Raw genomic sequence first — 58,409 nt, forward strand, 5'->3', positions numbered from 1 at the left:
GCCGGCATCCCATATGGGAGCCGGTTCTGGCCCCAGCTGCTCCACTTCCGATCCAGCTCTCTGCTGTGGCCTGGGAAAGCAGTGGAGGATGGCCCAGGTCCTTGGGCCCTGCACCTGCGTGGCAGACCAGAAGCTCCTGGCTCCTGGCCTCAGATCGGCACAGCTCTGGCCATTGTGGCCATCTGGGGAGTGAGCCAGTGGAAGGAAGACCTCTGTGTCTCTCACTGTCTGTAACTCTACCTCTCAAATAAATAAAATCTTTAAAAAAAAAAAAAAAAAAAAAAAAAACACCTCAGTGTGTGGTGGCTTCAGCAAAATGGAACCTGTCTCCAGGCAGGCAGGCAGCGCGCGGAGCTGAGGCCCTGGGGAGGGGCTGGCCAAGCCAGAGGCCATGGGCCCCTGCGGTTATTTCCGACTCCCCAAGCGCAGGGAAATGGCAGGGGTCATCGTATTGGTGTCCCCTGCTCAGGGCCTGGCCAGCGGCCGGCTCGGAGCCCAGCACGCACGGAGGCTGTTGTGCGTGTGACAACGCGAACGCTCAGCCATGTGCTCAGTGCGGCCACTGGGCCCTTCCTAACCGGATGCTTCAAGCGCAGGCCCTCGAGCTGTGTGCGCAGAAGGGCGTGCCCTGGACCTGGGGCTGCTAGGCTGACGGCAGAGCCTCGGAGCCACTGCCCGGGGCTCCCCAGCGCCTCCCTGACAGGACAGCGCTGTGGGGAGAGGCCGGGCAGCAGGAAGGGTTAGGACCTGGAGAAGCGCGGGCCGCGCATGAGGTGGAGGAGGCCGACTCGCTGCTTGTTTTAAAAAAGCTCTATTTGTACAAACCTGACCCGCACCACAGCTCCAAGTGCTCCAGTCACTGCCCCGCCCCGCACAGCGCCCTCTGAGGTAGTGACTTGGCCATTTACAGATGAGGCCGCCGAGGCCTGAGGCTCGCCCCCAGGGTCACTCAGGGAGGAGCCGCCGCTACCTCGGGCGGTCGGCCTGGAGTCCCCAGGCACACGGCTTCTTGTCATGACCGGACGTGCACAGCGTTTCCTCGCTCCGTGACTAAAGGCGCTGCTGTATCTGAGGAGGAGGGGCGCGGCCCGGGACGGTGTCAGCACGGGTCCGGGGGGCCTGGGCTCTGCCGCCCCCGCGGCGGCTGCGGGCAGGGACGGTGTCAGCACGGGTCCGGGGGGCCTGGGCTCTGCTGCCCCCGCGGCGGCTGCGGGCAGGGACGGTGTCAGCGCGGGTCCGGGGGGCCTGGGCTCTGCTGCCCCTGCGCCGGCTGCGGGCAGGGCTGCTCCGGCTGGTGCACTCTCCGGTGCTGGCTGAGGTGGCTGCTGAAGGCGAAGGCTCGGCCGCACTCGCCGCACGCGAACGGCTTCTCCCCGCTGTGCGCCCGCTCGTGCTGCCCCAGGTGCGCCTTCTGGGCGAAGGCCTTGCCACACACGCCGCACACGAACGGCTTCTCCCCGCTGTGCACCCGCTGGTGGATGGCGAGGCACGAGCTCTGGCCGAAGGCCTTGCCGCACTCGCCGCACACGTACGGCTTCTCCCCGCTGTGCGCCCGCTGGTGGCGGAGCAGCTGCGTGCCCAGGGCGAAGGCTTTCTCGCACACGCCGCACGCGTGGGGCTTCTCCCGGCTGTGAACTCTCCTCCGGTGCTGGGTGAGGCTGGCGCTCCGGCTGAACACCTTCCCGCACTGGCCGCACTGCAGCGGCGGCTCCCCGGCGCGCTGGCTGGAGGTCTCGTCCGAGGGCGGGGGCTGCTGCTTGGGGAGGGAGGCCTCACCGGGTGCGGCTTTCTCGCTTCCGTGGGCTCTCTGATGGCGGGCGAGCTGCGCGGGGTGGCCGAAGGCCTTCCCGCACTGGGCGCAGGCGAAGGGCTTCACGCTGGCGTGGACCCTCTGGTGCTGAGCCAGGTACTTGCTGCAGCCGAAGGTTTTCCCGCACTCGTCGCACTTGAAGGGCTTCTCAGGAGGCCTCAGGGGTGCGGGCGGCTCCGCGGCCTCCGCGGCCTCCGCCAGCGGCCCCCCGCTGGTGTCTGGGCCTTGCTTCTCAGCGCCGTGGCCGTGGCCGCGCAGGTGGCAGCTCAGGGTGGCGCCGCAGAGGAAGCGCTCCCCACACTGCGGGCAGCAGTGCGGCGGCTCGACGCCGTGCGTCTGCTGGTGCCGCTCCAGCTGCTCCTTGTGGCTGAAGGCCGCCTGGCACTGCCCGCAGCGGTGCAGCTGCTCGGCGGCGTGGGCCAGCTGGTGGCGCAGCAGGTGGGAGGGCCGGTTGAAGCTGCGGACGCACTGGCCACACTGGTGGGGCCGGTAGCCCGTATGCACGCGCCGGTGCTCACTGAGGTGGCTGCTGCGGCCGAACGTCTTCCCGCACTCCCCGCACCGGAAGGGCTGCTGGCCGCTGTGGCCGCGCTGGTGGATCTTGAGGGTGGCTGCGTGGCTGAAGGCCTTCCCGCACTCGCTGCACTTGTACGGCTTCTCCCCGGTGTGCGTGGCCTGGTGCTCGATGAGCGAGGAGCTCTGCCGGAAGGTCTTCCCGCACTCCGGGCAGGCGGCCAGGGCCCTGGCGACGTGCGTCCTCTGGTGCCGCACCAAGAGCTTCCTGAGGCCGAACGCCTCCTGGCACTGGGGGCACTGGTAGCGTCTCTGGGCTGGCTGGTGCTGTGTGAGGACAGGGCCCCCGCACGGCAGCACCTCGGCCGCCTGTGGTGTCTGTGGCGTCTGCGGTGCCATGGGCCCGGCGGCCTCGGCGCTCTCATTCGGCCTTCCCCCCGCGTGGGTTTTCTGATGCCACAGGAGCTGCGCGCTCTGGGCGAAAGTCTGTCCGCACTGGTTACACGCGTGGGACTGCTGGCCGGTGGGCGGCGCCGGGCGGGCAGGAAGGCAGGGATTCTGGAAGAAAGCTCTCTCCAACGGGCACTCGTGCCGCGCAGCCGGCGTCTCCCTGGCGTGGCCCACCCAGTGCAGGATGAGGTGGTGGGTGCTGCTGAAACGCACCCCACACTCGTTGCACTTGTACGGCTGCTCGGTGCCCTGCCCGGCACCCTGCTCAGCGCCCTGCCTGGCGCCCTGCTGCCTCTGGGCTGAGCCAGGGCCCGGGTCAGCCTGGCACTCCTCGGACTTGGCTGGCGTGGGGCTCTCCGCCGGAGGATCCGGCACCACCGATTCCTCCTCGGTGGGAAGCTGGGAGCCAGGACTGGGGCTCTGCTCGAGTGCGCGACCCTCGCATTTGGCAGGACTGTCCGTGTTGGGGACATCAGCCCTCAGAGGACTCTTGGGATCGCCCAGCAAACTATCTAACCAGCTCTCGTCTATGCAGACGTCTTCGAAGCTGGAGCCGCACAAGTCGTCCTTGGAAAACGTCTCCAGGATCTCCAGGGAGAGGCCCTCCTCCAGGAACTCGCGCGTCAGCGTGGCGGGCTCGCTCTGCGCCGTGTCTGAAAGAGACGGTGCCCAAGTCGTGGCTCTCCAGCTGCAGGGTGACACACGGTGAGGGAGTAGGGGTGATGGGCCCGCAGTCCACTCTCAGTCAAGGGGAGCAAGGGGAGGGGCCCAAAGCAGGGACCTGTCTGGAGTGGCCTCACAGGAAATGCATGGGCTCAACAGGGGAGGAGGGCCCCATCACCTTCACCCCGGTGACTGACCACACTGCCTCAAATCTGCCCTGGAGGGGCCGGCCTGTGGCACAGTGGGCTGAGCTGCCACCTGTGATGCCGCACCCCATATGGGGGCTGGTTCGAGTCCCAGCTGCTCCACTTCCGATCCAGCTCCCTGCTAATGCGCCTGGGAAAGCAGCAGCAGATGGCCCAAGTGCTTGGGCCCCTGCACCCATGTGGGAGACCGGAAAGCAGCTCCTGGCTCCTGGCTTCAGCCTGGCCCAGTGCTGGCCATCGCGGCCATCTGGGGAGTGAACTAGCAGATGGGAGCTCTCGTGCTTGCTCTCTCTCCCCCTCTCTGTAACTCTTCCAAAATAATTTTTTTTAAAAAATTTATTTTTTTTTAAATTTTCTTTAAAAAAATTAAATAAAAAAATTTAAATAAATTAAAAAATATATTTATTTGAAAGGCAGATTAGAGAGAGGCAGAGGCAGAGAGAGATCCTCCATCCACTGGTTCACTCCCCAGATGGTCTCTATGGCTAGAGCTGGGCTGATCCAAAGCCAGGAGCCAGGAGCTTCTTTTGGGTCTCCCACGTAGGTGCAGGGGCCCAAGGACTTGGGCCATCTTCTACTGCTTTCCCAGGCCACAGCAGAGAGCTGGAACAGAAGTGGAGCAGCTGGGTCTCCAAGTGGAACCCATATGGGATGCCAGCACTGCAGGAGGCAGCTTTACCTGCTATACCACAGTGCAGGCCCCTAACATAAAACAACATTAAAGAAATAAAAACTGTCCTGTCCCCACCCCCTCACACACCACTCTCCCCTGCACTGTCGTCTTCCATCCTGGAGAACCCCACCCCCTCATCCAGTCCTGCCAGGACCCCAGGAGTCAGCGGCCACCCCCCCACCCCCGCGCGGGCCCTGCTGTATGTCTGCTTTCTGAGACGTCTCCGCTCCCTTCTCCCAGCAGCCCTCGCCGGCACAGGCCCCTTGCTGGCCACCTGCCTCTTCCTGGGCTTGCACTCCAGACCCAAGGGGCTCCTCACTAAGCCCCATCTGGGGAGCAGGCCAGCAAACGGAAGATCGATCGATCTCTCTGCACCTGTCTCTCCCTCTCTAATTCTGCCTTTCAAATGGATAAAAGGAATCTTAACAACAAAAGACTGTTTAAAATTATTTGTTTTGCTTATTTGAAAGGCAGAGAGAGAGAGAGAGCGAGATCTCCTATCCTATCGGTTGGTTCATTCCTCAGATGGCTGTGGCAGCAGCAGCCGTGGGGACAGGCCGCAGCCAGGTCTCCCTCCTGAGTGGTCGGGCCAAGCACGCGAGCCATCACCGCTGCCCCCAAGCTGGAATCATGCCTCCAAGCCAGTACCCCCGGGGTCCTCCCAGCTGTGCCCCCAGAGCTCAGCGCTCCCTCCTCGCCTCCACCCTGCACCATCACCACGCTTGTCCTGCTCTTCCCAACCTCCTGGCCCCTGAGACCGCCGTGTCACGGGCCCGGAACTGGAACTTGCAGAGGGAAGCCCCCCCCCACGCCTGTGTCCCGCCCTGTCACCTGTGCCACTTAGCTGGCTCCCAGCCCCTCGGCTCACGCTGCTCCCCCACCTCCAACCCGACAGGCATGCACAGGCGCCCTGTCTGTGCCAGCCACGGGCCCCTCCCCACCACAGGGGCTGCTGGGCCTCTGCAAGCCGCTCACCAGGGCCCACTGCTGCTGGGCTGCTTCTTGCCAGGGCCTCCAGCTCTTCCAAACCATCTGAACAGGCGGTCAGGGTGGGTCTCAGGGGGTCTACGGGGAGAGAACGACACTGCTGTGAGCCAGGTTGTGGGGGCCGAGCTGATGCCCAGCACACGGTGCCACACTGCGTGGCCCCCGGACTGCCTGCTTCATGGATTCCCAGTTCAGGGGAGGGGGGACCTGGTCCCCACATAAGGTCATCAGCCCCGTGGGCTCGGGACAACTCCTGAGGGTTCAGCAGAGCTTGCCAGGTTTTGAGGCACACGCGCTTCCTGCTTTAAGGCACACTCAGATGCACCGTGCACCGGCGAAGAAGCCACCAGCCAGGCCTCGTGGTGGACGATGGGCCAGGTCCCGCGGTGGAAGAGCAGACCTGGGCCCTGCCTGCGGCAAGCTTCCTTGTGGGAGGCAGCAGAGCAGCATCTCGGGGCACGAGGGTGACAGCAGAGAGAAGCCATCACTGGTTTTGGGGATGATGTAAGAGGCCCTGAGCCAGCTGCACAGGTGGCCTCTGGGAGCCGAGAAAGCCCGCAGAGCCCGGGGAGCCGGGCTGAACCTGACCACACGGTTGTAACCGCTGCATTTACGGGATCTGCAGCAGCCGCCAGGGGACCACACACACACAGACATGAGCAGGGGAGCTGGGGGACACACGTCTCCCCGTGGCTATTTAAGAAGACACGGAGGTGCGACCCTGCGAGCCGCTCCCGCAGCACTCCCCGCACGGTCCAGCGGAAGGCCCTCTGCCGAGTGACCACCGCGCCAGGTCAGTCGCCACAGCACGGACGCTCCGGGGTGAAAAAATCCCTGCTGCTCAGAAAGAACTCAGCACCCAGACGGGGAGCGAGTGACGGGCGCCGGGGTGCCGGCCTGCCGCCCTCCGGCTGTGACAGAGGAGCGAGTGACGGGCGCCGGGGTGCCGGCCTGCCGCCCTCCGGCTGTGACAGAGGAGCGAGTGACGGGCGCCGGGGTGCCGGCCTGCCGCCCTCCGGCTGTGACAGCGGAGCGAGTGACGGGCGCCGGGGTGCCGGCCTGCCGCCCTCCGGCTGTGACAGAGGAGCGAGTGACGGGCGCCGGGGTGCCGGCCTGCCGCCCTCCGGCTGTGACAGAGGAGTGAGTGACGGGCGCCGGGGTGCCGGCCTGCCGCCCTCCCGCTGTGACAGCGGAGCGAGTGACGGGCGCCCTCCGGCTGTGACAGAGGAGTAAGTGACGGGCGCCCTCCGGCTGTGACAGCGCTGCACGTGAGGGGCCGCAGGCCTGCTGCTCTCCTGGGTTTCAGGAGGGTCGCAGCATCCCTAGAACTGAGAGCAGGGCCCTGCCTGGCAAATATGGTTTATTCTGAACACTGCTTCCTCCTGGGAAGCTGGGATCGTGCCAGGCACCAGGTGAGGTGCCCAGACCAGCTCCCCTCACCAGCCTGGTCACAGGGCTCCAGCGAGCTTCCCTGGGGTGACGCCTCAGGGCTGGGGAACCTGGGCTCCACGTGACTGCTGAGAATCTGGGAGCCTGCTTCAACCCACGTGCCCTCTCCCTTTCCTGACGGCGCTCTGCATCTCTCCGCTGTAGTGCATCACGGCCGTGAGGCCGCTAAGAATCGCTGAGCTAGGGCTGCTCCTGGGGACCCCGACACAGCTGGGAAGGCGCCCGCCCCTCTTCACGCCTGTTCCAGGACACCTGACACAAGACAGCAGTCCACCCTCCTTGGGGAGTGACGGGGCACAGAACCGGGCTCAGCTCCCAGCATTCCAACTGCTCACTGAGCCCGAGTCGGGTACCAAACCTCGGCGGGGCGGGGTGTGGTATCCGTGAACGAAGCCCTGCCTGCGCCTCGCCCCGTTCCAGATGAGAGGAAGCAGCGAGAACGCGATGAGGGACAAACACGTGGACTGGACAGCAAGGCAGGGAACTGTGATGGGTCCCGGCTTAAAGTCCTCAAAGAGGGAAGCCCAAGAGCCGTCTGTGCAGAAGGCCAGCAACACAGGCCCCAGGCAGCCGCCCGGGGAGCGAGGAGTTCTGTGGCTGACAGCAGGAAAGGGTGGAGACGGGTGGGTGGGCAGGTGGGGGCCGGACCAGGGTTTCTCAGCCTCGGCTCCACGGACATTTGGGCTCAGAGAATCCTGGGAGGGGCACTGGTGCACTGCAGGGGTGTGGCGGCACCCTCCGCCCCAAGCACGGCCATCAAAAACATCTCCGGACAGACCCTGCCGGGGGCCTGGGGCCAGGGTCACACAGCTGAGAACCGCTGGGCCAACCTGCGCTGGCCCCGAGGGCTCCGGAACTGGGGCATCACCCTGCAGCGTCAGGGCACAGGTGACCAGGGATCAGGGAGTGCTGCCCCACCCCACCCCGGGACGGGCCACTCACTCAGCAGGAAGAGGTTCTGGTAGTTGTCCAGCGCCGTGTCCCAGAACAGGTCCCCCTGGTCCAGCCCCAGCTGCTCCCAGTCTTCCAAGGTGAAGTCCATGGCTATGCCGCTGAGCCTCACGAGGCCCTGCAACGTAAACACCATCGGTCACTCAGGCTGGGCGGGAGGACCCCGCAGGGTGCCCCCAGCCCTGGTGTGCCAGGCCTTCGGCAGAAGCGCCCTGTCCTCAGCCTCACAGGAACCTGTCGAGTACAGAGATCAGAAACCCCCACATTCCAGGGCCGGCGTGTGGCGCAGCAGGGAAAGCCACCTGCAGCGCCAGCATCCCACGTGGGCACCAGTTCGAGTCCCGGCTACTCCACTTCTGATCCAGCTCTCTGCTACGGCCTTGGAAAGCAGCAGAAGATGGCTCAAATGCTTGGGCCCTGCACCCATGTGGGAGACCCGGAAGAAGCTCCTGGCTCCTGGCTTTGGATGGGCCTGGCTCCGGCTGTTGCGGCCATCTGGGGAGTGAACCAGCAGATGGAAGACCTCTCTCTCTGCCTCTGCTTCTCTGTAATTCTGCCTTTCAAATAAAAAAATCTTAAAAAAAAAAAACATGTTCTGGGGCCGGAGCTGTAGTGCAGTGGGTTAAAGCCCTGGCCTGAAGCGTCAGCATCCCATATGGGCGCCGGTTCTAGTCCTGGCTGCTCCTCCTCTGACCCAGCTCTCTGCTATGTAATGGGAAAGCAGAAGATGGCCCAAGTGCTTGGGCCCAGCACCCATGTGGGAGACCCAGAAGCAGCTCCTGGCTCCTGCCTTTGGATCACCTCAGCTCTGGCCGTTGCAGCCATCTGGGGAGTGAACCAGCGGATGTCTCCACCTCTCTCTGTAACTCTGTCTTTCAAATAAAAATAAAATAAATCTTAAAAAAATAAAACATGTTCCACAGGCAAGGCCAAAGGGCATGATGTCAACTCACGGTCACACAGGCAGATCTCAAACTCAAGTCAATCATTTATTTCTGACTTTTGCTTTTTGAAAATTGCTTTTAGTGTTCATTCAAGATATTGCATTTATCATAATATTTTTAGTTTTTTCTTTTTCATTTTATTTGAAAGGCAGAGAACAAGAAGGGGAGAAAGATGTTCCATCTGTTGGTTCACTCCCCAAATGCCTACAACAGTGGGGGCTGTGCCAGGCCCAAGCCAGGAGCCTGGAACTCGACCTGGTCTCCCCCGTGGGTGGCAGGGACCCAGGTACCTGAGCTGCCACTGCTGCCTCCCAGGTGCATATGAGGAAGCTGGGTGGGAAGGGGAACTGGGCGCTCTAACGAGAGATGCCCAGCGACTACCCAAGCACGAGGGAATTTCACACACAGACACCAGGCGGAGAGGCGGGCCATCTGGCCCTGGGAGCCCAGCAGGGGGATAGCGCGTCAGGGTTCACAGGACACCTGAACCCAGGGAGCACAGCCAGAGGCTGTAGACGCCGGACGGCTCAAGGGCCACCTTTTCTGTCTGGCTTGTGTGGGTCCTGGCTGGCGTGGCACTGCTGCGCTCCATCTGTGGCTGCTCCCCTGCGCAGTGCGTTTGTCCCTGCTCCTGACACAGATGTGGTAAAACACTGCCTGCCCAGGGCACCTGGCTGCCCATCCTGTGAAGCGGTCAGGAGAGCAGGGGCCTGCGTAGGCATCTTGGCTTTCAGGAGGAGGCCTGGCAGCTGGCACAGGTCCACTTCCTGCTCACGACTCCCTGAGGCACACGTCCGCCTGTCCAGCCCTCAGGGATGTCACCTTCATTCTGCAGCTTCCTAGTTAACAGGCATTTAGAATAAAATCTAACACTCCAGTGGACACTGGGAAGTGGAGGCGGCGTGCACCTGCCCCAGCCCACGCTGCCGGCCTGGCCCACTGAAGGCCCCACGGGCGCCAGGAGTGGACTCAGCACCTGAGGCGCAGGGAGGCACTGCAGGGCCTGACTCGCAAGGCCACAGGACCAGCAGCTTCCCCAGTCACACAGCCGCCTGCCGTGTGACCCCCAAGAGGCCAACCGCGATGCAGGCTCCACTCAGGAGCCTGTCAGAGCCCATGCAGAGCCTGTGGCTGCTGGTACCAGCTGCAGGCCTTGCTGCTCCGCCAGCTAAGGCCCAGCTTCCTCACCTCTGCACTCAGGCTGCCAGGGCCCAGTGTTCTGGTTCAGCGGCTGAAGCTTCCACCTGTGACACCGGCATCTCCGGAGCGCTGGTTCGAGTCCCGACTGCTCCGCTTCTGATCCAGCTTGCTGCTAATGTACCTGGGAAGGCAGGTGATGGCCCAACTACTTAGGCCTCCCACGCGGGACACCTGGATGGAGGTCCAGGCTCCTGTCTCCAGCCTGGCTTAGCCCCGCCATTAGAGCCAATGGGGAGTGAACTAACTGGGAAGATCTCTCTCTGTAACTCTGCCTTTCAAAGAAATACACCTTTAAAATAACCAAAGAAGAATCTTAAATCCTGTCCTGGGGGGCTTTGGTCTGGGGGCGTCACCCTGACAAACGCAGCAACACCTTTTGCAATTCTTTTTTTTTTTTTTTTTGGACAGGCAGAGTGGACAGTAGAGGGAGACAGAGAGAAAGGTCTTCCTTTTTGCCGTTGGTTCACCCTCCAATGGCCGCCGCGGTAGGCGCGCTGCGGCCGGCACACCGCGCTGATCCGATGGCAGGAGCCAGGTGCTTCTCCTGGTCTCCCATGGGGTGCAGGGCCCAAGGACTTGGACCATCCTCCACTGCACACCCTGGCCACAGCAGAGAGCTGGCCTGGAAGAGGGGCAACCGGGACAGAATCGGTGCCCCGACCAGGACTAGAACCCGGTGTGCCGGCGCCGCAAGGCGGAGGATTAGCCTAGTGAGCCGCGGCGCCGGCCATCCTTTTGCAATTCTGAGCCCTGCGGCCGACTTACAACCACCCTCCACACACACAGACACAACACACGCCCGGACATGCCTACGTTGGAAGGTGGAGGATGGGTTATCTCTGAAGCAAACAAGGACTAACATGAGGACCAGAAGCGAGCACCGCCCCATCCTCCCGTAGGAGACAGCGCTAATGAGGGCCATGCCTCGTTAGCAAAGCACCGCCCAGCGGAGAAATGAGGGGCCACGAGTGCCAGGACCCCTGCCACCCACGTGGGAGACCTGGACGGAGCTCCCGACTCCTGGCTTCGGCCTGGCCCCGCCCCACCCCGCCCCGCCATGTGGGCATTTAGGGAACCAGCAACAGGAGGGCCACACATGCCTCTCTCTCTCCCTCTGTCTTTCAATAAATAAGTCTTGGAGAAGACAGTGAGCACCAGCTCCTGCCAGGCCCCTCAGTAGGGCGGCGGTCTGGGTGCCTCCAATCTTGCCAGCAGATCAAACCCAGTCCCACTGAGTCCTGGCCCCAGCTGCCAACTGGAAACAAAGGGAACCGTGCCCTGCATGCAGGTCCTTCAGATGAGAGACGGCTGGGCGCACAAAGGGACAGGTGAGCAATCAGACAGAAGACAGTTTCCCGTTGGGGGTGGGGGCGGGGTGCAACAGGGACATATACTTGGGCAACAAAACCATTACTTAAAACAACAAAAGCCAAGGCCTGATGGCTGCACAAGTCTTACGGGGGACAGCAGAGGGCTCTGACGGGGCCCGCTCGTGGCTTCTGGGTGGGTAACCGTGCTCATGCCTGGTCCGGGCGGCGCCTTCACGAAGCCAGGTGTTTGCCGCGAGCAGGTTCCGGCGTCTGAGCTTTCACAACAAGGAAAGATTCCTCAACAACCGAGCACGGACTGCACAGGCCCCTCCTCCGGCTGCTGCGGGGAGACAGAAGGTGGGAAGGGCAGGAGCGGAGGCTGAGGTCGGAGCTGCTCGGCTCGGGCGCTGAGAAGCGAGGCTGGGCAGAGCGGAAGAGGCCGGGCCCCTGCGGGTCCTGACGGGCAGGGGCCCAGGGCTGTCCCAGCACCTGGAAGGCAGGAGGCCACTTCCTGAGACGTGGAGGAGGAGCCTCCAGGGCAGCCAGAGCGCCGCCCACGGCACCGCGACACGCCCCCACCCCCACCGCCACGCCCTACTCTCCAGAGCCAGCCAGTGTTACCTCACCCGGGAAAGGGGCTTTGTGGGTGTGGCTACGGGACTTGAGACAGGGAGATGACCCTCCATGACCTCAGGGGCCCTCACAGGAGGGAGATGACAGGCACAGACAGAGCGGGCAGGATGGGGAAGGCGGGAACAGGCTCTCCCAGGAGTCCAGGAGCTGCCCTGCTGACGCTGCAGCTTCCGCCCAAGACACGGGCCTCGGCCTCCAGAGCTGCGAGACAGAGCGCGTGTCTTCAAGCCTCTGCGTTTGTGGTGCAACGCCAGGCAGGGCCGGGGCGGGGGGGGGGGAGCCGGGGATCGGGGAGAGGGTGCTGCCCCCCAGAGCAGACCTGCCCGCCTCTGCCGCAGTGGTCTGGCACGCACAGAGACGGCGCAGCACAGCGGCCGCCCGGCACCTGCCGCCCCCGGTCCCCACCTCCTGCTCTCCTGGAGCCACACCGGCTGCCTCGCTGTGCCCCGAACACGCCCACCTGCTCCCTGCTCAGAGCCCAGGGCCTCTGCTCCGGGAGATCTCTCCAGCCCGGCCTCCCTATCCCCTTCCCTGCTTTATCTTCTCCACAGTTCGTTCTTGTTTTTCTTTACGTGAGAGGAACAGAGACAGACAGTGGGGGAGAGAGCTCCCATCCTCTGGTCCATTCCTCAAACATGCACAAGGACCAGGGCTGGGCCTGGCTGAAGCCAGGAGCCAAGGACTCCATCCGGCTCTCCCACGTGGACGGCAGGGACCCAATCCCTGAGCCATCTCTGCCGCCTCCCAGGATCAGCACTAGCAGGAAGCTGCAGCCAGGAGCCAGGTGCTAAGATGTGGAACGCGCTGCTCTAACCACTGGGCTAAACACTTGCTCCCTCCAGCTTTTCTTTAAAAAAAGTCTGCTGTTTATTTAAAAGAGAGACCTTCCACCCGCTGGGTCACTCTCTTGATGGCTCCAACAACTGGGGCTGAGCCAGACTGGAGCCAGGAGCCTGGAGCTTGAGCCGGGTCTCCCACGTGGGTGCAGGGCCCGAGCACTGGGGCCACCCTCCACTGCTTTCCCAGGCGCATTAGCAGGGAGCAGGACCGGGGCGGAGCAGCTGGGTCTTGAACAAGCGCCCCGAGAGGACATGGGCTGCGACGTGAGATCCGACACGCTGCAGGAAGCGGCTTAACCGGCTGCACTGCACTGGCCTGCCTCCTCGGGTGTTAACACGGCTGCGTTCTACGGCGTTCACTTCTGGACTTTACTGTCTGTTCCAGGCGGACCCGTGACCCTCCAGGAAACGGTCTTTACGGAGGGGCCGAGCCAAGACGGGGTCACAAGGGCGCACCTTCACCCAGCATGACTGGTGTCCCACAAGGGGCCGCGTGGACACAGACACACGCTGAGGAAAGCCACAGGAAAGCCGTCCGGTGAGGGCAGGGATCAGGGTCACCCCTCCAGCGGCTGGTGGCGTCAGCAGGCACGGGCAGGGGCTCCCACAGCAGAGGTGTGATGGAGGCCGGGGCAGAGAACAGCGGCTCGCCCTCGGAGGGGAGGGGGCGCTGAGCTGAACATCTTAGCAGGACCACAGCGGGAGCCGAGGCCAAGGCCGGGCAACTGGCAGGTAGCAGTGTACCACTTAGCGAGTGCCGCCAGGGAGGCAGGCAGCGCCCACATCACACAGGGCTGGAGATGCCGGCTGACCCGGGAGGGGCGGGGCCGACCGCCACAGCGCGGGTGTGCTCCTGCCACGGCTGCTTGGCAGCCACCCGAAACAAAACCCGAATAAAGATCGTGGAGGATGGGGCCCAACTCACCTCAGTGACGGCCTCCTTAGGCTCCTCCTCCTTCCCCTCTGCGCTCGGGGCTGGCAGGGCTGTGGGGGCGGAGCTGCGAGGAGGCCTCCCTGCCTCCCGCGGCCGCCTCCCGGTCCATGCTGGATGGGTCCTCACAGCATCCACCGCAGGACGAGTCCCGGCGCGAGGCCCTGCAGGGATCACAGCACACGCAGTCACTCACGGCCCCGGCCCCGCAGGGCAACTCCGCAGCCACGCACAGCCTGGGCGCGGGAGGGGAGCGTGTCTGGGGCTCTGGTGACGGGGGTCGGGGGCCCCGTGGGAGCCTTCCCCTTGCTCACTGCTGCACTTCAGCACCAGCAGGCTCCCTGGCGCACAGTGGGTGCCGCAGAGTGTTTGCTGAGACAAACGTGCTCTCTCACGGAGGCGCCAGGACACCCGACCACCACCCTCAGGATCTGAGTCTGGGGGACTCGGCCCCCACGACTTCTGCTTCTTCCCCACGGCCCACGGACGCACAGTACCCAGTCAGGCCCCTGCGTCCCCGGCGCCACACCTGCGGGTCAGATATCCCCCCAGGTTCTCATCATTCTCCCTCGACAGTGCGGTACAACGACTCGGCACCTGCACTGAGCCAGGTGCCGGAAGCGATCTAGAGACGAAACAAGATACACAGCTGACATGAACACATCCCATCATCTCCCACCAGACACTGGGGAGTCTGCGGTGCCCACAGAGACGTGCTGAAAGAAAATCTTCAGTTGTCCCCCAGACCCGCCGTGCACGCTGGGAAGCTTCACCCCAAAATTCGATTTCCAGCTTCTGAAACAGCCTAGGACTTGGCCACCCCGGGCCCGTGCTCTGGGAGCCGGCGCGCCCTCCCCCCTCTCCTTTACCTCATCTGAGCCTTAGCCCTGGGGGGCACGGGCAGAGGGGGAGGTGCCAAGCGAGCCCAGGGCCACCCGGCCTGGCCCGGCGACTACAGCGACTACCCCAGGCATCAGACAAACCCTGGCATCGGACAGACCCCGGGCATCGGACAGACCCCTGGCCTCGGACAGACCCCAGACCCTGGCCTCGGATAGACCCCGGGCATCGGACAGACCCCAGCCTCAGACAGACCCCGGCCATCGGACAGACCCCCAGCCTCGGACAGACCCCGGGCATCGGACAGACCCCAGACCCCGGGCGTCGGACAGACCCCGGGCCTCGGACAGACCCCAGACCCCGGGCCTCGGACAGACCCCGGCCATCGGACAGACCCCCAGCCTCGGACAGACCCCGGGCATCGGACAGACCCCAGACCCTGGGCATCGGACAGACCCCGGGCCTCGGACAGACCCCGGCCATCGGACAGACCCCCAGCCTCGGACAGACCCCGGCCATCGGACAGACCCCAGACCCCGGGCATCGGACAGACCCCGGGCCTCGGACAGACCCCAGCCATCGGACAGACCCCCAGCCTCGGACAGACCCCGGGCATCGGACAGACCCCGGGCATCGGACAGACCCCAGACCCCGGGCATCGGACAGACCCCGGCCATAAGACCGACCCCGGGCCTTGGACAGACCCCGGCCTCGGACAGACCCCGGGCCTCGGACAGACCCAGGCATCGGACAGACCCAGGCATCGGATAGACCCCGGCCTCGGACAGACCCCAGACCCCGGCCTCGGACAGACCCAGACCTCGGACAGACCCAGGCATCGGATAGACCCCGGCGTCGGGCAGACCCCAGACCCCGGCCTCGGACAGACCCCGGCCATAAGACCGACCCCGGGCCTTGGACAGACCCCGGCCTCGGACAGACCCCGGGCCTCGGACAGACCCAGGCATCGGACAGACCCAGGCATCGGATAGACCCCGGCCTCGGACAGACCCCAGACCCCGGCCTCGGACAGACCCAGACCTCGGACAGACCCAGGCATCGGATAGACCCCGGCGTCGGGCAGACCCCAGACCCCAGCCTCGGACAGACCCCGGCCTCGGCCTCGGCCGCCTCGCACCTCCTCCACGTCCCCGGTGCCGCACCCAGCACCCGCAGGCCCCGCCAGCCTCCCCCTCTCACGCCGGCCCGCACGGGCTCTGAACCGTCTTTGTTCCCCCGGGAGCGACTCCCGTATCTACACCTCCCGCCTCCCCCAGGCTTCGCCCGGGCGTGAAACGCGCCTCGAGCAGCAACTTTGTTCCAACCTGCGGCGCCCCCACGCCGCGCGCTCCCGCCTCAGGGCCACCGCGCGGCGCCGGGGAGCCAGCGCTGCAGCACCGCGCCCGCGACCCACCCGGCCCTCAACCGAGAACGGGCGAGCCGGGCCGCCGCCGCGGTGGACACAGCCCCTCAGTGCGCGCCCGGCCCGGCCCGGGGTTCCCACGCTCCCCCGAGGCGCTCGACGCCCACCCCTCACCCCTCAGGAACGACCAAGCCCCCCGGCCTCCACGAGTCCTCGGCGGCGCAGCCCGACGCCTGCTTACCTCCCAAGTGTAGTCCCACGAGCTGACAGTCGCGAAACCCCCAGCTCCAAGGGAGCCGGACGCCTAACTCCACTCAGACCCTCCCGGTCACAGCCACTTCCGGTGTCGCGCGAAGCTCTCGGAACGCCCCGCCACGGGGCCTCTGCGCATGCGCCAGGGCGCTGCTTCCCAGAAGGCTATGCGGGCCCTTTCACCTACCTTCCATCTCCGCCCTTAGGGGCCCGAAGAGCAAGCCGGGAAGGAGATTACAAATCGAATCAGGCTCAGGTGGCATCAGGATTCGTGGCCTGACTTAAACTCGACCGAAGGGCGGCCTAAGCAACTTGTGACCTCCAAAAGATTACGAAGGTTTTCCGCTTCTGAAGACGGAAACAAGGGTTGCCATGGAAACGCGTTGAGGAAGTTGGGATTCCCAAGCAAATACGCGAAAGTAAGGGGCGAAGTTGAGGAGGGAATTTTATGTGGGCTCTGATTGGTGGAGAGGTGCCCCGTACTTCTTTTCGATTGGCTGCAACCCGGCACATGCGCAGTAGTACAGGAAGCGATCTGGATAGAATCCAATGGAAAGGGTAGGCAGTGAGCGAGCACTCCCGCCCCCGGCCTCTCGTCGGAGGGCTGGCCTGGCGCGAAGACGTCTGGGAAATGGAGTTCCCAGCCCGGTATAGCCCGCGGAGGGGGGAAGGGGACGTCGGGAGGTCAACAGAGTCTGCGCGGGCGTCGCCGTGCGCAGGATGCGCGCGCAGCGCTTGTCGCCTTGGCGGAAGTTTCCGCGGGGCGACTGAGGAGGTGACACCTAGTCCCCGCGGAGGACCCAAAGGTCTTCCCGCAGCACCCAGGACCCCGCCAGCCCTCTCCTCAAGTCCAGAGGTGAGGCTGGAGCGAGGCGAAGCAGTGGGCGCTCTCCGGTGGCCCTCGCCACAGCTCGGCCGTGGTGCCCGGGACGTCAGCCCGACCTTTGGTGGCCGGCGGAGCCCCCTCGGGCAGGGGTCGGCGAGAGGCTCCTGGCTGCGAGGTCGCCGGCGCACCCTGCCGGGCCCCGGGTCGCTGGCGGCGGCGGTGGGCGGGGCCGTGGTGGCGGCAGGCGGGGCTCTGGCGTTGGTGGCTGCGGCGGGCCGGGGCCGTGCCGGCGGCGGTGGGCGGAGCCGTGCCGGCGGGCGGGTTTTGTGGGCGTGGTCATGGCGAGGGGTGGTGGTGGGCGGGGCTGTGGGCGTGGTCATGGCGGCGGTGGGCGGGGCTTCTGGGTTTGACGGATGCCCCAGCTGGGAAGTCGTCCCTAGCGTTTCCATGGTAGCCTCCAGCCCTAGTGTCGTGTCGAATCTCAGAACCTTCTCGAAGGAGCACAGATGCCACCCAGCAGACGTTCAGGAAATGTTTGTTGAGTGAGCTGAGTGGATGGGTGAAGGACGTCTGAGATTGCCCTCCTGCCGCCCGGCTTTCCTGACCGGTTGCTGCATTGCTCCCTCACGCGTGCAGCGCCTGCCTGGTCGGCAGGGTCGTGAGCTCGCGTCCCGCAGCGTCTGAAACCACCCGACCGATGCGCTTCTATTGTAACGGATGCCAGACACCACCTGTATTCGCAGGCCCTCGACCCCTTACCACATCTCTACGATCCAAAAACTGGTGAAAATTAAAAAAAAAAAAATTATATGAAAGGCAGAGAGGGAGAGGTTTTTCTCACCTGGTTCACTCCCCAGATGGCCCCGGCAGTCAGGGCTGGGCCAAGCCAAAGGCAGGAGCCTGGGACCCCATTTGGGTCTCTCACATGGGTGCAGGGCCCCAAGGACTTGGACCATCCTCTGCGCCTTCTCTGACGTCAGCAGGGGCTGGGCCGGAAGTGGAGCAGCCTCAGCGGGAGCTGGCACTGTCTCTGGGTGCTGGTGCTGCAGGTCCAGCGTGGCCGTGGCCGTGGAGGCGGGGGGCGGGGCTGCGGGGGCGGGGCTGGCACTATCTCTGGGTGCTGCTGCTGCAGGCCCGGTGCTCCCCACGGTGGCCCCCAAAGGTTTTGTTTTCTCTGTTTTGCACCTTGGTGGCTTCACGGTGACGTAGGCTTTCGGGTAGAGGACTTGGGCCAACTGCAGGCCTGTGCTTGGTAGGCCGGTTGATCAGGTGAACGAGATACATTTTCATCTGTTCACCGTGGGTTTATTGGGACGTGACCCCATAAGCTGAGGAGTGTCTACACTTGATTACGGGGAGCTGCCCCGAGATCCTGCAAGTGGGTTAAAATGTAGCATGTCTGGGGGCCGGCGCTGTGGCTCACTTGGTTAATCTTCTGTTTCGCTGTGGCTCACTTGGTTAATCTTCTGTTTGTGGCGCCAGCATCCCATACAGGCGCCGGATTCTGTCCCAGTTGCTCCTCTTCCAGGCCAGCTCTCTGCTGTGGCCCGGGAAGGCAGTGGAGGATGGCCCAGGTGCTTAGGCCCTGTACCCCATGGGAGACCAGGAGGAGGCACCTGGCTCCTGACTTCGGATTGGTGAAGCTCCAGCCATGGCGGCCATTTGGGGGTGAACCAACAGAAGAAAGACCTTTTTCTCTCTCTCTCTCTCTCTCACTGTCTATAACTCTACCTATCAAATAAAAAAAAAAGTAGTATGTCTTAAAATCTAAAAAATATTCAAAATCTTTAAAATTCTGGACTTTGAAGCCCTCCTGGCACCCGGTGGGTAGGGGAAGGAATTGTGAACCTGTGGAAGACGGGGTTAGTGTTAGGAAGGAACTGTGAACCTGTGGAAGACGGGGTTAGTGTTAGGAAGGAATCGTGAACCTGTGGAAGACGGGGTTAGTGTTAGGGACAGGTGCTGTGTAACATGGGGTTAGTGTTAGGGACAGGCGCTGTGTAACACGGGGTTAGTGCTAGGACAGGCGCTGTGTAAGACGAGGTTAGTGCTAAGGACAGGCGCTGGTACTGTGGCACAGCGGGTTAGGTTGCCGTTTGCAGTGCCGGCATCCCATACAGGTGACAATTCTAGTCCCAGCTGCTCCTCTTCCGATCCAGCTCTCTGCTATGGCCTGGGAAAGCAGTAGAAGACGGCCCAAGTCTTTGGGCCCCTGTACCCACGTGGGAGACCCAGAAGAGGCTCCTGGCTTCAGATCGGCACAGCTCTGGCCATTGTGGCCAATTGGGGAGTGAACTAGCAGATGGAAGACCTGTCTGTCTCTCTCTGCCTCTCCTTCTCTCTGTGTAACTCTGACTTTCAAATAAATAAATCTTAAAAAGAAAAAACCAGATGGACAGAGAAAGTCCACTGGTTCCCACCCCAAATGCCCACAACAGACAGGGCTTGATCAGACCAAAGCAAGGAGCCAGGAGCCCAGTGGGGATCTCCCACCTTGGCGGCAGGAACCCGGTTACTCGAGTCAGTGGCACAGCCTCTCAGGGCCTGCACTGGCAGGAGGCAGCCCTGGGAGCGGCACCCGGCCAGCCTGCTGTGGGCTGTGGAGGTCTCAGCCACCAGGCTTCGCGCCCACTTCAGTGCAGCCGTGCAGCTGGGCTACCTGTTTGCTGCTTGGAAGATGTCCCTGTCCTGCCCGTAACCCCTGCCGACACTCTGCTCCCCGCTGGCGCTGCCCTCTCATCGGGCGCAGACTCTGGTTCTGGTCTTGACTGCGGGAAGTAGTAGGCAGTGCTTCCTGATGCAAAGCTGTGATGAACGCCCAGGGCCTCACTGAACGCGCAGGATAGGGTGGGCACGCAGCGGCAGGTCAACCGGGGAGTCTGGCGGCTTCCTGGGTGTCTGTCTGTGTGCACCAGCAGTCCTCTTCGCCTCGTTGTGTGTCCCTGGGATCCGTGGCCTCGGCAAGCATCCCTGCAGGGGAAGGGGTCACGCTGACTCTTGATCACTGAGCCTCATTGGCCAGAACGAGTCACGCCCCCGCCCCCAGCCACAGGGGAGGCTGGAGGCACAGTGTGTCGAGACTGTCGTGTAAGACGTGAGCATCACAGTTTGTGGAGATGCCTTTGAGTCTGCTCTGCTCCTGATGCCCGCCGGCGTGCACCCTGGGAGGTGGCAGCGGCTCAAGTGTTCGGGTTCCTGTTACCCACATGGGAGACCCAGATGCAGTTCTAGGCTCCTGCCAGGCCTGGGCCAGCCCTGGCTGTTGTCAGCTGGGGAGTGAACCAGCGGATGGGAGATCTCCGCCTGTCTGTCTCCCTCCGCCTTTCAGGTGAAATGCAGAGAAAGAAGTGGCCGCTGTGGCGAGCGTGTTTGGTCTGTGCTGCCTTCCCCGTCCACGGGTGCTCGGCTGACGCCTTGTCAGCAGGGCTGGCCTGGTCCTCTTAGCTTCCCGTCCCCTCCCCCACTCTGCCTTGCAGCATGATCTGCTTCTGTCCAGACTGTGGCAAGAGCATCGAGGCGTCGTTCAAATTCTGCCCCTACTGTGGGAAGGCCCTGCCCGCACAGGAGCGCGTGGGGTCCCGGGGCCGCGTCCGAGCTCGCGTGCCGGCCTCCCGAGGTAAGGGCCGGGCTTTGCCGGAGGGGTCAGGTGCGTGTGCGTGTTTGGGGAGGGGGATGGATGCCTTCGCAGCCTGTCTGACCCTGCCCTGATGCGGGAGCAGTCCGGGGCTCAGGCCTGGGCAGCGCTGGGCACCTTCTCAGCCTCGTGGCGTTGAACACGGTACGTTGACAGCTCACGCAGTTCCATCTCCAGCCCCGACTCATGCCCCGAACCCCAGATCCACAGAGCAAACTGCCTGTTTCCCAGGCGTTAGACGTCCTGTGCCCGTCTGGATCTGGGCGTGCCCAGAACCGAGCCCCCAGCATTCCTGCCCGCCCCGCCCCCCCCTCCCCCACTGCTCCCCACAGAGACGTCCACATCCAGCGAAGGGCAGCTCCACTTCGGTTTCTTGGGCCAGACTGTGGGGTTGGCCTTGAGTCCTCCTCCTCTCCCATCCCCACACCCCCACCTTCGGCACCATTGTCGGCCCTCCCCGCCTATCAGTGCAGAACTAAGCCACTTCCTGGCCCCCCATCCGCCTGCACCCCTCGCCTGTGCTGCTGCTTCTCTTACCCCTGCGGTCTTCGTGTTAAAGTCCAGAGCTCACTGCCCAGCTCGCCACCTTCCCGAGAGGCCTGTCGTGGTCAGGACCCCCTGAGACCTCACCTGCTGGCCCTGCAGCCGCGCTGCCCTCCTCCGCCCCTCCACACCTCCGTGCTCAGAGCCTTTGCACCTGCTGTCCCCCTGTCGAGTGGTGCTTCCCTCACCCACCTGCACGTCCCACTGGCGGGGGCCGGCGTTTAGTGCTGTGTGGGCTGGGGGTGGGGTGTGGCCTTCACTGTTGATGGCAGCGAGCTGTGGAGGCTTTCCTAGCAGGTGAGTGACACCGTGTGATTTGGTTTTGAGCTGGCTGGGAGACCGCCTGAGGGTCAACTCAAAGAGGACTCTTGGGTTCAGCAGCGTGGCAGTGCGGATGAAGGTCAGAACCCCTTGTGGTTCCGCCCGCACAAAGATGTCACTCAGAAAGTAAGGGACGCCTTCTTTAATTAGAGGGACCGGAGAGTGGAGGGAGTCCACGGAAGTGGGATGCAGTTAGAGAACGAGGTCACGGACTGAGCCAGTGCTGTGGGGGCAGTGCCGGTCCTGTCTTCCCTGGTCACTGCTGGCCTGGAGCCTGAACGGCACGGGAGGCGATCGTGGGTCTGGGACTCCCGGGTGGGCAGCTGGGGCAGACGCAGACCCCGTCGTCCTGAGCCCCGGCTGTGTGCGGAAGGCGCGGACGTCTGCCGCGAGAGTTCTAGCCGGGAGCTCGCGGTCCCGCCGCTTGGGGCCGGGATTCTAGCTGGCTGAACGCTTACTGTAGAGTGGTGAGGTGTGCGTGCCCTCCACGCAGCTCCGCCCTGTGCAAACAGTCCTCCCTTGGGAAACGCCCTCAAAGGCAGATCTCCAAGAGAGCTCCCCTGTGAACTCCGGCCAGCACGCACCCAGTCCACGTGGAGCTAGGACAGAGCCAGTGGGAACGACGGGCTGCAGATCCGACCTGCAGACACCCAGCGCTCAGAACTCACGGAGGAGCGTGTTCACAAAGCGTGTTTAACACGCTTAAATAAATAGAGTGTGGCAGACAAGTCAGCAAGAACCAAGCAGGCAGGTTGGAGGGGAAGCTCTAGTGATTATAGATGTAAACTTGGCCAATGTGCAGTCTAAGTGGCAGACTAGACATAGCTAAGGGGAGAGTTAGTGAGCTGGAAGACAGATAGGAAGAAGTTACCCACAAGAGAGCACAGAGCAGTGATGGGAGATGCGAGAGAGAGGCCAGACCGTGGGGGGACAGTCACCGGAGAGCGAGCAGGAGGGGCTCTGAGGGTGGAGGCGGGCAGGGCTGCTGTGGCGGTGCGGGGAAGGGTGCGGGGAAGGGCGCTCGGGACTCCAGCCCGCCTTCGGTCCGCCTCTTCTCTAGGCTCGAAGAGAGAGCCGGGCTCCAGTGCTGAAGTTTCTCCCAAGAAAGTGAAATGGTCCAGCACCGTCGCCTCCCCCCACGCCTCCCTCTTGCTAGGCGGCGGCACTTCTGTGTCCGAAGATACCGAGAGCCCCTCCGAGAAAGCCAAAGGTGAGAGGCAGGCCGCTGCGGGCACCGGCGGCGTGTGGGTCAGGGCTGCTCCGGGCCCTGCCTGTCGTCCCCCACCCCGCCTGGGCCCTCCTCCCAGCGGCGTCCTGCTGCCCCCCTCGCCCCCAGCCTGCTGTCCGGATGCTCTGGCCCCTGCGTTGGCTCTCTGCAATGCTGCATACAGAAAGGGCACTTTGGAGGGTTCTCAGTGGCTCACCTCGGCCCGGGGCACTCACTCCCTCCTCTGCCTGGCCCACTCCCCGTTTTCCAACTCTGCGAGGTGTTGGTCCCTAGGAAGCCTCCCCTGGCGCTGCCGGCTGGCCTGAGACGGCCTCGCTGCGCCCCCGGCCTGTGTCCATCTGGCACCTCCAGCGCCTGCCGCGATCGCTCTCTGCCTGAGTCGCTCTGGCCTCCACACACCTCCGGCCCCATTTTCTGGACTTGGCACCGTTGTGGGCAGGGACTGAGTGTGACTTGTCCAGGGCCCAGGACATGGGGCTTGAGGGTCCTGTTCCCGTGGAGCCTGGAGCCCTGCCCCCAGGGCCACCCTTCGGCTCCTGTTGTCCTGTAGTGTTCAGAGGCTTCTCGGTGTGTCTCGGGGGCCGGCTGGGGGATGCAGCCTGGCCCGTGGCAGAGACTCCCTGCCGTGCCCTGGCTGTCAGCCTGGAGGCCGTCCACGGGCAGGGCCTCCCCCACGTCTGGACCGTCTCAGTCCCACGCACTGGGCCAGACCCCACTGCAGGACTTTTGGGGTGAATGTCTGGAATATCTTTCCTCTGCCTGACAAACTCCTACCCATCCAACAGAACCCAGCCCCAGGAGCCCTCCCTGACATGTGCAGACACAGTCACTTTCTCTCTCAGCCTTAGTCCCCATGTCCTCTTTGGAGACCAGGCTGTGTCCGGGTCAGATGTCCCCCCCAGCACAGGCATTTGGACAGAAAGGCCTAGCTCTGCCCCACATCTGGCGACCCAGCGTTATCACACAAAGCACCTGACACAACCAAGGTCCCAGGAAGTGTTTGTTGAATGACTAAATGTGCAGCATCGTGAGTCTCTCCCTGATGTCACTTTTTCTTCATTGGGACCATCTGCATGCAGGGTCCCGGAGCAGACCCCCAACCCCCAAAAGCAGCCCGCAGACGACCAGGCAAAGCCCTCAGACTCTGAAGCGGAGCCGGGTGACCGCCTCGCTCGAGGCTTTACCCGCGGGGACGGTGCTGACGGACCAGAATGGGCAGAGCTGGAAGCTGGGAGCCCTGCAGACCAAGGACGCCCAGGGCATCCTCTATGAAGGTGCGCTGTCGGGAGGGGGCGGGGGGCGGATCCCCGGCTGCAGAACGCCTCCTGGGGGGCGGGGCGGGGGGCGGATCCCCAGATGCAGAACGCCTCCTGGGGGATGGGGGTGGGGGTGGGGGTGGGTTGTGGATCCCCACCCGCAAAACGCCCCCTGGGGCTGCGCCTTGCCTGAGACCGGGTGAGTGCAGCAGGCTGGGAGGAGGCAGCTGGGAGCGGTGGGGACTGCGGCCAGTTGGAAGCCGTGTGTCCTGGGTGAAGCCCCTGCTCCTCAGCGCCACCTGCTGCTGTCACGTGGCCTGCAGGCCCCGTGGCCGTGTGATGAGGACGGTTGCTGTGGCCATCTCAGAGTGGGTCAGCTGTGGAGATCACACACTGAGAGGTTGTGAAAAGTGTCTTACAGAACTGGGGTCTCTACAGCGAGCAGGGCGGGCCTCCCACCCGTGTCCAAAACGCAGCCTTGAGAGCGTGGGAGAGACTGGCTCGGGTCTCAGTGTGGTTGGGGCGGGCTGGGGTGCGGCTCCCACGTGTGAGCCCAGCCTCCCAGGGCTTGCGTCTTCCTCCAGCAACAGCGAGGAGGCCCAGGTGGAAGAGAAGGGAGGGGAGGCTCCCCTGGAGCCGTCAAGAGGCTAAACCTCAGAGAACGGAGACACTGTGTTTTTGAAGAATTGTTTATCTGAGGGAACAAGAGGAAGATCCACCTGCTGGTTCACTTCCCAGTTGCTTACAAAGCCAGGGCTGGGCCGAGCTGACCCAGGAGCCCAGAGCTCCGTCTAAGCCTCCCAGCGGGTGGTAGGGGCCCAGTGCGTAGGCCGTGCGTCCCTGCCCTCCCAGACACGCCAGCGGGAGCTGGACCCGAGGCAGAGCAGCCAGGACCTGCACTGTGGCGTCCCAGGTGGCCTAACGCGCCGCGCCGCGCCACCACACCCACGTGGCTTCACTCCGGCTCAGGCTGTCTCACAGAAGCAGCAAACCACGCCCGAGTCACTCATTCGGCCCACAAGCAGGTCTTCAGGCAGCGCCTGCTGCGTGCTAGGCCCTGGTGCCTGTGCAGACGTGCTGGGGCGGGGTGGGGGGTGGGGCTGGGGAGGCCCTGCTGGCTCAGAGCTCGCAGTGGGGGTGGGGTCACCCCAGGGCAGATCGCGCTGTCTTCTGCCAGTGTGCCCCGGTCAGGAGGAGCAGTGTTGTGTCCCTTCTGCCTGACACGTCCCCGATTCCAGACTCCCGGGGAACAGCAGGTGCTCAGTGCTAACCCCTCGTCCGTGAGGAGAGCGCTCCTGAAACCCGGGCCCTAGACCTCACAGGCAGAGCCGCCTCGGGCTGCTGCACCAGCCCGGTGCCGCCCTGCTGGCTTTGGCAAACATGGAGAAGAGCAGAGCCCATCGGGAATAGGAGGGGCCAGGTTGTGCGAACCGGGGAGTAGATGCTGCTCTGACCGTGACCCTGACCTTCCTGCAGGGTCATAACCGTGCTCTCCTCTCTTCCTCCATAGCTGAGCCTTCCCCGAGTACCCAGAAATACCGCTTCTCACTCAAATTGGTGAGTGCCCCGGGGAGGGGGCGTCTGAGCTCCTCTGAGGGCGGGGGAGCAGTGGGCGCTGGGCGGGGCGGGCTCCCAGTTCTTCCTGTGCCCTGCCTCTGTGCTGCTGCTTCCTGGTGGGCAGCCTGGGCAGGGGCCTCCCCTCAGCTCTGTCCGCCTCAGAGCGGTGCAGCCAGTAACACCACGGGCGTGCAGCCCCGCCCGCCGCTGCCTGCCCGAGTTAGCACGGACTTCACCAAGCACCCCCTGGGTGCCGGGGTCTCCGCACTGACGATTACTTGAGTCGCACGGCAGCTGGCCGTCAGTGCAAGGTCAGCAGGCGGGGAACGTGCTCAGGTGACCAGCAGGGAGGATCAGCAGAGGGAGCGGGAGGCAGGCCATTAGAGGACGCGCGTCGCAGGAGGGCGTCGCCCTGCTCTGTGGCCGCGTCCAGGGTGCTAGGATTACGGGTGTCTTATTTTTCTCTCTTCCTTTATCAGGACTGTCTCCCTAGATAACCAGGGACAGCCCAGAGAACCAGGGACAACCCAGCCCGTCTCAGCTCGGCCCTGGATGGGGCCCGGGAGTGGTTTGGAGCGTGGGCTCAGAGCCAGGCTCCCAGTGGCAGGTTGCACCTGCCGTCACGGGCCCGTTACGTGCCCAGCAGCAGGCCAGGAGTTTCACAAGCACCATTTTTTTGTTTTGTTTTGTTTTTAAGATTTATTTATTTGAAAGAGTTACAGAGAGAGGTAGCAACAGAGAGAGAGCTCTTCCATCCGCTGGTTCACTCCCCAGGTGGCCGCAATGGCCGGAGCTGCACCAATTCGAAGCCAGGAGCCAGGAGCGTCTTCTGGGTCTCCCACATGGGTGCAGGGGCCCAAGGACTTGGGCTGTCTTGTACTGCTTTCCCAGGCCACAGCAGAGAGCTGGATCAGAAGAGGAGCAGCCAGGACTAGAACCGGCACCCATATGGGATGCTGGTGCTTCAGGCCAGGGCTTTAACCCACTGTGCCACAGCGCCGGCCCCACCACTTTGGTTTTTAAAAATTTTCATTTTTATTTATTTGAGAGACAGAGAGAGAAAGGAAGAGAGGACTCTCCGTTTGCTGTTTACCCCCAGATAACTGCAGCTGCCAGGCCAGATCAGGAGCCAGGAGCTCGGTCCTGCTCCCCGCTGGCTGGCAGGGATCCGAGTACTGAGCCGTCTCTGCTGTCCCCCAAGGTCACGTTGGCAGGGAGACGGACTCGCTGGCAGAGCCAGGACTTGAACGCAGGCCCTGTGACGTGAGATGTGGCGTCAGTGGGCATCCCAGGGCCAGCAGCACACAAGGTGCTCTGTTGACCACCTTGTCCCTGGTGCCCAGGGCATAACAGGGCCGTGCAGAGTGAGGCAATGAGGAACGAGTGCAGGGCCGGGTGGAGTTTGCACCTGAGGAGAGCCTGTGCCAGCTGTATTCGAGATAACTGGTTTAACTGCCGCTTTTTAAAAAGACCTCGTGTTAGTGATGGCTCGAGGAGATAATATCTTGCTGCTTTCTCACTTGAACATCTGGGAAGTGGCCCAGGGCTGCTAAGGTAGTTACATAATCACGGAGCCCAGATTCCTTCTGTCTTGTTGCTCTGTCTGCCTCGACTCACAGCCTCCATCTCTTAGGCTGAGACAGCTGCTACAGCTCCCACCATCACATCTGCATTCCAGGCAAAAGGAACAGGAGAAGAGGAAAGGCCTGCCCCAGCCTTTTAAGGGTAGAAGCTGGAAGTTGACCCACATTTCTCCTGCTCACGTCCCATTGGCCAGAGTGTGGTCATGTGGTCATTCCTTACTGCAAAGGGGGCTGGGAAGTGTAGTTTTTAACTGAAGGCTGCACGTCCAGGGACAGTTCGCAGATCTTAACGTCCCAGAAAAGGACCTGGGTGCTGGGAGCTGTGCTCACTGGCAGTGCCCTCGGGAGTCTGGCTCAGGTGCCGAGGACTTGAGCAGCCTGTCAGGGCTGCCATTAGGTTGGGTCGTGACTGCCAGAGGTGACCTTGAGTCCCTCGTCTAAGACGGTCCCGTGTGATAGCCCTCTGCCCCCCCCCCCCCAGGACGCCAAGGATGGACGCTTGTTCAACGAGCAGCACTTCTTCCAGCGGGCCGCCAAGCCTGTGCAAGGTACTCCGCGGGGCACGGGCTCCAGCTCCTCCCAGGCAGCGTGGGGAGGCCCGCAGGGTCATCCTGCGTGCCATGGCCTCACTCCCGTCACCCCTCGGGCTCAGGCGCACAGCGCAGGCGGCAGTGCCAGGCCTGGCTCATGCCATCTCAGGGGCAAGCATTCGGTTTTTAGGCACACTGCAAGCTGGTTGACTTTTTCGTTTAAAAAAAGATTTATTTGTTTATTTATTTGAAAGTCAGAGTTGCAGAGAGAGAGAGATCTTCCATCTGATGGTTCATTCCCCAATTGGCCACAATGCCCAGAGCTGTGCTGATCCGAAGCCAGAAGCCAGGAGCTTCTGGGTCTCCCATGTGGCTGCAGGGGCCCAAGGACCTGGGCCATCTTCTACTGCTTTCCCAGGCCACAGCAGAGAGCTGGATCGGAAGTGGAGCAGCCGGACTCCAACTGGCGCCCATATGGGATGCGGGCACTGCAGGCGGCGGCGGCTTTACCCACTGCGCCACAGTGCCGGCCCTGATTGTTTTTTTTAAAGATTTTATCTATTTGAAAGGCAAAGTATCAGAGAGAGGGGGAAAGGGACAAGGAGATCTTCCCTCTGCTAGTTTACTCCCCAAAATGATCACAACAGCTGGGGCCGGGCCAGGCCAAAGCCAGGAGCCTGGAACTCTGTCTGGGCCTCCAACATGGGTGCAGGGGCCCAAGTCCTCAGACCCTGTTGTGCCACCTTCCCAGGTGCGTTAGCAGGGAGCTGATCAGAAGCGGCCCAGCCAGGACTCGAACTGGCGTGCGTGTGGGATGCTGGTGTCGCAGGCAGCGGCTTACCCTGCGCCACGGTGCCGGCCCCTGGGAGCTGGTAGTTACACAGAGCCATTAGTAAAGAGACATAAACCTGCAATCCGGTGTGTCATACTCAAAAGTACAGGCTCACGGGGTGTCCTTTCCTGATTCCCACGCCTTCTCTTCCCTGTCCTGGCTGCTGCCGCGCCTGCGGGGAGAGCCCTGGCTAGAGCGGGGCTGCCACTGCCTCTTCCCCGCCACCTCCAGGCAGTCGGGGGCGCATGTATAGCACAGACGCCTGGCCGGCCAGCCAGGCAGCTGTCCCGCCTCACCGCGGCCCTGGGAGATGGGGGCATGTCTGGTGGCACCGCGGCCCTGGGAGATGGGCCACGTCTGGTGGCACCGCGGCCCGCTGGGCCCTTGGTTGGCCTTTGTCAGCTCTGCTCCACCACTCCTGTTCCCTCCGCTCACCGCAGACTGCGTACACAGAAGCCGTCTTGTGTCACCCTCAGACGCATGTGGACCACCTTCACCCACACTGCCCCACCCCTCCTGCTGTCACCCACCCACCCACAGAGATGTCGTCTCTAGCCGGGAGACTCGGTCTGTGTGGGCTGGGCCATTGTTCCCGTGGGCCTGAAGCCAGGTGGTCTGTGACCTCGAGCCCCTGCCTCCCACAGTGAACAAGTGGAAGAAGCTGAGCTCAAACCCCCTCCTGGCTATCCCCACCTGTGTGGGTTTTGGCATTCACCAGGACAAGTACAGGTGAGCCACCTCCCCTGCCACTTCTGGCCCTCACCTTCTGTCCATGGGACCCAGGAGCCGAGGGCCACTCAGTCGCTTGCCTGCTCCCTGCAGAGTTGAGCCAGGCTTGTGCCCAGCTGGTCAGAACCCTGTTCTCCCTCGGGGCCGGGGCCTGCAGCCCCCAGCCAGAGTCCACCTGGGTGCCCACATCCGTCACCTTTGGGTCTGCCACCTCCGGGGCGCTGATGTCTTCCAGGTTCTTGGTGTTTCCCATCCTGGGGAGGAGCCTGCAGTGGGCCCTGGACGACACCCCGAAGCACGTGCTGTCCGAGAGATGTGTCCTGCAGGTGGCCTGCAGACTGGTATGTACCGAGAACTGATCCTGGGGTGGGGAGCTGTGGCTTCCGGGATGCCTCCGGCCCCCACCTCTCTGTGGGGCGTGGTCACCAGCGCCCTGATGCAGGCAGGTGGTGGGAGAGGCAGGTGTGCTGTCACGGGGGCTCTCGAAGGAAGGACCCCAGCCTCCAGTTGAGGGCTGGAGTGGGCTTCCTGGCAGAGGTGGCCTCTAAGCCGGTGCGCACGAGATGAGTGGGAAATAGCAGGGGTCTGAGGGCGTGGGGGCGGAGAGTGTTCCAGGCCAAGGAGGCTGCTGTGGGAGAAAGCGTAAGGCACCAGTTCATTAATATTCATCAGACTGCCCAGGCCCGGTTTTCACGTCTTGGAGCTCAGTCTGGTCGGGAGGAGCGCTCGGAAGCAGTGGTGCAGACTGGGACAGGTGCTCCACGTGGAGGCATGCCCGCACCGAGATGGGCAGCAGGGGCCCTGTTTAAACCGCCGGGGTAGTGAGGTGCTGCCTGGGCCGTGAGGGTCTTCCTGTCAGCGGCGTGACCAAGGGTGGAGTGGGGAGGGCAGCAACAGCCAGGTCACGTGGCCTTGACCACCAGTCTGCGGAGCTGGAGGTCTGTCCTGAGGGTGTGCCGGAGCCTTGGGCGGACAGGGAGCTGGAGGTCTGTCCTGAGGGTGCGCCGGAGCCCTGGGCGGACAGGGAGCTGGAGGTCTGTCCTGAGGGTGCGCCGGAGCCCTGGGCGGACAGGGAGCAGGGGAAGGGCAGGGTCGGCTGCTGGTGCAGGAGGCCTGGGGAGCTGTGGGGTGAACTGGGGCAGGTGAGGAGCCCTGGGGAGGTGTGGGGTGAACTGGGGCAGGTGCAGGAGGCCTGGGGTGGTGTGGGATGAACTGGGGCAGGTGCGGGAGGCCCTGGGGTGGTGTGGGGTGAACTGGGGCAGGTGCGGGAGGCCCTGGGGTGGTGTGGGGTGAACTGGGGCAGGTGAGGAGCCCTGGGGTGGTGTGGGGTGAACTGTGGCAGGTGAGGAGCCCTGGGGAGGTGTGGGGTGAACTGGGGCAGGTGCAGGAGGCGCTGGGGAGGTGTGGGGTGAACTGGGGCAGATGTAGGAGGCGCTGGGGAGGTGTGGGGTGAACTGGGGCAGGTGCAGGAGGCCCTGGGGTGGTGTGGGGTGAACTGGGGCAGGTAGACGAGGCCCTTGGGGAGGTGTGGGGTGAATTGGGGCAGGTGTGGGAGGCCCTGGGGAGGTGTGGGGTGAACTGGGGCAGGTGCGGGAGGCCCTGGGGAGGTGTGGGGTGAACTGGGGCAGGTGAGGAGCCCTGGGGTGGTGTGGGGTGAACTGGGACAGGTACAGGAGCCCTGGGGTGGTAAGGGGTGAACTGGAGCAGGTGTGGTTGGGCCTGGGGTGGTGTGGGGTGAACTGGGGCAGGTGCAGGAGCCCTTGGGGAGATGTGGGGTGAACTGGGGCAGATGAAGGAGCCCTTGTGGTGGGGTGGGGTGACCTGGGGCATGTGCAGGAACCCTTGGTGTGGGGTGGGGTGAACTGGGGAAAGTGAGGAGCCCTTGGGTTGGTGTGGGGTGACCTGGGGCTGGTGGATGAAGCCCTGGGGTGGTGAGGGCTGAACTGGGGCAGGTGGAGGCTGGGGCTGCACTTGGGAGGGGAGGCGGCCCCCAGGAGCTTCTCAGAGTAGAGCAGGCGGAACCTGGTGGCCAGTGGAGCCTGGGGTCTGGGACGGGGGTGGAGGGGTATAATCAGGATGTGACTACACCTGGACAGCGCAGCGATGACTGGGGCTGGAGATGGAAGCTGTCCGCCCGCGCTCTAGGGGAGTGAGGATTCCTCCCTGCTCCTGGGCCGTTAGCGCACAGGAGCACAGGCACTTCCACCGGCCCGGCCTAGCAGCGGGAGCCCTCCCGGCTGGCTGTGGTGTGGGCCCAGTGCTCAGCGTGCCCGCTGCCTTCCCCTCCCAGCTCGACGCCCTGGAGTTCCTCCACGAGAATGAGTATGTTCATGGCAATGTGACGGCTGCGAACGTCTTCGTGAACCCAGACGACCTGAGCCAGGTGAGAGCCGTCCTCCTCCGGCTGGCGGGGCTCTGGGCTCAGGGTCCCATCTGTCCAAACCGCCGTTTACAGTGCTTGTTGCAAAGGATCGGTGTGCGTCGTGGCTCAGGCACTCCTTTGAATAATTCAGGAGAGTTGGGCGACTTGCCGGCAAAACGGGTGAAGGATCGGCACAGCGGCTCCTTAAATACTTGAAAAGATGCCCGACCTCCCTACTTTAACCTGAAAACCAAATCAAAATGTTTTCTCCCTTTCAATGGGCAAATGAATTTATTCTCTGTGTAATTTCAGTTCAATCTTTTTTTTTTTTAATTTTTGACAGGCAGAGTGGTCAATGAGAGAGAGAGACAGAGAGAAAGGTCTTCCTTTTGCCGTTGGTTCACCCTCCAATGGCCGCTGCGGCTGGCGTGCTGCAGCCGGCGCACCACGCTGATCCAATGGCAGGAGCCAGGTGCTTCTCCTGGTCTCCCATGGGGTGCAGGGCCCAAGCACTTGGGCCATCCTCCACTGCACTCCCTGGCCACAGCAGAGAGCTGGCCTGGAAGAGGGGCAACCGGGACAGGATCGGTGCCCCGACCGGGACTAGAACCCGGTGTGCCGGCGCCACAAGGCGGAGGATTAGCCTAGTGAGCCGCGGCGCCGGCCTGTTTTGTTTTTTAATATTTATTTATTTATTTGAAAGAGTGGAAGAGAGCGAGCGAGAGAGAGGTCTTCCATCCACTGGTTCACTCCCCAAATGGCCACAATGTCCAGGGCTGCGCCAGGCTGAAGCCAGGAGCTCCATCTGGGTCTCCCACGTGGGTGGCAGGGCCCCCAGTCCTTGGCCCATCTGCTGCTTTCCCAGGCCATTAGCAGGGAGCTGGTTCAGAAGTGGAGCAGCCGGGACTCAAAGTGGTGCCCGTACGGGATGCCACCACTGCAGGCGGCGGCTTTACCCACTGCGCTACAGCACTGGCCCCTAGCTCTTGTAGGGAGCTGGCGCATCCCTGTAGCCCCAGGACTGTGTGAGATGCCTGTAGGAGCCCCGCCTCCCCGCTCCTCTAGTAGGGAGCTGTCACAACCCTGCAGTCCCAGGACTGTGTGAGATGCCTGTAGGAGCCCCGCCTCCCCGCTTCTCTAGTAGGGAGCTGTCACAACCTGCAGTCCCAGGACTGTGTGAGATGCCTGGAGATGTTCTGACCACACCCACGGCAGCAGTAAAACAGGAAATGCCTGAGGTGCCTGCTACCGCAGGGCGCTGCCTAGGTAGCATTTTTGAGTAATTTATAAGTACTCTTTGAGCTGCAAATGACAGAAACCCAGCTTAGCAAAAAGGGGGTGGGTGTGCCACTTACTGGTCCGTGGAGTGCAAAGCGCGGGACTCCACTGCCCTCCGGCACGGTTGGGCCCAGGCGCTCGGCCCTGTCACTGGGGCGGCTCTTCCACCTCTGGGCTCTTCCCGCTTCCGCACTGCTCGTCATCAGGCAGACTTTCCCCGGGGCGGTCACATGGCCACCGGAAGATCAGGCTTCCGTCCCCATAGCTGGGCCGTCCTAGTAGGGGCAGAGCGGGTGAGCCCCTGTGAACTGCTGGGGAGGGCAGTCCTGGGGAAGACCCTGGAGCTGTGTGTTAGTCAGGGTGCCCCAGAGAAACAGAGCCAACAGGGAGTGTGTGCATGTGTGTGTGTGTACATACATGCCACATGTATGTGCTTCTCTGCATGTGTGTCGTGTATGTGTGCATCTCTGTAGACGTTCAAGTGTTGTGTGTGTACATATGTGTGGTTTGTGCTTGTGTCATGTTTATACGTGTGCCTCTCTCGTGTGTTTGTGTGTTGCGTGGAAGTGTGTATGTGTTACGTGCACGTGTGCATCTGTGTGTTGTGTGTGAAGAGACTGTGGATGGAGGCTGATGCTCCGTCAGCTGGGGCCCCGGGAGAGCTGATGGTGTCAGTTCCAGTGCAAAGGCAGCGGGCGTGGGGCCCAGAAGGAGCAGCGTTTCCGTCTGCGTGTGGACCCTGGTGCGGTCAGGCAGGAGCCGCTCTGTCACAGCTTCCCCACAGTCCTCAGGGGAGGGGTGACGCCCACCCCAGCAGGGGCACAGTCTGCAGTTCAAACACTGCTCCCCGGGAACAGCCTCAGAGGCACACCCCAGTGTGTGAGCGCCCAGGCCCAGGCAGGCTGCCACCTAGGATCGCCAGCACAGAGAGAGTGACAAGAAGCAAGGGGAGTGGTGGCGGAGGCTGCTCTGTCTGGTAGTCGCCTGCTGTGCCGTGCACTGGGCAGGAGCTCCTTGCTGCTTGTTTACGTCAAACCTCCCCAAGCCTCATAGCAGCCGTTAGTGGACCAGGCCCACCCTTTGGTAACGGAGAAATCAAACCACAGAGACGTCCATAACTGCCCCGGGTTGCGCAGCTACCAGGGGGCTGAGCAGGTCTGAACCCCAGCTGCTGGGTTCCAGTTAGTGCCGGAGGGGAGCACGTCCGTCCTGCTGGTCAAGCTGCCCTTGGGAATCCCACCCCGCCCCACATCCGGCGAGGTTCAACCCCCAGCCACGCCGTCGAGCCTAGCTTCCTGCTGATGCAGATCCGGGAGGCAGCAGGTGAGGGCTCCAGTGGCTGGGGCCCTGCTGCCCACGCAGGAGACCTAGACTGGGCCTGCCGCCAGCGTGGGCGACCTCCACGGGGCCCTGCCGCCCGCGTGGGCGACCTCATGGCGACCTGGCTCCCAGCTTCAGCCTGACCCAGCCCCAGCTGTTGCAGGCATTTGGGGAGTGAGCCAGTGATGGGAACTCTCTGTCTCTCAAATAAATAAAAACTAATAAGAGCTGTTTAAACATGCAAAAAAGCTGAGTGCCAGATAGCCGGTACTGTGTGCTCCCTCTGTACAGAGCACGGGCCCCGCCCTCCGCAGTGCCTGATAGCCGGTACTGTGTGCTCCCTCTGTACAGAGCACGGGCCCCGCCCTCCGCAGTGCCTGATAGCAGGTACTGTGTGCTCCCTCTGTACAGAGCACGGGCCCCGCCCTCCGCAGTGCCTGGCCGTTTGAAGGGTAGGGGATTTGGGATGACATGTAACTTACTCACAGTTGCCTTGGGGCAGTGGGGCTGGGGGCTGGGGGCTGGGGGGATGTGGGTAGTTGGTTTGGGTTCCTTGCACTTCTCACCTTTCCATGCTGTTTGGCACTTCTGCTCTGAGCGCGACTTAGTTGTGAGTTAAACACGCCGTCGAAACTGACTGGTGGATTCATACCTGCAGTCTTACCCACTGGTCTGTGTGGCTCTTCCCGTGTGCACAGGTGACCCTGGGGGGCTACGGCTTCACCTACCGCTACCGCCCAGGTGGCAGACATGTGGCCTACGTGGAGGGCAGCAGGAGTCTGCATGAGGGGGACCTCGAGTTCATCAGCATGGACCTGCACAAGGGCTGTGGTAAGGGGGCCATGGAGACTGGCCTCGCACGGGGGCTCTGAGGGTCCCAGCCATGGTGGCAGAGCTCCAATGGAGAGGCTCCCCGAGGGCAGTGTGGGTGTGGGGTTCAGCACTACCACAGCAGGAAGCTGGCACAGGGATGGCCTTCACGGTGTGGCGTGGCCTTGGGAGAGCCCCCCAGAGGGGCGGCTGAGGACAGTTGGGAGCCACATGCGCAGCGTGGGAGTGGCCAGGCCCAGGCCAGGGCCGTGTCCCAGGCGTTAGCAGCCGGAGTCCTAGGGCAGCGTTGTGCGTAGAAGGGAAAGATGACCCAGGTGGGCTCCTTGAACCCTGCTTGGTTTACTAAGAGTTATTTATTTATTTGAAAGGCAGATTACATAGCTAGAGAAAAGATCTTCCATCTGCTGGTTCACTCTCCAAGTGGCCAACGTCAGTAGCCAGGAATTCATCTGGGTCTCCCATGTGGGTGGCGGGACCCCCACCCAGCACTTGGGCCACCTGCTGCTGCCTTCCCAGGTGCGTAGGCAGAGAGCTGGATGGGAAGTGCGGTGGCTGGGCCATGAACAAGCCTGATGGGCTGCCGGCATCGCAGGCTGCAGTTCAACCCACTCCGCTACAGTGCGGGCCCCAAGCCCTGCTTCTTCAGATCTCCTTATATTGTGGCCGTCTGTGTGCTGCCCATGTCCTCGACCATGCTGAGCGCCCTGGGGCAGGGAGAGGAGCTCTGCTCCCGTGTCTGGCAGCAGAGGTTGGCACAGTTGGCACTCAGTGTTCGCAGAGGGTTTGCACGTGTCTGAGCCACACGACAGGAGGTGCAAGGAAGAGAAAGCCACAGTCTCCCTTCTCCCCTGAGGCTGGGCTCCGTCCCCACCCTGGACTCCCTGTGCTCGTCCTGTCTGGCTTGTGGCTCAGACTCCTGTGCTATGGCTGTTCCCCTGCCAGACTGTCCAGGCACACCCGTGTCTGGGCTTTCAGGATGTGAAGTGGGGCCTGGCACAGGGATTCGCCGACTGTTTGCAAGAACGGAAGCTGAGTAGATGAGCGAGCGAGCGAGCAGGTGAAGGCCTGAATGGGTGAGGGTGGAGAGTGAGAAGGCGAGTGGAGAACGAACAGGGGCTGGTGGTGGTGATGCGTGCGTGCTTGGCTGAGTTGCTGAGACAGGGAAGGGTGTGCGTGCATCAGAGAGTGCCAGCACTGAGCCGCCTCCCCCTCCAGGGCCCTCCCGCCGGAGCGACCTGCAGGCACTGGGCTACTGTATGCTGAAGTGGCTCTGCGGGGTCCTGCCGTGGACACACTGCCTGCCTGACGCCGACGAGATCATGAAGCAGAAACAGAAGTGAGTCGGGGGCACCAGTGCAGCACCAGCTTGGCACCCCTGCAGGCGGGGCAGCAGGCTCAGAACCCTGCAGGACCAGGAATGGAGGGGAGGCAGAGTCCCGGGTACCACCCTCACGTGGCTCCGGGGCCGCCTCTGTGAGGCAGGATCCTGTCCACAGCCACCTCCCGGGGCCGTGGAGCGGCCTGGAGCCAGGCACACACAGCACTTACGTGGGCCTGCGGGACACCGTAAGTCACCATTCGTGCCTCGTGGTGAACCTGAGCAGCTCTGCCAGGCCCTGCCTCTGCCTCTGCCACACCAGGTCCTGCCAGGTCTAAGCGTCCAGCACCAGGGACAGCGAGTGGTCCTGGGCCTGGGTTTCAGCACTGCGGACAGCGAGTCGCAGGCCTATAGGGCTGTTCCCGTGCGGCTCAGCACCAAGGACAGAGCCAAGGACCAGCTTGGGGCAGCAGGCAGCTAGGTGCAGGAAGTGCTGGGGCACGTGTGTCGGCACCCCTGACCAGCCGCAGGGAGGCCCTGCAGGTGCAGAGGTCGGGGTCAGGATGCGGCGTGGACGTGGCAATGGGCGTTGCCTACGAGACGTTCACAGCAGCCGCTGCCCACGTCTGAAGTACAGGCGTGCCGTCAGACTCAGGCCTTGGCGATGTCCCGGGAGAGGGGCTTAGCTGGAGTGAGAAGAGGGAAGGGCTCCGCAGACGGCGTGACGGCCGTTGGGCTTCTGGTTCTGAGTGCGGTCGCTCCGACACACCGACTGAGACTTGACCCCCTCTCTGCTTCCCGTCTCCCCCCTGTCCACGCTTATGTTCACTTAGATTTGTGTCTTTGTGTGTGGTGGGGCTGTGGTTCGCATAGGTGGTGCCCTGCCCGGAAGCTCGTCTCCTCCCGGCCCTCTCTTCACTCCACACTGTCTTCCAGCTTCCGCCAGTCCTTGCGGCTGCCCCGCGTTCACTGTGTCAGCCGTGTGTAGGTGTGTCTGTCCATGAAGAGGCTTGTGCTGGTCCCGTGCGTTCACTTGCACACCTGGCCCCACAGCAGTGCCCCCGGCCCTCGGGGTCTGTCCCAAGGCTGTCGGTCCTACAGGGCCCCGTGTTTGCTGTGTGTTTTCTTATACCCGTCTATGGAAATGTGTAATCGATAAGTTAGGCCTACTAAGAGGCTAACAACAAGAGCTAATAATAAAATAGAAAAATTGTGATTACATTGGAATAAAAGCTCTGTGGCTGTTCTCTGTCTTTCTAACATACTGTGCTGTCCTCACCCTTCCTCTTGCTGAGCACAGGGGGCCACTGTGTGCCCAGATCTCACCGTTCCTTGCTGTCTGTCTGTGATTCTGTCAGTTGCACTGCCTGCTCTCCCCTGAGTGACGCTGCACCTGTCTGCTTGGGTCTTACCTGTGTCCCTGGGAAGCACGGGGGCGTTGAGTGTGGCTGAGTGGGGTACAGGGCACCATGTCCTGCATCTCATCCACGAGTTTCAGCCTCATGGTCCTCGGGGGGCCCTGCCCTCACCCCCACTGTCCTAGCCTCCTGTTTAAACGCACTCAGAGGAAGGGACATGTCTGCCCCACGTGGACCTGCTTTTAGTGACGTGTGCAGGGCTAGCTTGTCACACACCTGTGACAGGCACGACACTGGCGCCACCTCACGTCTGCTCAGGGAAGCCCAGGGTGAGCGCTCTGAGGATCTGACCACAGAGAGCTGAGGTCAGCTGCCCAGCTCCCACCGCAGCCAGGGAGGGGCTTGCTGCTGGGCCTGAGCCCCAAGCCGTTTGGTTGCAGAGGGGACCCTTCGCCTCGTCACTGTCGCTCTAGTGTGGGAGGCTTACTGGACGGATCAGTGAAGTCCCCTTCCCTCAGCAAATGCTCACCACGCACTGCCCTGGGCCAGCTCCGTCCTGGGCCCAGGTACAGGAGTGTGTGAGGTAAGAGCCCTGCCCTCGGGAAGCACCCACGCTGGTGGGCGAGGCAGACAGGAAAGGGCGTCAGAGATCTGACTGGTGGGAGCTGAGGGGCAGACCCTGGACTGTCGGGTGTGGTGTGGCGTCTGGGCAGGCCCACGCTGATAGCTGTCAGCATCGGGAGCACCTTGGTCTGGTGCTGAGAGCCCCAGGCATCCCTACATGGGGGGGGGCAGGGCGGGCATCCCTATGTGGGGGGAAGCAGTGCAGGCATCCCTACATGGGGGGGAGAGCAGTGCGGGCATCCCTACATGGGGGGGAGAGCAGTGCGGGCATCCCTACATGGGGGGGCCAGGGCAGGCATCCCTACATGGGGGGGAGAGCAGGGCGGGCATCCCTACATGGGGGGGGAGCAGGGCAGGCATCCCTACATGGGGGGGGAGAGCAGGGCGGGCATCCCTACATGGGGGAGAGCAGGGCGGGCATCCCTACATGGGGGGGCCAGGGTGGGCATCCCTACATGGGGGGGAGAGCAGGGCGGGCATCCCTACATGGGGGGGAGCAGGGCGGGCATCCCTACATGGGGGGGCCAGGGTGGGCATCCCTACATGGGGGGGAGAGCAGGGCGGGCATCCCTACATGGGGGGGAGCAGGGCGGGCATCCCTACATGGGGGGGGAGAGCAGGGCGGGCATCCCTACATGGGGGGGGAGAGCAGGGCGGGCATCCCTACATGGGGGGAGAGCAGGGTGGGCATCCCTACATGGGGGGGGGAGCAGGGCAGGCATCCCTACATGGTGGGGGAGCAGGACAGGCATCCCTACATGGTGGGGGAGCAGGACAGGCATCCCTACATGGGGGGGAGAGCAGGGCGGGCATCCCTACATGGGGGGGAGCAGGGCGGGCATCCCTACATGGGGGAGAGCAGGGCGGGCATCCCTACATGGGAGGGGCAGGACAGGCATCCCTACATGGGGGCGGAGAGCAGGATGGGCATCCCTACATGGGGGGGAGGGGGCCTTGAGCCCCCAGGCTTCGCAGAACCTGCTGGAACGTGAGCCGTGGCCCTGTTTTCTCGTAACTTCTTTACCTACAGATGGTGCTGCCTTCCCACTCTGAGCAGTAGGACCCAGGTTCCTTCTGCACTGAAGCCGGGTCAGGATAGGAGCACAGGTGGGGGCACGTGGTCAGGATAGGAGCACAGGTGGGGGCACGTGGTCAGGATAGGAGCAGAGGTGGGGGGCACGTGGTCAGGATAGGAGCACAGGTGGGGGGCACGTGGTCAGGATAGGAGCACAGGTGGGGGGCACGTGGTCAGGATAGGAGCACAGGTGGGGGCACGTGGTCAGGATAGGAGCACAGGTGGGGGGCACGTGGTCAGGATAGGAGCACAGGTGGGGGCACGTGGTCAGGATAGGAGCACAGGTGGGGGCACGTGGTCAGGATAACACAGGTGGGGGCACGTGGTCAGGATAGGAGCACAGGTGGGGGAGCACGTGGTCAGGATAGGAGCACAGGTGGGGGCACGTGGTCAGGATAGGAGCACAGGTGGGGGAGCACGTGGTCAGGATAGGAGCACAGGTGGGGGCACGTGGTCAGGATAGGAGCACAGGTGGGGGCACGTGGTCAGGATAGGAGCACAGGTGGGGGAGCACGTGGTCAGGATAGGAGCACAGGTGGGGGCATGTGGTCAGGATAGGAGTACAGGTGGGGGAGCACATGGTCAGGATAGGAGCACAGGTGGGGGCACGTGGTCAGGATAGGAGCACAGGTGGGGGCACGTGGTCAGGATAGGAGCACAGGTGGGGGAGCACGTGGTCAGGATAGGAGCACAGGTGGGGGCACGTGGTCAGGATAGGAGCACAGGTGGGGGGGCACGTGGTCAGGATAGGAGCACAGGTGGGGGCACGTGGTCAGGATAGGAACACAGGTGGGGGGCACGTGGTCAGGATAGGAGCACAGGTGGGGGCACGTGGTCAGGATAGGAGCACAGGTGGGGACACGTGGTCAGGATGGGAGCACGTGGTCAGGATAGGAGCACAGGTGGGGGGCACGTGGTCAGGATAGGAGTACAGGTGGGGGCACGTGGTCATGAAAGGAGCACAGGTGGGGGCACGTGGTCAGGATAGGAGCACAGGTGGGGGCACGTGGTCAGGATAGGAGTACAGGTGGGGGCACGTGGTCATGAAAGGAGCACAGGTGGGGGCACGTGGTCAGGATAGGAGCACAGGTGGGGGCACGTGGTCAGGATAGGAGCACAGGTGGGGAGCACGTGGTCATGAAAGGAGCACAGGTGGGGGCACGTGGTCAGGATAGGAGCACAGGTGGGGGACACGTGGTCAGGATGGGAGCACGTGGTCAGCATAGGAGCACAGGTGGGGGCACGTGGTCAGGATAGGAGCGCAGGTGGTGTCACGTGGTCAGGATAGGAGCACAGGTGGGGGCACGTGGTCAGGATAGGAGCACAGGTGGGGGGCACGTGGTCAGGATAGGAGCACAGGTGGGGGCACGTGGTCAGGATAGGAGCACAGGTGGGGGGCACGTGGTCAGGATAGGAGCACAGGTGGGGGGCACGTGGTCAGGATAGGAGCACAGGTGGGGGGGCACGTGGTCAGGATAGGAGCACAGGTGGGGACACGTGGTCAGGATAGGAGCACAGGTGGGGGCACGTGGTCAGGATAGGAACACAGGTGGGGGGCACGTGGTCAGGATAGGAGCACAGGTGGGGGCACGTGGTCAGGATAGGAGCACAGGTGGGGGGCACGTGGTCAGGATAGGAGCACAGGTGGGGGGCACGTGGTCAGGATAGGAGCACAGGTGGGGGGCACGTGGTCAGGATAGGAGCACAGGTGGGGGGGCACGTGGTCAGGATAGGAGCACAGGTGGGGACACGTGGTCAGGATAGGAGCACAGGTGGGGGCACGTGGTCAGGATAGGAACACAGGTGGGGGGCACGTGGTCAGGATAGGAGCACAGGTGGGGGGCACGTGGTCAGGATAGGAGTACAGGTGGGGGCACGTGGTCATGAAAGGAGCACAGGTGGGGGCACGTGGTCAGGATAGGAGCACAGGTGGGGGAGCACGTGGTCAGGATAGGAGCACAGGTGGGGGACACGTGGTCAGGATAGGAGCACAGGTGGGGGCACGTGGTCATGAAAGGAGCACAGGTGGGGGCACGTGGCCCGTGGCTGAAGTTCACGGCCGACTGCGGTTTCTGAGGTGCCTGTTGTGTTAGTCGAGGGCAAGGCTGAGCTGCTGTCGCTCTACAAAACTGCACCTCAGAAGAGGCCACGTGTGCTCTGCTCTCGGCCCCTTCAACACACACACATCCTTCCCCTCCCAGCAGCAGAGAGCACGGTGTGGGTGTGCAGTAAACGAAGACAGAAGTGAATGCCTGGGCTTGCTGTGAGGACAGAAATCAGCCAGCCTCGGCTGAGCCGGGGGCTTCCCGGGCTGGAGGGGGAGGCACAGACAGGAAGCGGGCCCCCCACGGTGAGGGGGGAAGTGGCCAGGGGGATTGGGCCCTGGGGATGGGGTAGGGTAGGGGCGGGCTAATGTCCCCATTGCTGACGGGCACTCCTACCCACGAGGTGCCGGATCCCAGAGCACGGCATGGGAGCGTTCCAGGCTGGGGGAGGGAGGCAGGATTTCTAGGCAGCACAGACTTGAGCTCTGTCGTTCATTGATTCAGTACCTGGTTGCTGGGGGCAAACAGTGCCAGTCTGTGAGCTGGAGGGACCCAGATACCAGGCAGCTCAGCGTCGCTCTGGCTCTCCACTGTGGGCGGTGGAACCACCCTGAGGCTCCCTTGGTTCGAGTCTCCCTCCCGCCATGTCCCTTAACTTTTTAAAGATTTTTTAAAAAGATTTATTTGAAACAGCTGGAGCTGAGCTGGTCTGAAGCCAGGAGGCTCACAGATAGCGGCCGTCAGTCCTTGGGCCATTCACTGCAGCTTTCTCAGGTGTGTTAGCAGGGAGCTGGGTCTGAAGTGGGGCTGCCGGAACTCAGACTCGCTCCCACGTGGGATGGCAGTGCCGCAGGTGGCAGCTTTACCCCTGTGCCACGATGCCGGCCCCTCCCCTAACTTTTTTTAAGATTTGTTTATTTGAGAGAGTTACAGAGAGATGTAGAACCAGAGAGAGAGAGAGAGAGAGAAAGGTCTTCCATCTGCTGGTTCACTCCCCAAATGGCTGCAACGGCCAGAGCTATGCTGATCCGAAGCCAGGAGCCAGGAGCTTCTTCTGGGTCTCCCATGCGGGTGCAGGGGCCCAAGGACTTGGGCCATCTTCTGCTTTCCCAGGCCAGAGCAGAGAGCTGGATTGGAAGAGGAGCAGCTGGACTCAAACTGGCACTCACATGGGATGCTGGCACTGCAGACCAGGGTTTTAACCCCTTGTGCCACAGTGCCACCCCCCCACTCTTAAGAACAGTTACTGCGCTTGTCACGTCTGGCACCTCCCCCAGCCCTCTGAGTGAATAAGGGCCTTCCCTTCCATGAGGGCCGAGTACTGAAGTGGTCGTAGCAGCCCTTTTAGCATCAGTGACAGCGTGGGAGACAGTCACTGCGGGGGCCCCAGCTCCTCCCATGGCCGCAGAGACCACACCGGCAGAGTTGGTGGCCTTGGCACTGCGCTCCCACCGTGATCCCCACCTCTCTGGATGTCTCAAGGGAGTAACCAGGATGCCCAGAAGGGGGCAGTGTTGCATCGTGCACGTTCTCAGGCGTTTTACTGATTCAGGAGAGGCTTTGCCCATCGGTCGCTGGGGGGCCACAGGAGAGCTGTAAGCACTGGGGTGCAGGGCCCTGTCTGGGGTGCAGAGGAGGCTGGAACGAAGCCTGTGCAGGGCCCAGAGCCATGGAAGACGTGGGGTGGGACAGAGCCGGGGAGCAGGAGGGAGGAGCGTCGGGACTTCCAGGCTGAGGGCTGGCCAAGGCAAGGATGGACAGCAGCCTGTGGCTGGGCCCGAGAAGAGGATGTGACTGGGCTCAGGACCGGAACGGGCAGGGCATGGACTTCAGCTTCCCGTGAGCGTGTGTGTGTGTCTTTGAACATGTATGTAAGCCGTGTGCCTGTGAATGTATAAGTTGTCGTTAATCACACACTGCATATTGTGAATTTGCCTAATTGCTGGAGGTATTTGTATCCCCAAATCAATGCTCACTCGCTCCCCATCAAGGCTGGAGCCGGGCTAGGCTCCACCTCCACGTTTCAGCCTTTCCGCCCGCCACTTCCTGCCTTCCGTCAGTGGTCTCAGTGCTGAGGTGCCCTGTGGGGTCGCCAGGCACAGGGAGGCCGGGACGACACGTGTGTCAGACGCCTGTGTTCAGGCGTGAGGCACAGCACGCTGGGCGAGTTCGATGCTAATGAGCATCGACGTTTTTGAGTGAGACGTCTTCCCACGGACGCACACGTCAAACAAGGTTGTGTGTCGATCGGATGATGGAAACGAGTTTCCATAGCAGCCCTGGCTCCAGACGGGGAGAAATCCCTGTCCACAGTGACTGTAGGGGCGGAACCACCAGGGACGGCCAGGCCCCCCTGTGCACGCAGCGTGGCGGGACTGCCGACCTTCCCTGGAAAACCTTTCACCTGAGCCCCTGTCCCTTCAGGTTCCTCGACAGCCCAGAGCCCCTGGCCGGACTGCGTGGTCCCCGGATCAGGCCCTCAGGTACGTCCAGAGGGTGCCGGGAACGGGCGGGGATGCGGACGGACCGGCGGCCTGGCTCGCCCTTGGGTTTGCCTCTGTGCTCTTCTGTCTTTCTTGGAGTGTCTGGATGCGTGTGTGGCACGTGCTCATTGTTGGAAAGCAGAAGTCTAGGCTCCTGGGTGTGTGTGAACAGCAGCCTGCACACCACCTTCTTTAATGGGACCCCGGGCTCCGTGTTCGCTTCCAACCTGCTGTTTTCATCTAAGAAGAGGATATTTTAGAGGTTTTCTTGGTCCATACTTGGAGAATCTTGTCAATATTTAATTGTGAGAAAATACACATAATACACAGGATTTTTAAAAATATATATATTTATTTATTTGAAAGAGTTACAGAGAGAGGGAGAGACAGAATTTCTATCCACTGGTTCCCTCCTCAGATGGCTGCAGTGACAGGGCTGGGCCAGTCCAAAGCCAGGAGCCAGGAGCCTCATCTGGGTCTCCCACGTAGGTGCAGGGGCCCAAAGCACTTGGGCCGTCTTCTACTGCTTTCCCAACTGCATTAGCAGGGAGCTGGATCGGAAGTGGAGCAGCCAGGACTCAAACCAGCACCTATGTGGGATGTCGACGCCACAGGCAGCAGCTTTACCCGCTGCACCACGGCGCCGGCCCCAGTGTCAGTGTTTTCAAAACTGATTGTTGCTCTTGAGTTTGTTGTGAAATCAGTTTAGTAAGTTAATAACAGGTTTTTTTCTTTCTTTCTTTTTTTTTTTTTTTAAGATATAGTTTATTGGGAAGGCAGAGTGACAGGGATAACAGAGCTTCCATCCACTGGGCCATCCTCTGCTGCTTTCGCAGGTGCGTTAGCAGGGAGCTGGATTGGAAGTGGAGCAGCCAGGACTTCAGCTGGTGCCCTGATGTGGACTGCAGCTGTTCCAGGCCGTGCCTTAACCTGCTGCACCACAGTGCCAGTCCCCCACCCCCGAATGGTATCATTAAACGTTTGAAAGGCACATTGAACATACGAGTGCAGGGACAGTGTTGTGGGGCAGTCGGTTAAACCACAGCCAGCAATGCAATATCCCAAATGAGCGCCAAACATACCTGATGCCTGCCACCCACCTGGGAGACGGGGTGGATCCCAGGCTGCGGCCTGGCCCAGCACGGGCATTGTAGCCATCTGGAGAGTGAGCCAGCGGTGAAATCTCCCTCCCCTCCCCCACATCTGCATGGTTTTCTCCCCATCCCTCTGCACTCTGCCTTCAAATAAAGAAAGAAATCTTAAAAAACAAAAACAAAAAGCCAGAGTGCTTCACAGGGCTGAGGAAATGCTGTGTGTGAGGAGGTCTCCGTGGGGGTCTCTGTGACTCCTGTGGGTACTGATGGAGGTGCATGAGGGGGTCTCCGTGACACCTGTGGTACTGCTGGAGGTGTGTGAGGGGGTCTCGGTGACACCTGTGGTACTGCTGGAGGTGTGTGAGGGGGTCTCGGTGACTCCTGTGGTACTGCCGGAGGTGTGTGAGGGGGTCTCGGTGACACATGTGGGTACTGATGGAGGTGTGTGAGGGGTCTCGGTGACACCTGTGGTACTGCTGGAGGTGTGTGAGGGGGTCTCGGTGACACCTGTGGTACTGATGGAGGTCTGTGAGGGGTCTCGGTGACACCTGTGGGTACTGCTGGAGGTGTGTGAGGGGTCTCGGTGACTTCTGTGGTACTGCTGGAGGTGTGTGAGTGGGTCTCTGTGACACCTGTGGTACTGCTGGAGGTGTGTGAGGGGTCTCGGTGACTCCTGTGGTACTGCTGGAGGTGTGTGAGGGGGTCTCCGTGACACCTGTGGTACTGCTGGAGGTGTGTGAGGGGGTCTCTGTGACACCTGTGGGTACTGCTGGAGGTGTGTGAGGGGTCTCGGTGACTTCTGCGGTACTGCTGGAGGTGTGTGAGTGGGTCTCTGTGACACCTGTGGGTACTGCTGGAGGTGTGTGAGGGGGTCTCGGTGACACCTGTGGGTATTGATGGAGGTGTGTGAGGGGGTCTCGGTGACACCTGTGGGTACTGCTGGAGGTGTGTGAGGGGGTCTCCGTGACACCTGTGGTACTGCTGGAGGTGTGTGAGGGGGTCTCGGTGACTCCTGTGGGTACTGCTGGAGGTGTGTGAGGGGGTCTCGGTGACACCTGTGGGTACTGCTGGAGGTGTGTGAGGGGGTCTCGGTGACTCCTGTGGTACTGCTGGAGGTGTGTGAGGGGGTCTCGGTGACACCTGTGGTACTGCTAGAGGTGTGTGAGGGGGTCTCGGTGACACCTGTGGTACTGCTGGAGGTGTGTGAGGGGGTCTCCGTGACACCTGTGGGTACTGCTGGAGGTGTGTGAGGGGTCTCGGTGACACCTGTGGTACTGCTGGAGGTGTGTGAGGGGGTCTCGGTGACACATGTGGGTACTACTGGAGGTGTGTGAGGGGGTCTCAGTGACTCCTGTGGTACTGCTGGAGGTGTGTGAGGGGGTCTCCGTGACACCTGTGGTACTGCTGGAGATGTGTGAGGGGGTCTCCGTGACTCCTGTGGGTACTGCTGGAAGTGTGTGAGGGGGTCTCGGTGACTCCTGTGGTACTGCTGGAGGTGTGTGAGGGGGTCTCTGTGACTCCTGTGGGTACTGCTGGAGGTGTGTGAGGGGGTCTCGGTGACTCCTGTGGGTACTGCTGGAGGTGTGTGAGGGGGTCTCCGTGACACCTGTGGTACTGCTGGAGGTGTGTGAGGAGGTCTCGGTGACTCCTGTGGGTATTGACAGAGGTGCCAGACGTCTGAGAAGCAGCGGTTGGCCTGTGGGTGCACAGAGCATGCTGGAACCACGCCAGTGTACTCAGGCCTGTGCCCTCACTGAACAGTACCAAGATTGTCTCCAGCTGTCTGCTGTTGGAAACGCTTCATTGCATGGTTTGTTTGGTGTTTGTTCGGTTGTTTTGGCCTCCCTGAGTTTTGGTTTAAATGCCGTCATAATTTTTTTTTTTTGATAGAGTGGATAGTGAGAGAGAGAGACAGAAAGGTCTTCCTTTTTGCCGTTGGTTCACCCTCCAATGGGTGCTGCGGCCGGCGCATCTCGCTGATCCGAAGCCAGGAGCCAGGTGCTTCTCCTGGTCTCCCATGCGGGTGCAGGGCCCAAAGACTTGGGCCATCCTCCACTGCCTTCCCAGGCCATAGCAGAGAGCTGGCCTGGAAGAGGGGCAACCGGGATAGAATCCGGCGCCCCAAGCGGGACTAGAACCCAGTGTGCCGGCGCCACAAGGTGGAGGATTAGCCTGTTAAGCCACGGCGCCGGCCGCCATCATAATATTTGCCTATAAAATAGGTTGAACTGAACTGCGGTGTCTGACATGAGAAGTGAAGGTTCCTGACCCTTCCCAGCCCCTCCCCAGTGCCCTTGGAAGTGACCCTGTGAGTGCTAGTGAGGTGGTGAAGGTTGCGGGACCGGCGCGTGCCGCCCATAGTGAGCAGGTGGCAGTGGCCGTCACCCCCTAAACACAGAGGCCGGAAACAACCTCTGGGTGCTGGGTCCAGCCGGTGGTTCTTCTGCCGGTCTTTAAGGGGGCGGGGCTGGCCGGTGTAGTATCTGGGGCTCTCCGGGGGCCGGACGGCCCAGGCGCTCCTCACTGTCCCATGTGGCAGAGGTGCTGCTCTAGGCGCCTCGGCTGGGCTGGCTCACCCCTGCCCCACAGGGTCACGTGTCCCCGGGGCAGCTCCCCCAGAGGAGCCCCAGAACCTCAACTCTGCCACTGCTCAGCTTCAGAACAACCAACAGGTGACCCGACCCAAGGGGCAGGGAAGCCCACTCCTCCTGCCACAGGGGAGGGAGGGGGCAGCAGCAGCGCCACACCCAGGACCCGGAGGCACAGGCTCCTCCTTCAGCTCTCAGCCCAGGCAGCCACCTGGGGCACAGGTCGTTTTGTTTTGTGTTACTCTACCTCCTTATTGTTAGGGCTGACTGGAACTGGGTAAAACTACTGTGTGTGTGTTTAAGATTTATTTTATTTATTTTGAAAGAGTTACAGAGAGAAAGGGAGAGACAGGCCTTCCACCCACTGGCTCACTCCTGAGATGGCTGCAGGGGCCAGGGCTGGGCCAGGCCAAAGCCAGGAGTCGGGAGCTTCATCCCGGTCCCTTGCAGGGGTGCAGGGCCGGACACTTGGGCATCCTCACTATTGGCAGGGAGCTGGATCAGAAATGGAGCAGCTGGGACAAGAACCGGTGCCCGTGTGGGATGTTTGGCTTTGCAAGCTGCGCTTTACCTGCTACGGCACAACACCAGCCCCAAACCATTGTGTTTTATAAAGCGGTTTTTGTCTTTTGTGTGTAAAAACGGGCTCCCTCTACGCACACCTGTTCGGCATCTTGTTTTTCTCGGCTCCCCAGCGGGGCTGTGTCCCCGCTCGGTGTCCCCGCTCGGCTTTCCCTCACAGCTGCGCGGCGCCCGGGTGTCAGACAGAGGCCGTTCTCGCTTTGTGCTGGGGGTGTTTGTTGCCATTCGCAGCGTCCCTGCTCAGGAGCCCCCGCCCTCAGGAGCCTCATCAGGCCACGTCTCTGAGTTTTCTGAACTCGCTGGGCTCTGGCCGCGGCCATGCCGCTCCCACTGCTCCCCCTCTCGTCCTCCCTCCACGCGGAGGACGAGCGCCGAAGCCGACAGCAGCAGCCAGGGGCGGGTGGGGGTGCGGGGAGGGAGTCACGGCCTCGGGTGTGGGTGCCTGTGCCCCCGAGCCTCAGCTTCCCCGCGTGTACGCTGCGGCCCGTGGCAGCCCCCAGCATTCAACACAGACCCCTGTGCACTCCGCTGGACGCAGCCGGCCGCTCGTGCACTGTGCCCAGTCCTCTCACAGCGGCTGTTACGACCGCTGAGGGCATCACACTCGGCACTTCTAAGAGATGTAACGGAGACCGGTGCCGTGGCGTAGCGGGTGAGGCCGCCCCTGCAGCACCGCATCCCATATGGGCGCCAGCTGGGGTCCCTGCTGCTCCCCTTCCCGTCCAGCCCCCTGCTCGTGCTCCTGGGAAGGCAGCTGAAGACGGCCCCAGTGCCTGGGCCCCTGCACCCGCGTGGGAGACCCGGAAGAAGCTCCTGGCTCCTGGCGTCAGCCTGGCCCAGCCCTGGCCGTTGTAGCCATTTGGGGAGTGAACCAGCAGATGGAAGACCTCTCTCTCTCTCTGTGTCTCTCTCTTCCTCTGTCTGTGTAACTCTGACTTTCAAATAAATTAGTAGATCTTTAAAAAAAAGTAAACGTGATGGTGTTGGACTTAGCTAGAGGGCAGGGGAGCAGGAGTCAGCCCGGACGGCCCCTGGGGTCCGCCCTGCCTTCCGCCAGGGAACTGTGAGGTGTAAATTTTCACAAATGTAGACATTGCAGAAGAGCCGCACTTTGTGAGACGTGCCTGGAACCCGAGCCCAGCGCCCGCCGGTGAGGTTGTGGTGCGGCCGCTCCCGCTCGCTGGCCATGGTCCGGTGCAGCTTTCCTGTGCGGACAGCAGCCCTGTTGTGCGAGTCCTCGTCACACGGCGTGGCCCGCCATGTGCCATGGAAGCTGGCCAGCCCATTTTACTTTGTTATGTATTTAAAGGTTTGTTAATTGACTTGAAAAGCAGATTTACATAGAGAGAGACAGAGAGTAGGAGATCTGACTACTGGTTCACTCCCCCAAAGGACTGCAATGGCCAGGGCTGGGCCAGGCAGAAGCAGGAGCCTGGAGCTCCATCCGGGTCTCCCACGCGGGTGCAGGGACCCAAGCACCTGGGCCATCCTCTGCTGCCTTCCCAGGTACGTTAGCAGGGAGCTGGATCGGCAGCCGAGCAGTCGGTACTTGAACCGGCACCCATATTGGATGGCAGGGTCACAGGCAGCAGCTTCACCCGCTGTGCCACGGCACCAGCCCCGCCGGCCCATTTTAGAGACACACACACTGAGTCTTCCACCTCGGTGATGTGATGGCACCGGCTTGTAACCAGCACAGGGCAGGGAGGCAGCTGGGGCCCCAAGCGGTGCCGGCTGGAGTGCCCAGTGCTCAGGTAGTCCCAGCTTGGTTCCGCTGGTGCCAGCGCTGGACGTCTTCCAGGAAATGGGGGAGACGTCTGTGCTCCTGGCAGTGCCAGTGGGCACCGTGCTGAGCCCTCAGGCGCCCTGTCTCCCCCAGGGGGTGTCTCGACCACGGAGGCCCTGCGGGAGTACCTGCAGGTGGTGACGGGCCTGCAGTACGAGGAGACGCCGCCCTACGCCGCGCTGAAGAAGCGTCTGGAAGCGCCGCTGCGGGGAATGTGTGTGTCGCCCTACGACCCCCTGGACCTCCCGATGGTGCCGTAGGGAGCCCAGGTGGGGAGGCTTCGGAGTCCCCGCCCCTCTCGCCCCGGCCCCGCCCAGGCTGCCAAGGGCCGGCTCCCAGTGCCAGTCATGTGGACACCAGGGCCGGCCCCCAGTTAAGCGCCTTTCTCCACAGGCTTCTGGGACTTGCCCGGGAGCAGAAACCCGACGCGTCCTAGCTGTCAGGGAAGGGGAACCTCTGGCCGTGGGCATGACTGGACTCGGCCCCGGGAGCCACACCGGGATGCTGTCTCTCATCTTCCCTTCCCCATCCGTCCCCTGCCCTCGGCCCCCCACCCATCCACCTGCGGGGTCTGCTTCCCTCGTCCACCCAGGCAAGAAAGCTTCAGGCGCTCCACACTGGCTCCCCTGGTCGGCACGGGGCACCTGCCCTGGGGGGAGGGGGGCTCCTTCAGCTGGTGGCCGGCGTGGGCGTTTCTCAGGGTCCTGTTCCGGCAGCGCTGCCTAACACGTGTGCATGGCCCTGCTGCTCCCTCAGCGCCCCGGAGCACCGCGTGCCGCGCAGGTGTTTGGGGAGGGTTGGAAGCTCCGGCAGTGTCCTCGTTAACGTTGGCAGGTGTGGGGCCATGGCCTGGAACCAGAGCTCAGGGTCTTGTCCACGGCCACTGCCAGGTCTGGAGACCTATGGCAGGGGCTGCTGCTCGACATCCTACCGTGCACTACAACCCCCAGGAAAGATCCGTGGGCCCTGATGTGCCCGGAGCCACGTCGCGAGCCCCTGGTCCCGGTGAACCTGGGTGGGGCGGCCCCGGGCAGGCAGCTGGCCACCTCCTTAATGCCGCCATCTTCTTGCCGTTGCTGCCTCGTTCCCGCAGCCCCCCACCCCACAGCCGAGGCTGAGGGTGAGCTAACGCACCTGGTGCAGCACATGCTGGAGCTGCCCCGACTGTGGGGGTTTCGGTGGTTGGCTCTGCCGTCCCAACAGACCCGCTCCAGGGGGCCGCTGTGTGGCTGAGCAGCCAGCCCCCAGGCAGCGAGTGACCGTCCACGCGGGCTGAAGGCCAGTGGCCAGCAGGGAGGCTGCACGGCGCTGTCCCCAGGAGGCAACTGTCCGGGGCAGGGGTCTTTTTTTTTTTTATTTATTTATTTTGACAGGCAGAGTGGATAGTGTGAGAGAGAGACAGAGAGAAAGGTCTTCCTTTACCGTTGGTTCACCCTCCAATTGCCGGCGCGGCCAGCGCATCTCGCTGATCCGAAGCCAGGAGCCAGGTGCTTCTCCTGGTCTCCCATGCGGGTGCAGGGCCCAAGGACTTGGGCCATCCTCCACTGCCTTCCCGGGCCATAGCAGAGAGCTGGCCTGGAAGAGGGGCAACCGGGATAGAATCCGGCGCCCCAACCGGGACTAGAACCCGGTGTGCCGGCGCCACAAGGTGGAGGATTAGCCTGTTAAGCCACGGCGCCGGCCCCGGGGCAGGGGTCTTGAGGCAGCGCGCCGAGGAAGTGGAGGTGGAGGACCAGAACCTGCCAGGTGACGGCGGCCCCGCGCCTGCTCAGGTATGAGGGGTCCAGCTCCCGTGCAGCCTGGACGCCATGGCGATGTGAGAGGACCAGGCCTTCGCACAAGTGGAACTTCTGCCTTTAATGATTCAGTTATCTGAAAGGTGCAGGGGGAGAGAGATCTTCCACTCGCTGGTTCACTCCCCAGATGGCTGCAACAGCCAGGGCTGGGCCAGGCGGAGCCAAGGGCTCCATCTGCATCTCCCATGCGGGTGCAGGGCCCCAAGCACTCAGGCCATCTCCTGCTGCTTTCCCAGATGCATTAGCAGGGAGCTGGATCAGAAGTGCAGCAGCTGGGACTTGAACCATTGCTCCCATATGGCTGCTTAACCCGCTGCACCACGCCCCCAGCCCTAAGCGGAAGTTTTAAAACTCAAAAGCTAACAATAGAGCCCCTTCAGGATCCCCGTTGTTCCAGATCTAGCTTCCTGCCAGCCACTCGCCCGTGACGTGCTCGTCCCATGGTCAGGAGCTCCCAAGCACCTGCTGTTACAAGAGCCCGGGACCTCGGAGCCACAGAAAGATCCTCTCCTGCTTTGTGCAGCGCCCACCTGGGCCAGCGTGGCTGTGGTCTCCCTTCCCACCCCCCTCAGCCCGCTGCGCAGGGGCACCTCTGAGTGTGGGCGACATGCGGTGCCCAGGGCTGAGAAGGAGGAAGCTCCAGGGCAGGCGTTTGGCCTAGCAGTCAGGACGCCTGCACCCCACTCAGAGTGCCTGGGTTCAACTCCCGGCTCTGCCTCTGACTCCAGCTCCCTGCACTCCACTGTGGGGTGAGGGGCAGCAGGTGACAGCCCCCCTGGCCGGGTTCTCATCAACCCCACGAGAGACCTGGTGAAGCTCCAGGCCCCTTGGATACTGCAGGAGCTTGGGAGCGAAGCAGCTCTCTTTCTCTGGCTCTCGGATGAGAAACCAAAGTGGAAAGGGAGGCTCCCGTGAGAGCAAGGACTCTGGTGGGCGAGGGGCCTGGGGGACTCCGGGCCAGGGCACCTCTGGAAAGCCCGGCGCCTCGCAGACCTGACGGGGAGCAGAGTAAGAGCCGGCTCTAGAGCCCTGTTGTGCTCTGCGTCGGGAGCCAGCCCTCGGCCCTGGGGTCAGTGGGACCAGCCGGGGGTCCGTGTCCTTCCCAGGTAGACCAGATGGGCAGACTCAAGATGGTGCTGCGAGAGCATGGAGTCGATTCTAGACCAGCAAGACCACCTGCCATTCTAGTCCCGACATCTCTCCCCCTCGTTACTACACAGCGCTCCTTCTCGGGAGTCTGGGGTCCTCCCCGGGGGTCCCCGTGAGGCTCCTCTCTAGCCACACAGCCCCGTGCACACCCAGAGAAGCACGTGTCTGATGGGCGTTGTCTCCACCCGTCCCCTCCACGTGCTCCCGGTGCCTGTGCTGATGGCGCCTGGCAGGTACCAGGGCCTTTGTGAGCGTCCCCCAGTGCATGAGACCTGAACGGCCACTTTGATTGTCTTCCAGGGTTTCAACGTGCAGTCGGAAACAAAGCCTTAAGAGAAAACGAAGAGAAAACGAAGAGATAATGTGATTCGAGGCCTGCTGTTTAATTACAGATAAACTTCTAGAAAAATCCCTGGAATGTGTGTTCCTGCCACTGCTCGCCCCCCCGTAGCGTCGGGGAGGCCGGCAGCTGCCCTCCGTATAATGTGAAGTCTTTCCCCTGTCCAGCCTCGCACGGCAGACTCCAGCTGGCGGCCGGGGTGTGGACGGAGCCCAGCAGGGACCCTCCTGCCGCCGGCACCGCTCTGCTTTGGAAATAAATCGTTCTATCGGAGCTGGGGAAGCCCGGTGTCCGCGGAAAGAACTTCTTGTCGGGAACGTTTGGCTCCTCGCAACGCCGCTGTCATCCACCCGTTCCAGCTCCCACTGCCCCTCCGCCCACCAAGCCACTTTTTTGTAAACACTTATTTATTTGAAAGCAGAGTTACAGAGAGTACCCATCCTCAGGCCCCCGTGCAGGCCCTCCCTGCGCCATGCGTTCCGGTCCCTCCAGCCCTGCCAGGCAGCAGGGGCCACGTGATGAGCTCGTGCTGCCTGGAGGACGCCGGGGACGGGCCTGCGGGCCCAGCTGACAGCCGATCGGAAGGAGTTGGTCTTTCAGCGCAGGTCGCCGGGGCTGGGAAGGGGGCTTTGCAGAAGCAGCACGGATGGAGATGGGGGGGTCCCTGTGGACAGAGCCTGGGCACAGGTCAGGGGGAGTCCTGCTCTCTGTCTGTGCCTTTCAAGTGAATTTTTATGTTTTTACATTTTATAAACATTTATTTTTGGGGGCCGGTGCTGTGGCACAGTGGGTTAACGCCCTGGCCTGCAGTGCTGGCATCCCAAATGGGCGCCAGTTCGGGACCCAACTGCTGCACTTCCTATCTGGCTCTCTGCTGTGGCCTGGGAAAGCAGTGGAAGATGGCCCAATTCCTTGAGCCCGTGCACCCACGTGGGAGACCCAGAAGAAGCTCCTGGCTCCTGGCTTTGGATTGGCGCAGTTCCGGGTGTTGCAGCCAATTGGGGAGTGAACCAGCAGATGGAAGACCTCTCTCTCTCTCTCCCTCTGCCTCTCCTCTCTCTCTGTAACTCTGACTTTCATAAATAGATCTGTAAACATTTATTTATTGGGGCTGGCGTTGTGCCTTAGCAGGCATCTCATGTGGGTACTGGTTCTTGTCCTGGCTGCTCCACTTCTGATCAGCTCCCCACCAACAGCCTGGGAAAGCAGTGGAAGATTCCCCAAGTGCTTGCACTCCTGCACCCACGTGGGAGACCCAGAGGAAGCTCCTGGCTCCTGGCTTGAACCTGGCCCAGCCCTGGCTGTTGTGAACCACTGGGGAATGAACCAGTGGGTGGAAGATCAGTCTCTTAGTCTAACTTTGACTTTCAAAATAAGTGAGTTTTAAAAAGATTTGTTTATTTATTTGAAAGTGAGCATTAGAGATACCTTGCCTCTGCTGGTTCACTCCCCAAATAGCTGCCGTGGCCGGGGCTGGGCCAGGCCAAAGCCAGGAGCTTCATCCGGGTCTCCCACATGCATGATGGGGGCCCAAACACACGAACCATCTTCCACTGATTTTCCCAGGCCATTAGCAGAAGAGGAGCAGTTGGAACACAGACCAGCACCCATGTGGGATGCCAGTGTCGCAGGTGGCGGCTTAACCCACTCTGCCACGATGCCAGTCCCTCAAGTAGATTTTTAAACATTTTGTCAAAGCTTGTGGGATCAGGGCCGGTGTTGTGGCACAGCATTGCCGCCTGCAATGCCAACATCCCTTATGGGAGCCAGATCGAGTTCTGGCTTCTCCACTTCTGTTCCAGCTCCCTAATACACGTGGGAAAGTCCTTGGGCCCCTGCACCCACGTGGGAGACCCAGGTGAAGCTGCTGGCTCCTGGCTTCTTCCTGGCCCAGCCCTGACCATTGTGACCATCTGGGGAGTGAACCAGAGGATGGAAGATTTTTTTCTCTTAAAGATTGCTTTCTTTATTTGAAAGGGAGAGAGATCTGCCATTCACTGGTTCACTCCCCAGGATGACTGCAACGGCCAGAGCTGTGCCGATCCGAAGCCAGGAGCTTCTTCTGGGTCTTGCATGCGGGTGCAGGTGCCCAAGGACTTGGGTCATCCTCCACTGCTTTTCCAGGCCATAGCAGAGAGCTGGATCGGAAGTGGAGCAGGGGCCAGTGCTGTGGTGTAGGGGGTAAAGTTGCCATCTGCAGTGCCGGCATCCCATATGGGCGCCAGTTCAAGTCCACTTCCAACCCAGCTCTCTGCTGTGGCCTGGGAAAGCAGCAGGAGATGGTCCAAGTCCTTGGGTCCCTGCACCCACATGGGAGACCCGGATGGAGCTCCTGATCTTTGGATCAGCCCAGCTCCAGCCGTTGCAGCCATGTGCGGAGTGAACCAGCGGATAGAAGATCTCTGTGTCTCTGCCTCTCTTCTGTAACTGACTTTCAAATAAGTAAATAAATCTTAAAATAAAAAAGCTCTCCTGAGCTCCGGTGTCCTGTCCTGGAATCAGGTGTCCCCAAAGCTCACCGAGGTGCCTCCTGGCTGCTGCTGGCCCAAGCCGCTGGGGGCTGGGTGTTACAGGGTGGGTCAGGTAGAAACCTGTGGATCAGAGCAGCTGGAAAGGCAAGTTTGGCGACTCACTCTGGTCCTCAGCTTTCTCCTGAGAAACGGGGATTCACACACACAGGCCAGGGGTTCCTCTCGCTCGACAGCGCCGAGCGCGGAGCGTGGCTACTCCCGTTGTCCAGCTGAGGCCACGCCGACTGCCCTGGCTACCACGCCCACACTGAGGCCACGTCCGGAGCTGCGGGCCGGCGCCTGCGTCGTGCGGACATGACCGCGACTTTGGGTTCTCTCTGCTCCTGCCAGGGTGTAGCTCGGGCGGTGGCCTCTGCGGGACACGGGGTGGACATTCAGTGACCGCTGTGGACGGAAGGAAGGATGCATGGGGGTCTTGGCGGAGCCACGGCCTTCTCGACCCCCGAGTCGCCTGCAGGGCTCGGCCCAGGGAACGCTGCTCGAGATCCGGGCGTCCCAAGGCGGGAGCAGGACATCGCGGGCTGGCCGCGTCCAGGCCGGCCAGGGCTGAGCCGTTCCCGGCGCGGCGCGGGCGCCCCCTGGCGGCGGAGCCGAGTAAGGCCGCGCGGACGCCCGCCCGGTTCGCAGTGAGGCGGAGTTAGCGCCCACGTGACTCCCAGGTGCTCAGAGACCAGGCAGCTCAGGTGCAACAGGGCCGGCTTCTGCCTCGCTCCTGAAGGAGGGAGAAAAGCCCGAATCGCTCCTAGTTTGTTAGTGGAGCGTAAGCTAGCTCGTTCTCCGTTTCTGCCGGTGAGCCTGAGCCGAGGGGCAGGTGTGGGTGCCTGCATCCCACACCCCGGCGAATCCAGGCTCCGCTTCTGATCCCGCTTCCCGCGGATGCGCCTGGGAGGCAGCGGCTGGCGGCTCCTGCTTGGGCCCCCGCACCCATGTGGGAGCCCTGGGTGGAGTTCCAGGCTCTTGGCTTTGGCGTGGGCATTCGGGGAGTGAGCCAGTGAATGGAAGATCTCGCGCGCTCGCTCGCTCTCTGTAACACTTTCAACTAAATTAAATCTTAAAAAAAAAAAAAAAAGACAAACAAGAATGGAAACCACCCAAGTGCCTGGCATTACAAAAGCTAAGTAAATGCACATTAAATAGAGTCAGGAAGGGGGATGGGAAGTGAGTGCTGATCGGAGGCAGGGTTCAGTTTGGAGTGACATTTGGAAGGAGCTAGGGTCGGGGTTGCTAAACGTTGTGTGTGCATCGAATGCCACCGTGTGAATTCCCCCTCAGATTTTCAAATCCCACTTTTTCCAGAGAGCATTGATTCAAAAGGTTTGTCGCCAGGTGGGGAGGGTCGGGTGCACCTGGGCTACTAAACACAGGGTTTCCAAGTGAGGCAAGGCTTGGGCTCATCCATCCGCTAAGCCACCGCCTCCAACGCCAGGAATACCGGTTCAAGTCCTGGCCGCTCTGCTTCCACCCAGCTCCCTAACGCACCTTGGTAGGCAAGTGCTTGGGCCCTTGCACCCATGGGGGAGACCTGGATGGAGTTCCAGGCTCCTGGCTTCAGCCTTGTTCAGCCCCAGCTGTCTGGGGAGTGAAACAGCAGGTGGAAGATCTGAGAGGAGAGGCAGAGAGAGAAAGAGGGAGAGGGAAGTCTTTTTCCATCCGCTGGTTCACTCCCCAATTGGCCACAACGGCCAGAGCTGCGCCGATCCGAAGCCAGGAGTCAGGAGCTTCTTCCGGGTCTCCCACGCGGGTGCAGGAGCCCAAGGACTTGGGCCATCTTCCACTGCTTTCCCAGGCCACAGCAGAGAGCTGGATTGGAAGTGGACTTGAACCAGCACCCATATGGGATGCCGGCCCTGCGGGCAGCCACTTTACCCACTACACCACAGCGCCGGCCCCTATAAATAAATCTTAAAAAAAAAAAAAAAAATACTGAGGCTGCAGTTGTGGCGTAGTGGGTTAATCCACCACCACCTGAGACACCTGCACCCCATATGGGTGCTGGTTCAAGTCCCAGCTGCTCCACTTCCGATCCAGCTCCCTGCTAGTGTGCCTGGGAAAGCAGCAAAAGATGGCCCAAGCGCTTGGACCTCTGCCACCCCTGTAGGAGACGCAAATGGAGTTCCAGGCTCGATTTCAGCCTGGCCCAGCCCTGACCATTGCCCTTCAAGTAAACTAAAAGTAACGCCTTCCTCTTGGGTCAAGTGGGGTGGGCCCTGCGGCACAGGTTACGTCACCCCCATCTCACATGGGAGCTCCTCCACTCCCCATCAGGCTCCCTGCTAACACACCTGGGAGGCAGCAGGTGATGGCTGAAGTACTCGGGCCCCTGCCACCCGTGTGGGAGACCCGGGTGGAGTTGCAGCCTCCAGGCTTCAGCCCAGCTCAGCCCTGGCTGATGTGGGAATTTGGGGAGTGAGTCAGCGGATGAAGATCTGCCACCCAGCCTTTCCAATAAGCAAATCCATGAGACGGTGCTCGGCACAGAGCGAGCCCTTAACAAGTGTCGGGGAGCAGGCCACGCCTGTGCACAGGAACCCTGTGGAAGACGGGGCTGACGCCAGCCTTGCAGCGCCCGCCATGTCTGCTGCAGCCACGCCGGTGTGGGCGTGGTCCTGTGCCGTGTGTGTGACAAGGATCCCGGGGATGTGGCACCTTTGGCTGTCTCTTCTGCCATCGGTATAGACACTGGATGGTCCGGGTGTAAAGCCACCCACTCTGTCTTTGCCGAGGCCTTGCTGGGCTTGTGGCCATGCAAACACTGTTTGGATGGAAAGCCTAGCTCACAGCCCGCCCCCGCCCCTC

At 62.2% G+C, this 58,409-nt stretch overlaps 2 protein-coding genes across 13 annotated transcripts; one reads left to right on the forward strand and one right to left on the reverse strand.

Annotated features, from left to right (window-relative positions):
- Window positions 1-812: 812 nt before the first annotated feature.
- Window positions 813-16,112, reverse strand: ZNF473 (zinc finger protein 473). Of its 8 annotated transcripts, none has more exons than XM_062176951.1 (8): window positions 16,004-16,112; window positions 13,554-13,723; window positions 11,783-11,990; window positions 11,305-11,426; window positions 9,835-9,967; window positions 7,694-7,820; window positions 5,291-5,380; window positions 813-3,426 (listed from the first exon to the last, which is right to left on the reverse strand). In XM_062176951.1, exons 6-8 carry the CDS (start codon window positions 7,791-7,793, stop codon window positions 1,226-1,228), a joined length of 2,391 nt encoding a protein of 796 aa, XP_062032935.1. In that variant the 5' UTR covers window positions 7,794-7,820; window positions 9,835-9,967; window positions 11,305-11,426; window positions 11,783-11,990; window positions 13,554-13,723; window positions 16,004-16,112; the 3' UTR covers window positions 813-1,225. The 8 variants fall into 8 exon arrangements, with proteins under 8 accessions (XP_062032935.1, XP_062032933.1, XP_062032932.1 ...); XM_062176949.1 differs by having other exon boundaries at window positions 11,305-11,496; XM_062176948.1 differs by having other exon boundaries at window positions 11,305-11,496; window positions 11,778-11,990.
- Window positions 16,113-16,192: 80 nt separating this feature from the next.
- VRK3 (VRK serine/threonine kinase 3) lies at window positions 16,193-55,558 on the forward strand. 5 transcript variants are annotated; one of them, XM_062177927.1, is made up of 14 exons: window positions 16,193-16,433; window positions 20,317-20,456; window positions 22,399-22,548; window positions 23,646-23,840; window positions 25,333-25,379; window positions 27,444-27,510; window positions 28,969-29,053; window positions 29,289-29,394; window positions 31,344-31,436; window positions 34,712-34,844; window positions 36,060-36,180; window positions 43,689-43,747; window positions 49,891-50,066; window positions 53,043-55,558. In XM_062177927.1, the coding sequence occupies exons 2-13, from the start codon at window positions 20,318-20,320 to the stop codon at window positions 50,055-50,057; spliced, it is 1,362 nt and encodes a 453-aa protein (XP_062033911.1). In that variant the 5' UTR covers window positions 16,193-16,433; window position 20,317; the 3' UTR covers window positions 50,058-50,066; window positions 53,043-55,558. The 5 variants fall into 5 exon arrangements, with proteins under 5 accessions (XP_062033911.1, XP_062033910.1, XP_062033912.1 ...); XM_062177926.1 differs by lacking the exon at window positions 16,193-16,433 and adding an exon at window positions 16,738-16,870; XM_062177928.1 differs by lacking the exons at window positions 16,193-16,433; window positions 49,891-50,066 and adding an exon at window positions 16,738-16,870.
- Window positions 55,559-58,409: the final 2,851 nt, after the last annotated feature.

The sequence above is a fragment of the Lepus europaeus genome, chromosome 19 (assembly GCF_033115175.1).
Source record: "Lepus europaeus isolate LE1 chromosome 19, mLepTim1.pri, whole genome shotgun sequence".
NCBI lineage: Eukaryota > Metazoa > Chordata > Mammalia > Lagomorpha > Leporidae > Lepus > Lepus europaeus.

Bases quoted from the DNA above. Each gene is read 5' to 3' on its own strand.
- ZNF473 (XM_062176954.1), bottom strand. From the start codon at position 7,793: ATGGACTTCACCTTGGAAGACTGGGAGCAGCTGGGGCTGGACCAGGGG. The intron at 5,381-7,693 runs GTGAGTGGCCCG...CTCTCCCCGTAG, and splicing joins CCAGAACCTCTTCCTGCTGA to ACCCCCTGAGACCCACCCTG. The intron at 3,427-5,290 runs GTGAGCGGCTTG...CGTCTCTTTCAG, and splicing joins CCCAGCAGCAGTGGGCCCTG to ACACGGCGCAGAGCGAGCCC.
- VRK3 (XM_062177927.1), top strand. From the start codon at position 20,318: ATGATCTGCTTCTGTCCAGACTGTGGCAAGAGCATCGAGGCGTCGTTC. The intron at 22,549-23,645 runs GTGAGAGGCAGG...ATCTGCATGCAG, and splicing joins CCCCTCCGAGAAAGCCAAAG to GGTCCCGGAGCAGACCCCCA. The intron at 27,511-28,968 runs GTACTCCGCGGG...TGCCTCCCACAG, and splicing joins GGCCGCCAAGCCTGTGCAAG to TGAACAAGTGGAAGAAGCTG.